Source organism: Emys orbicularis, chromosome 10 (genome assembly GCF_028017835.1).
Source record: "Emys orbicularis isolate rEmyOrb1 chromosome 10, rEmyOrb1.hap1, whole genome shotgun sequence".
Classification (NCBI taxonomy): domain Eukaryota; kingdom Metazoa; phylum Chordata; order Testudines; family Emydidae; genus Emys; species Emys orbicularis.
In genome coordinates this window covers 88,607,286-88,679,374 of record NC_088692.1, presented here as the reverse complement: position 1 = coordinate 88,679,374, position 72,089 = coordinate 88,607,286, and the positions used below count along the sequence as shown (strand labels likewise).

General features: G+C 41.4%; 1 protein-coding gene across 1 annotated transcript; it reads left to right on the top strand.

Annotated features, from left to right (window-relative positions):
• The first annotated feature begins 21,577 nt into the window (after positions 1–21,577).
• On the top strand, positions 21,578–51,740 carry UACA (uveal autoantigen with coiled-coil domains and ankyrin repeats). The gene is made up of 19 exons (XM_065412344.1): positions 21,578–21,691; positions 21,890–22,023; positions 24,247–24,335; positions 25,163–25,227; positions 26,843–26,900; positions 30,108–30,178; positions 30,293–30,399; positions 31,694–31,875; positions 32,531–32,568; positions 34,096–34,182; positions 35,945–36,052; positions 38,800–38,832; positions 39,523–39,621; positions 39,867–39,897; positions 40,840–40,892; positions 44,633–47,344; positions 48,487–48,639; positions 50,862–50,927; positions 51,669–51,740. The coding sequence occupies exons 1-19, from the start codon at positions 21,578–21,580 to the stop codon at positions 51,738–51,740; spliced, it is 4,272 nt and encodes a 1,423-aa protein (XP_065268416.1).
• The last annotated feature ends 20,349 nt before the right edge of the window (positions 51,741–72,089 follow it).

Here is a 72,089-nt window from a genome sequence, read left to right as displayed (position 1 = left end):
TTTTAAGTTTCCTGAGACTGGGCTCAGAGTCCTGAGTCTGCACTATCTCTTCCATTGGTGTGTCAGGGAAGTTCCTGGGCACGGGCTCTCTGTTAGTCCTTCATGAAAACGAGACCTCATGGTCCAGCTGCTCTAGATCCCCAGGACCAGTGCTGACTCCCCATAGACATCTGTTACTTAACCACAGCCTTTCCCAGAGCTCCGGTCTTGGGGGTCCTCTGCCTTGCAGTTGACCTCTCTAGGGCTATGTGAGAGTGGAAACAGACACAGGCTTTGCAGAGGGCTCCTCAATCAATCCCTCTTTACTTTAGACAGCACAAGAAATGCACAGATCCTGACAAAACAGTAAAACACCTGCACACGTTTACCTGCTTCAGTTTCCTCACCACTCCTGAGTACTCTTTGGGCTTAGGTCAGAGTCTCTTAGACTACAGCGTATCCAGAATCCTTCATCTCCTGCACATGGCTTCCTTACCGAATCATGGAGTCCGTCTCTGAACCCTGCAGTCAGTGACCTTCTGGGCGTTCTCTAAAATGATCAGTAAGAGACCCTTCTTTTTAAACTTCCCGTCCCCTTTGTTAGATCACCCCCCCCCCCATTAGTCTTCCACCAGGGGATTTGCTGCCTGATTACCATCCTCTTGGAGTTCGGACTTGAAAAACTGGCTTGCTCTGGGTGGTAGCGGTCTTTGTCCATGAGTGCTCCATATGAATAGGCCATCAAAATTTAATGACCCTCCACTGTTATCTTTGTGCCAGGTGCAAGAATTTCTCCTGTCACCGCCTGTGGGTTTCAGCTCAACATGGAGGCAAAATTCAGCAGAAAAGGCATACAAACCCCACGCTCAAAATGGAGTTTGCAGTCTGACACACATCCATAGAGAGGCCTCAATATCAAACAGTTAGTAAGCTGTACATTCCCCAGATAATCACAGCCTTAAGGAATGGTGAGCCTTGCAGGGTAGCACAAAGGTTTTTGCCTTTTTCTCCTTGTGAATAAACAGTTTAAGATTTGTGTGTGTGTGTGTGTGTGTGTGTGTGTCAGGGTAGGGTGTGGCATAACCGCTGCATTTGAGGCGTTTCTGACAATATGTTGGCTTACTTCTTACACTGGTACTCTCTCTTGGTGGTGGGTTTCCCTTCTGCTTGGTCTCTGCTGGTACTGAAGCCTTACTTGGCTCCTAACTGGTGGTTTTGTTGTGAAGCGTCTGCCCCGATTCTGCATGCAGGGGAAGAGACTTTGAGGGGAGAAGGGATATTTTCTGCTACTGTCATTGTCGTCTTTGAAGGCATTCAGTGGTGGGAGGTCATCTCAATATCCTAACTAAAACAAGTGAGCAGGGAGATGCTCTGCTGCTAACTGCCTCTGCTGAGTTAGGAAAGTAGACTGGGGTGTGACTAAACTAATAGACTCCAAAGCATCTTGTTTGAGGACATTCTGCTACCTGTCAGTCTACTACTGAAAGAGGAACAGCACCCAGGAGATGCAAACTGAAGCCCTCTAGGTGTGGATGCATTGTACGTATGATGGCAAACTTGAGTTCCACAGCATAAAATTTTTTTAAAACTGTCTATTGGACCTGTTAATTGCTGCTGTGATAATCGAACCTGAAAAACTCTAAGCCAGTGGTCACCAACCCATCGATCGTGATCACCAACTGGTTGATCCTGGAGCCTCTGCCAGTCGATCCCAATCTCCGTGGCCGGGTGGTGCAGCGGGGCTCTCCAGCAGGCTGCCTGCCTGCCGTGACCCCATGCCTCTCCCGGAAGTGGCTGGCTGGCTGCTGGCATGTCTCTGCGGCCTCTGGGGAGAAGGGGGGCAGCTGGTCTCCATGTTCTGCCCGCGCAAGTGCTGCCCCCACAGCTTCCATTGGCCTGCCTGAGCCCCGCTGCGCCACTGACCAGGAGCCGCCTGTGGTAAGCACCTCCCGGCTGGAGCCTACACCTCACACCCTCTCTTACACCCCTACCCCAGCCCGGAGCCCCCTCCTGCACCAAACTCCCTCCTAGAGCACACACCCCATGTCCCCTCCTGCACCCCAATCCCCTGCACCAGCCTGGAGCACCCTTCTGCACTAATATCCCTCCCAGAGCTTGCACCCCCCACTCCTGCACCCCAACCCCTGCCCATGCTCAGCCAATGCACACCCCACAGTTGAGAATATTACATTGATTTGTGACAATCCCTGAAGGATGTTGGATCTATAAACCACAAATGACAGTAATAAAAAGTAAAACTCATGAAATGTCCAGTGGATTCTGAGATTAGGTGCAGTGTGACCACATGATCCTTGCACCCATACTCCCTCCCAGAGCTTGCACCCCTCACTCCTGCAGCCCTGCCCCAGGCTCAGCCCAGAGCCCCCTCCCACACTCCAAACCCCTTGGTCCCAGCCCAGAGCCCGCACCCCAACCTCCTGCCTCAGCCCGGTGAAAGTGAGTGAGGGTGGGGCAGGGAGGGAGAGGGGAATGGAGTGAGTGGGGTGGGGCCTCGGGGAAGGGCGGGCCCTTGGGGAAGGGGTGGGGTAGATCCTGGGTTGATTTTAAATTCAAAATGTGATCTTGTGCATAAAAAGGTTGGAGACCACTGCTCTAAGCCTTCTACAAGGATAGTCTATAAATAACTAACTGTATTGCTGATCTCACCCTGTGATTGTCATTCCCTACATTCTCAGCAGCTCTGTGTCCTTTCTGCTACCTCTGGTAACTTAAGAACATCCTGTGTCTCTTTTTCCAGAACTGCAAGAGTAATCATCATTCTTGGTACCATATGTACTGTGAATGCCTTCAAGGACCTCTGCTGGCAGGCCCTCATTTATTCTCTACTTAGTTGAAATAGCAGGTGGGGAAGTTTGTTTTTTGAAGGGCCCATTAATGCTAAGGGACATTGCTAAGGTTGGTAGGGCAGACTTTACATTCCTTTTAAAATGCTACTATTTAAACTGTTGGTCATCTTTGCACTCCCCCCATCAAATTAAATGCTGTAAACGAATTCTTGAGCAGCACAAAGTGGGGAGAGGAAGGGACATGTTTCAAAGCTGCAGGGAAATGAGAGAGTACGTTGTTACCTCTAAAGCTATAATATGCAGGGTAAGTGTAAATTAGTGGCAGCTCTCAGCTGTAAATGATTAGAGGGGATTGACTGAATAGTTTTCATTTTCTCAACTACTGGCAAACAAGTGCCTTAAAAATCCAATTACCACCTGCTTAAGCTGTTATATAATGCAAAAAGCATCATCGTACTGGACTTTCTTTCTTACCCTTTAATTTGGTTTATATGTCAATTTCTCATCACCATGCCTGCACTAGTTTATTTTTAGATAATTTTCCATTTCTTTAAAATGATGGAGAGGACTTCAGGCACCAGTTGGTTTTTATAGTTCTTTCAGACAGTTCCTATTGGTTCCCATTCAAGGTGGAATTTAATTGTGTATTCAGTTATCTAATTTTCAACTCTTGATTGAAAGACTTCAAGTTACAGAGACTCTATCATTTACTCCAGTACAAACCAGCAAGTGACCCATGCCCCACTCTGTAGAGGAAGATGGAAAACCCCCCAGTGTATCTGCCAGTCTGACCTGGGGGAAAAGTCCTTCCCGTCCCCAAAATATGGCACTGAGTTAGACCCTGAGCATGTGGGTGAGACCCACTGGCCAAAAGCCTGTGAAAGAATTCTTTGTAGTAACTAGAGCCCTCCCCCTCTAGTGTCCCATCTCCAGCCACTGGAGACGTTTGCTAATATCAGTTGTGGAAGGGCCATATGCCATTGTAGGTAACATCATACCATACCCTGCATAAACTTATCAAGCTCAGTCTTGAAACAAGTTAGGTTTTTTGCCCCCACTTTTGGATAGTTAGAAACCTTTGTCTAATTTCAAGCCTAAACTTATTGAAGGCCAGTTTATATCCCTTTGTTCTTGTGCCAACATTGGCCTTTAACTTAAATAACTCTTCTCCCTCACTGGTGTTTATCCCTCTGACTTGTTTATAGAGAGTAACCATATCTCTGCTCAGCTTCTTTGTTAGGTTAAACTAGCCAAGTTTCTTAAGTCTCCTCTTGTAAGGTATGTTTTCCATTCCTCTGATCATCCTAGTAGCCCTTCTCCAACACTTGTTCCAGTCTGAATTAATCTTTCTTAAACATGGGTTTCTGAATTGCACATAGGATTCTGGATGAGGTCTCACCAGTGCCTTGTATAATGATGATAACATTTCCCTATCTCTACTGGCAATACTTTGCCTGATGCATCCTAGGATTGCATTAGCCTTTTGCGTGGCTGCATCACATTGGCGGCTCATAGTCATTCTGTGACTGAACAATACACCCAGGTCTTTCTCCTCCTTTGTCGCTTCCAACCAATAGGTCCCCACCTTGTAACGATTTTTGTTGTTGTTGGTACCTAAGTGCACGACTTTGCACTATTCATCCCATTTCTATTACTCCAGTTTTCAAGGTCATCCAGATCTTCTTGTATGATATTCTAGTCCTCCTCCGTATTGGCAAAACCTCCCAACCTTGTCATTTACAAATTTTATTAGCACACTCCCACTTTGTGTGCCAAGGTCATTAATTAGAATGTTAAATAAGTTTGGTCCCAAGAAAGACTGAACCCTGAAGAACTTCACTAGTAACCTCCCTCCAGTCTCACAGTTCACCTTTTAGCATGATCGACTCTAGCATCCCCTTTAACCAGTTCTTACCCACCCTTTGATTCTTGTATTAATCCCTATCTTCTCCACTTTAACTAATAATTCTGTATATGGAACTGTATCAAATGCCTTACTGAAGTGCAGGCAGATTAGATCTGCATTTCCTTTGTCGTGGTTTTATCTTCTTAAAAAAAAAAAAATCAAGTTGGTCTGGCACAATATAGCTTTTTGTAAAATAATGTATTCTGTCCCAGTTACCATTTACTTCGATGTTCTTAACTACTGTACTTTCTCTTTCAAATTTTGTTCTAAGACCCTGCAAACAATTGAGGTCAAGGTAACGGGCCTGTTTTTCCCTGATCACTTTTTTTCCTTTCTTAAATATAGATGCTGAATTTGCAATTCTCTAGTCATAGGGTATGGCCTCTGAGTTTATGGATTCATTAAAAATCCTTGCTCTTAGGCTGGCAATTTCATGTGCCAGTTCCTTTAATATTCTTGGATGGAGATTATCCAGGCCCCCTTGTTTGGTCCCATTAAGCAGTTTGCGTGTCACCTCAGATGTGGTCATCTCTGCCTCCATATCCTCGTTCCCATTAGCCACCCTGTCACTGTGCCCAGGCTTCTCGTTACTCTTATTCAAAACTGAGGCAGAGTGTTCATTTAGTTGTTAGGCCATGGTTGGATCATCTTTAATCTCCACCCCATTCTCAGTGTTTAGCAGTCCCAATTCTTCTTTCCTTGTTTTCTTTTTATTTATGACTAAGGTTCTTTTACAATTGGTTTTAATTTCCTTTGCAAAGTCCATCTCTGCGTGGCTTTTCCCAGTTCTCACTTTTTCTCTACACTTTCTGACCTCCAGAGGTAGCTTTCCTTGCTGATCCATCCCTCCTTCTGTTTTTGTTCAGGGTAATTTAGGAGAGTACTCAATGAACTCAGTGAGACTGGCTGCTGTGTGCCTTTTTTATTTGGATTGGGGTCTGACTTGCTTTTAATGCTTCAAGGTGAACTTTGACATTGTGAGATTGAACTATTTTTACATGGGCTTGAAGAGCAGTTAAAGTGAAAACTACCAACGGTTCTGAGTGAGGCAGTGTGATGTGTGATCTCTCACTATTAGATAAATATACATCCTTCATTTGAAAAATAAAATATATTATTTGCAATTTCCAGCAGCACTGGAAGTATCTGTGTTTGAGGATTAAGCCATTGTCAAAAGGAAAAGATTATAGCAGTATATAAATTATTAGGTGTCTGCTCTATATAGCTTCTCCAGCTATCTTACTTCTGGTTCCACAGAACAGAATTCCAATATTTCACTGTTACAAGGTGATGGAAGCTAATATATAAACACATTGTTCACCTTTCAAATGTTACCTTTGGCATTTTGGTGTAGACTGTTCCCTGCTGAATTTCTTTCTGGTGTCTTGTCCCGTGGAGAAGATCTGTGCTGCTTCTAGAGTTCTGAAGATGTCTTATTGCTGTGTGCTGAGGTCCGAGGGTAGGAAATGCTTCTGAGAAGGGAAATATTGTGGGGTGGGGTGAGTGGAAGAAAGGTGGAAAATCTTCCTAAATTTGGCAATGAGATATGTTCAGTAGGATTTTGTGACTCAAAGGGGGCAGGGCCACAGGTGACAACTCTGTGGACGTTGAGGGTGGAAGGAAGGAAAGTGGACAGTGATATCCCATGGGCCCCAGGTAGCTGAGGGGTTTAGGATGCAACTGGCTACTACAAGGATATTTCAAGCCCCAAGTGGTAAAAGTGTTGTTTTTATTTGTTTTGCGGCCCCCTCCCCCCGACGATCTAGTGTTTGAAAATCTGAGTCCATGGCTGACTGAGAACTTGGTGCTCTCTTAGGCCTGGTCTACACTACCCGCCTGTATCGGCGGGTAGAAATCGACCTCTCGGGGATCGATTTATCGCGTCCCGTCAGGACGCGACAATCGATCCCCGAATCGACGCTCTTACTCTACCAGCGAAGGTGGGAGTAAGAGCCGTCGACGGGAAGCCGCGGAGGTCGATTTTGCCGCCGTCCTCACAGCGGGGTAAGTCGGCTGCGATACGTCGAATTCAGCTACGCTATTCGCGTAGCTGAATTTGCGTATCTTAAATCGACCCCCCCCTGTAGTGTAGATGTAGCCTTAGAAGCTAAAAGAGAAGCAGCTGATGGAGGGAGAAATGTAGCATGAACATTGAAGCAGAACAAAAACAAATAAAATCACTGCTCTGTAGAGGGCACTTAGTTTGGGACCTGCTCTATTGGAACACTTCTGGGGGAAAAGATTGGTTTAAGAGCCTATGGGTATGTCTGCACTACAGCTAGGAGTGTGACAGGCAGTGCTAGCTCTGCTTGAGTTAGTGTGCTAAAAATAGCAATACAGGTGTTGGGGCTGGAGCTTAGGCTCTGAAGCGCCTCCCCACCCCTTTCAGAGCTGGTGCGTCTCCACGGCTATTTTTAGCACTGTAGTGTGAACCCTAGTCTGTGGACTCTGAGACTCACTGCTGTGGGCTGCTGCTTGCTGTATACAGATACTGTTTAAGAACTCTGAAATGCGGCACCAGTTGGGGTCTGGGAGAAGTGGTCCAAAGCCCCCCTCTCACTTCTGAAAGTTAATTGTTTAGCTGAATGGGGGCAGAGCAGGGCACATCTGCCCTGAGCAGAGGCTACCACAGCAGTTACGGGAGGGGATCTATCCCACTCTGGCCAGCAAGCAGCCAAAGAGCAGAGAGCGGGGCCATTTCTGTTCAGAATGAGCTGCTGTTAGTTCTCCCAAGTCAGCATTCTTCCCCATGTGGGACAAGGGAAATCAGGGGGATTCCTTAAAAGCTGCCAGATTCCTGCAGTTGTGCAGCAAGCTTTTAAGTTCTGGGTCTAAGGTCATTACAAACATTGGTTAATTAGACCGAGAACTTTAAATATAATCTACATATTTATTAAATATCTATTACCTGGTTGTGGTCATCTTGTTCCTTGTGGTAATCTCATCAAATGATGTCTTCTCTAGCAGTCCTCTTCCGGCAAAGTACTCTAATTACCTGGATGTAATGATCTAAAATACTTTATGGGCTTTTAGAGCACTTTTCATCTCTAAGGCCTTTACAAACAGTTAATTATAGATGAAAGGTATTCTATATGCATAAAGTGTTGGAAATCGTTACACCCAGGTAGATTTATCTGGGACCGGCTTTGCTTTTAAAACATCCCCTCCTATATGTACTCAAAATGTTTAAAATTTTAGTATCAGATGTGTATATTTTTAACTTAATCCAAAATTTGCATCACAAGCTAATAGTTTATTTAGACTTAAAGGTCTTGCTCAAAAATTATCTGCTCCAACTACCCCCTGATACATTGACTTATAAAGGATAACTGGCAAAGTTGTGCTCTCTGAGATCACCTATTAAAACAAAAAACAATGTTGAACTCTGTGGAAGTAAACTGTTTTCTCTGTGACTAACTTTTGTTTGGCACTATTGAACTCCATGTGTTTACGTGATTCAATGGGATCAGAATGCAAAGTTTATGTGCTAGAACAGCCTGAAAACAGCTAATTTTGAATTGAAGTAGTAATTGCTATAATGTGGATGCATGCCTTAATCATGAAATGCAAAGCTGAATTGTCTGTTTTTCATAAACCAGCCTGTTCACTTCCAGCCATAAACTAAACCAGAAGGGCCTGTTTACAAATTAAATAGGATGAAAACATTATCTTGCAATTTCCCATGTCAATGTTTCTCCTTTGAGTTTAAATATATATGTTTTGCTGCCCTGGGGGGAAGTTTCTGTTTAAACTCTGCAATTACAGGTTTGAAATTGTGGGCAGAAAGGGGGAAAAGATAGTGCCAATTATACACCTTGTTTTAATCTTTATAGATATGTCCTTGGGCTTTGTAGTAGCTAACCCATCTTCTGGTTTTTGTAATAGGTAGCTGCAAGATCATGTACTTGTTTTCATAAAAACAGAACAGTCAAAATGCTCTTTCAAGTCTATGTACTGCTTTTGTGGTTCAGCAGTAGACTTTTTTAAACATACTGCTAGTAGCAAAAGCTCTAAGCAGCGTGAATATCAGGTAAACGAAACATTTTTGTTGTTTTTTCTGTTTTATACCTGTTGAGTGTGGATTTTAAACACACACACAAACCCCCAAAAGACTGTTTGAATTCCTGGGCATATGTATTCCAGATCTTCATTTCCTCCTTATGCTGTAAACAAAGTGTGTGTTCAGGCAAGTCATTCTAGTCAAAACTTGTATTGACATCAATGACATTTCCATGCGTGGAATGAGGGAGGCGGCTACCCACTGTGTAGGTGAGTGGGATTTTTCAAAAGCACGCTCTACTTGTCTGTGTTCCCAATAGGAGTTTTACTTACTGAGTTCGATGGGAACAGAGTTAGTCCAATATAATATTTTTTTTCCCTTTCAAAACAAGGCTTTTTTCCAAGTATAAAGCTAACCAGGATTTGGCAGCTGTTACTCCTGTAAGGACCATATTGTTACGCCAGAGCTTTAGATAACTTTTGTTTTTGTATTTAACCAAATCCAAATGTAGAAAGTCAAAGCAATTTATCTTTTCGGTCAAAGCCAGTTAAGGCCTCTGGTGTTCACTCATACTGATTTATTTAGATCTTTTTATAGGGTAAATGTTGGATCCTTGTATAATACTGCATTGTTTAAAAATATTTGGACATCAGCGGAGACATTTTAGCTACTTGGATAAAGTACACAAGCTGCATTAAAGGATCAGACATCCTGGGGTGAGGAGCCTTGATTTTTTTTTTTTTTTTTTTTTTTAATCCTAACAGCTGGTTCCTAACAATCTCCTTTATTTCTATAAGGTGTGTGTGTGTGTGTGTGTGTGTGTGTGTGTGTGTGTGTGTGTGTTGGGGGGAGGGGGGAAGGTTCTTGAAGTGGGGTGGGGGAATGTGGGAAGTGAAGGGGGGGGACACCATTGGCACTTACTTTAAAAACTCTTTGTGGGAAGCTGTACAAAGTGCACTATGAATGTTGTTTTTCTTAAAGCTCCCTTAAGGTTAGCTTTTTGTACAATGGTGCTAGCTGGCCAAATATTTTTCCCTTGTGACTTGATTCCTTTGCAGGTCTCCTAAATTGGAATGCTTTAGTTTATAATATTACATGGGAGAAGGGACAATAAACAAAAGAAATGACTACATCTACCATCCTTTTAACCATTATCTCACCGTATTAGCATTCCATCCTTGCACGCTGCTCCAAATAGGTGTATCAGTACAGCTAACATTAGGGCACTATACTTGCAGTGGAAATCTTATAGAGCTAGAATGAAAGTAGACATCCATTCCTCTCTCCCCCGCCCCAACGCCCTGCCCCAGTCCTGCCCCCCCTCCCTCCCTCCAAACCCCTCGGCTCCAGCCCAGAGCACCCTAGTGCACGCCAAACCCTTCATCCCCAGCCCCACCCCAGAGCCCAGACCCCCTCCTGCATCCCAACTCATTGCCTCAGCCTGGTGAAAGTGAGCAAGTGAGTGAGGGTGGTGAAAGTGAGCAAGGGGACGGGGTGGAGTGTGGGGGGGCAGGGCAAGGATGTTCAGTTTTATGTGAGTAGAAAGTTAGCAACCCTAGTGGGACATAGAATCGTAGGACTGAAATGGACCTCGAGAGGTCATCTAGTCCAGTCCCCTGCACTCATGGCAGGACTAATTATCTAGCCCAGGGGTAGGCAACCTATGGCCGTGTGCCAAAGGCTGCACGTGAGCTGATTTTCAGTGGCACTCATACTGCCTGGGTCCTGGGTCTGGGGGGCTCTGCATTTTATTTTAATTTTTAAATGAAGCTTCTTAAACATTTTAAAAACCTTATTTACTTTACATACAACAATAGTCTAGTTATATATTATAGACTTAGACCTTCTAAAAATGTTAAAATGTATGACTGGCACGCGAAACCTTAAATTAGAGTGAATAAATGAAGACTCGGCACACCACTTCTGAAAGGTTGCCGACCCCTGATCTAGACCATCCCTGACAGGTGTTTGTCCAACCTGCTCTTAAAAATCTCCAATGATGGAGATTCCACAACCTCCCTAGGCAAGTTATTCCAGTGCTTAACCACTCTGACAGGAAGTTTTTCCTAATGTCCAACCTAAACCTCCCTTGCTGCAATTTAAGCCCATTGCTTCTTGTCCTATTCTCAGAGGTTAAGGAGAACAATTTTTCTCCCACCTCCTTGTAAACAACCTTTTACATACTTGAAAACTGTTATCATGTCCCCTCAGTCTTCTCTTTTCCAGACTAAACAAACCCAGTTTTTTCCATCTTCCTTCATAGGTCATGTTTTCTAGACCTTTAATCATTTTTGTCGCTCTTCTCTGGACTCTCTCCAATTTGTCCACATCCTTCCTGAAATGTGGCGCCCAGAACTGGACACAATACTCCAGTTGAGGCCTAATCAGCGTGGAGTAGAGCCGAAGAATTACTTCTCATGTCTTGCTTACAACACTCCTGCTAATACATCCCAAAATGCTATTTGCTTTTTTTGCAACAGTGTTACACTGTTGACTCTAATTTAGCTTGTGAGCCACTATGATCCCCACATCCCTTTTCGCAGTACTCCTTCCTACGCAGTCATTTCCCATTTCGTATGTGTGCAACTGATCTTTCCTAAGTGGAGTACTTAGCATTTGTCCTTATTGAATTTCATCCTATTTACTTCAGACTATTTCTCCAGTTTGTCCAGATCATTTTGAATTTTAATCCCATCCTCCAAAGCACTTGCAACCCCTCCCAGCTTGGTATCGTCCGCAAACTTTATACGTGTATTCTGTATGCCATTGTCTAAATCACTGATGAAGATATTGACCAGAACCTGACCCAGAACTGATCCCTGCGGGACCCCACTCGTTATGCCCTTCCAGCCTGACTGCGAACCACTGATGACTACTCTCTGGGAATGGTTTTCCAACCAGTTTTGCACCCACCTTACAGTAGCTCCATTTAGGTTACATTTCCCTAGTTTATTTATGAGAAAGTCATGTGGGACAATATCAAAAGCTTTACTAAAATCAAGATATACCATGTCTACTGCTTCCCCCCCATCCACAAGGTTTGTTACCCTGTCAAAAAAAGCTATCAGGTTGGTTTGACACAATTTTTTCTTGACAAATCCATGCTGACTGTTATTTATCACCTTATTATCTTCTAGATGTTTGCACATTGATTGCTTAATTATTTGCTCCATTATCTCTCCGAGTACAGAAGTTAAGCTGATTGGTCTGTAATTTCCTGGATTGTCTTTATTTCCCTTTTTATAGATGGGCACTAGATTTGCCCTTTTCCAGTCTTCTGGAATCTCTCTCGTCTTCCATGACTTTTCAAAGATAATTGCTAATGGCTCAGATATCTCCCCAGTCTGCTCCTTGAGTATTCTAGGATGCATTTCACCAGGCCCTGGTGACTTGAAGACATCTAATTTGTCCAAGTAATTTTTAACTTGTTCTTTCCCTATTTTAACCTCTTCTGATCCTACCTCATTTTCACTGGTATTCACATTAGATATCCAATCGCCACCAACCTTCTTGGTGAAAACCGAAACAAGGAAGTCATTGAAGCACCTCTGCCATTTCCACATTTTCTGTTATTTTCTCTCTTTCTCTCCCCCCTCCCCCCTCATTGAGTAACGGGCCTACCCTGTCCTGGGTCTTCCTCTGCTTCTAATGTATTTGTCGAATGTTTTCTTGTTACCCTTTGTCTTCAGCTAGTTTGATTTCGTTTTGTGCCTTGGGCTTTCTAATTTTGTCCCTGCATACTTGTGTTGTTTGTTTATATTCATCCTTTGTAATTTGACCTAGTTTCCACTTTTTGTAGGACTCTTTTTTTAATTTTTTTAATTTTTAGATCATTGAAGATCTCCTGGTTAAGCCATACTTCCTATTTTTCCTACGCAGTGGGATAGTTTGCTCTTGTGCCCTTAATAATGTCTCTTTGAAAAACTGCCAACTATCTTCTAATGTTTTTCCCCTTAGAATTGCTTCCCATGGACTCTTACCTACCAACTCCGAGTTTGCTAAAGTCCGCCGCCTTGAAATCCATTGTCTTTATTTTGCTGTTCTCCCTCCTACCATTCCTTAGAATCATGAACTCTACCATTTCATGATCACTTTTACTCAACCTGCCTTCCACTTTCAAATTCTCAACCAGTTCCTCCCTATTTGTCAAACTCAAATCTAGAACAGCCTCTCCCCTGGTAGCTGTTTCCACCTTCTGAAATAAAAAATTGTCTCCAATACATTCCAGGAACTTATTGGATAATCTGTGCCTGCTGTGTTGTTTTCCCAACATATGTCTGGGTAGTTTAAGTGCCCCATCACCACCAAGTCCGGTGCTTTGGATGATTTTGTTAGTTGTTTAAAAAAAGCCTCATCCTCTTCTTCCTGGGTAGGTGGTCTGTAGTAGACCCCTACCATGACATCACTCTTGTTTTTTACCCCTTTTATCCTAACCCAGAGACTTTCAACAAGTCTGTCTCCATCATAAAACAAGCTTCAGAACTCCTTAACCCTCTCTTGGAATCTCCTCCCCCTTGCAACCAGCAGTGCATCCAGAGGATAAGGGGTAAAGCAATATGCAAATTAGCAACATTTTAATGAAAGAAAACTACATGAACTCACATGCTTGTGTGCACCACTAATGTTAGTGGTACTGGCTGTCTCGCAAAGTAGTTGCTTGTATTTTGTGTCTTTAGTCAGCTCTCAATAAATAAACAGCAGAGCTGATCAGTTCAAACATTTTGAGACTGCAGTGCGCCAAGAATGGAAAATGGACATTTCCCCAGTAGCCACAGTTGTTGGCAGAGTAACAAATCCTTAGCAATACATAGATATTGTGACAGGATATTGGGTTACTTTCAGCAACACTTTAACTAATGGTCTCTTCGTTGCCAATATCTCCTCCATTGTTAATCCGTAGACCTGATCTTGATTCTTGGGTAGATATTGTAAACAACGCTTAACTATAACCTTTCACCATAGGTATATTTGCTGAAGTTTGTAGAGAGCTGAGCAATAATGTTGGAGGCAACTTCACTGTAAGTTCTCCACCAGCTTAATGGTACCTTTTTGCCAGTTGGTTGACAATACAACATGGAAAACTCTGTCCATTTTTGTTCTGCTTTTGCAAGGCATTTGTTGAATTGATCCTCATGTGAAGGCATCTCTAATAGCCACTGATGCTCCTACGAGTTCTCTGTTTTAATATATTGATCACTAGTGCATGTCTAATTTATTTAGGGCACTTTTGGGCAAGAAACTAGAAGTCTTCCTGATTTCAGGGAGACAGAACTTTAAAGGTATTGTATTGGCAGATGCCAGTAAATCTACTTCCAAGATATTTTCAAATCAATCCCTTCTCCTTGACTAAAGTTCTTGGCCTTTACACCCACTTAGCAAAACAGCTGCTCTGTGTTAAGCGAGCACTGGCTATATTACTCTGCAAAGAAACCCTTGGTCTGTTGGCAATTAATTTAGCAGCTTTAGATTTCTGCACTGTTTTCATATTTGATGACTAATTAAGTTCCAAAAGAGAAAAAGCAGTGCTATAAATTTAAACTTGTTCATACTGAGAGAATGTGGCAGAAGCATCGTCATCAATGGTTGTCTTTAAATTCTTTCCATATTTTAATTTTTTTATTGGCAAAATGTTTTGTCTTGAGTAAATTCCCCTTTATCACAAGCTTTTTAATAATTTTCCTTGCATCCCAGTTGATGCCATTAGTAAAAGATTTATACAGATCTTCGCTGCTGCTTATCGTTTTGCATACACCATTTAACATATCCACCGTGTAAGAACTGTGCTCTTTAAAATACTTTGGTGCAGATATTTTCTCCCTTGCAATGCAAATCTTAAAAAATAAAATAAAATGAAAAAACAGAAAATGACTTCTTTTTTTTTTAAATGGCACATTGTGTTGCTTTTGGACATCTTTGAAAGAGGAGGCTTTTCCCCCTATAGTCTTTCATTATTTTCCATCCTTCAAGCTGTCTAGAGTCTAGCTAACCAGGAGAACCTTTACTATCATTCCAATTGGCTGCTGGGTAGGGTTTATTCAGAGCTGCCTTGTAGCTGATACCCTTTCTGGGTGGCCACATCTTTGAGTGTTTGGCCTTAAGTGGGCACAAAATAGGAACAGTGTTTTGTGGCATGAGACCCCCAAAGGCAGTGATAGGCAGGATGCCTCATGTTGGAACTTGCAGTCTAAGAAGTTTTTGGCAGCCACAGGAGAAGTGAAGTGAAGTCCAGGAGACTTGGATAAATATTGATCTGTCAGCAGATAGAAATGTGAGAAAAGCAAAACTCTTGGTTGGGTGAAATTGAAGAGAAGCAGCCTGGCTGTGAGTCAGCCACGGTCTTAGCTGAAATCATGCACCAGGGTGATAAATGGAGCCAAGAACTGTATCTAGCCAAGCATCTATATTGCCCTCATCACTGTGATACCGACTCAGAAATTAATCTTTGGCACGAGCTCTTGGTTTTCAGGCTGCCGTTGGAAGTGTTCCTTTAAGCTTTGATTCATCAAAGTAAGGGTGCAATTTTTTTTTCTTCTGGATCTTGTGCAGTATTGATGAGCCTTTTTAATTGGCCTATTGGGACTTTCTTGTCCAGCCCCCTTGTGAACTGAGCAAACATTAAGTTCCTGTTGCTACTTCCTTCTGAGAATACTGCTTATGGCCTTATGTATGTTACAATATTCTCTCTCTAGTTCTGGTGGCATACGCTGCTCCCCCGTGGGCTGACTGTTGATATTGTAGAACTGGCTAGCATGCTTTTTCCTGCTCCTTTCTCTAAGGATTTTCTCTTTGTAATATGTCCATGTTCCTCTCTCTCAAAGGTGAAAATTCAAACACATTTTCTAAAGTTCTTTGGCATGCTGGTGAGTTATGCTGTTGCAAACCCACCAGTCTGGCTCAATGTGACCTGTTTTGATTTCAGTTGTGCTTTTAAACATATCCTTTTCAAAATCAGAGTGCTAACTTTATCTTCATTTAGTGTTCAGGGTAGGCTTATATGTTTTCCAAAATACCTTTTATAGCTGTAGGAGGTTGACTTGTTTCATGGTGATAAGCTAACTGCTGGTATGACACAGACTGTATAAAATTCACTTAACCTTTGTTTTGTTGGAATGCTCCTGTCGTGTGGAAACTTTGACTGCAAATAACTCCTTGGAACACGTGCTTTCAAGGGGAAAAAAGTGTTTTAATTGGCATAGGGTCTGCTCTGAAGGCGGCAGATAAGATGTATGACTTCTTTCAGTATTATGAAAAATGATTGCATTTTTGTGTGACGGCAGTTGTGTGCACACAACCCCAAATGTGGACAGACGGAGGAGGCGTAGTGTACGGTGACATGTCTGTTTTCCAAAAAGGTCTCCACAGAAAAGTGTACGTGCAGTCTCACTGACTGTATATGTTTAACATTGTATTGTGGTGTCCTGCATATTATTACTGTGCACCACGTTTATCTCTCCTGCGGACAAAACAGCCAATAGTCACCAGGTTGACCTAGTCCACTAAATATGGTGTTTAGGAGATTTCCACTGTTAAATTTAAAATGTGTGAAAGAGGACCCTACATCTTCAATACTGTTAATCATTACACTGTCTATTTAATGGTTTGACAGCCTCTGTGGCTCCTCTCATTTCACGTGTTGGGGAGACAGACTGGCAGCAGCGGTAAGCTGAAACCTGGTTGTATTCAGAATGGGATTCATACTTGTAAAAGGAGAGTTTTTTTTTTTTAAAGCAAAGGCATGTGCTTTTTCTAAATTAAAATCGGACACATTTTTGTCAAAATAGAATCACCCAGTCTGTGTTCTATGTAGTCATAACTTTGTCTAAAGTCAGATGATCATAAAGCTGATTCCAGCTTTCAGTGTTGTTTGGTGGAATAGCTAAATCTGTTCCTGCCATTATTTGTAACATCCTGTTTAACAGTGATAACGGTAAAAAGCAACAGAGGGTCCTGTGGCACCTTTAAGACTAACAGAAGTATTGGGAGCATAAGCTTTCGTGGGTAAGAACCTCACTTCTTCAGATGCAAGTGATAACGGTGACCCTCATATAGTGTCCGTCAAAAGTTAATTTGACTAACAGGTTTGTTCCTTTAAGGTGAACGTTTGCACATCTGCAAAATGTGGCACCATGGTGGTAGTTTCACACGTGCTTCTCTCATTTGCTACCCATAAGCATAAAATGTATTACTCACAGGATGAGCATGCATAAAATGTATTATTAGCTATTCCTTTCTATCACTCAGCTATCAAGTACTGGACAATCAAAAAATAGAACTGGGCTGTTGTGAGACTGTCTGCATATTGTTTACAGGATATTTCAGATCTGGGGAATATTACCGAGAGTCCGTCACTGTGGCAGTCTGTGCTGCAGCACAGAGCCTGCCGAAACAAAAGCTGTATGTAGGGTTTTCATGTGAAGTGCCAGAAAGGGACAGCCTAAGCAGTCAGTACAAAAGAAGGAACTCCTGTACCTGTCTTAGGCTGTCCCTGGGCAGTCTTTAAGGGAAAAGACTTATTTTTGTAAGAGTTATGAAGTCTGAAGAAGATCCTGAAGATGGAGAAAATATAGTTGGGGATCCAAGCTAAGCAAAGGATGGAACAAAATGAATGCAGGGCAGAAAAAATAGTATATTGCTTAGAGCAGCCTGTTTTGACCTCTGGTTGGGTGCTTGCCTTGTAAACTGCAGCAGTTTGTAACTGAATGCCAGGTAAATTATTTGCTGCTGACAACAAGGAGTCGCAAGTTCTATGATGATGAGTTGGTTTTCCTGTGCTGCTAGAAACACAGTAGGTATCTTGTGTTTCTTATTAATGGAAGAGAGATTTTTTTTTTTTAGTAACCCTTTCTGCACCAGTTTAAATTTTGTAAATATTCAAGCTGTTCCTTACTTTTTATTTAGCATCAGTTATGTCTGTAGCCACTATAATAGTATTTGTTTCTTGTTGGCAGTTTCTACTATAAAAGGGTTAAAATAAAAAACAGTGCTGTGAACCACTTCTTAATTGACAATTATTTGGTTTAGTGGACCATAGTAAATTGACATAATTGAAAATAATCTGTGCAGAAATCACTAACTTTTATATTGTACATTGTTTTCTTAGGACTTGATACTAAACTTTTTTTTTATACTAATCATTCTAAATTTGTGATGATCTTAATTATGGGTATAACGACGTAACATAGTAGTGGTTTCATTTGGAGTATTTTTCTCACTTTAAAAGGAGTTTTATTGAGGTGTTTTACATCTGTAAGTGTGAACAAATTCAGAGCTTGAAGGTTAAGCCTGAAGATCTTTGACAATTTAAAGCATCTGTCTGCATGCAAAACATTTTATTGAATTCCCTTTGAACCTAACACACTGAATATATTAGAGCAGTGGTTTTCAGCCTTTTTTCATTTGTGGACTCCTAAAAAATGTCAAATGAAGGTTTGACCCCTTTGGAAATCTTAGACATAGTTTGCAGTCCCCTGGGGGTCCGCGGACCACAAGTTGAAAACCACTGTATTAGAGTATTTAGAGGCAGCAAGAGGATGCTCCATATGTAGTCTTTAAAGTATATAAACTTACACATGCAAAGAAATTTAGAGTGACAAGAAAAATTGCCAGTTTTCAGAGCAAAACAACTTATCCTCTCCAGGACTAGTGCACTTGCGGGTTTAGTATGGAAGCAGTGACTGGCTTTAGCTGAATACCAAAAAGGCAAAGGTGTTGTAATACAGTAAAATTTAGCTAATTTGGTTGGACTGGGAGAGAAATTCCAAAATAGATTTTAATTGACAAGTCAATGAACAACAAAAGCAAGGGTGTGAACGCATTACAAAACACACTTCACTTTGACAGTTGTTTACTTCTACTTATTTGGTCCTTAATGTACTAATAGTACCTGTTGTTGGTAGGATGTTTAGTAAAAGAGAGATCCATTACAATACAGAATAGAGGTTCCAATCATATTTGCAGCTCCACTGTATAAGGCATTCTGCAGAATAAGAGTCACTTCTTCAAATAGCAAAATGAGACCTTGCTACAGCACACAAGTATCGCTATTGCTAAAGAGGTTACTAGAGACAGCTGTCGTCTTGTATGGATTATCTATACGCGACTTTATTAAACACACTTGGAAAGACCAATGTTCCCTAATGAGGCAAAGTTTTTAGAATTCTAACAGTGTTTTTTTTTTCTGCCCAAGACTTAACTTGATTTTTTTTAAAACATTTTTTACGTGAATCTGTATTCTTATTTTATGTACCTTTTTTTCTTGTTTTCCTTCCTTCATGTACATATAAAGACTGACCAGGCTCTCCTGCTTAAAGATCCAAAAATCATAGATTGATGTTTTTGACAATTTAAGACTGGAACAAAATATATTTCTTACAGTGCATAAATTTTAAATGTTGCATTAACAATATCAGTTTGCAGTGTTTTTATCGGAGAAAACATAAAAATGATTCAGCCTATTTTCTTTGGAAATTTGGTTAGGTTTGCTGAATGCTGGTTTGGTAGAAGATCTGGTTCTCACTAAATCAAGAACTTTAAAACTTGTATTCAGTGACCTGCAGCAGCTGGAAATAGCTCTGTTGTTGTTTTTTAGTGAATTACATAGAGAAGCTAGTCTCTACGGAACCAAACTTGCAGCTAACATTCCATTATAATCCTGATTTTTTTTTGTCTCTCACCACCTCCTTCTGCCAGCAACTTCACTGATCAGTCTGAAATGTTGCATGCAGGATTTTAGCTCCAAGTGGAATTTTTCTGGAATGAAAAGGGCAATTCGGATAAAGTGATTTGGAGGCATATAGGTCAGTAATGGAAGTGAGTTTCACTTATTGGGATAGACTCCTAACATGTTTTGGCTTGTCAGATCTCTTAGACCAAGTGTGCTGAATCTCTAAATTTGTTGGATTGGGTTGGGTGTTTTGTGTTTTTTGGTTTTGATGAGTGTTGTCTGACTAGTATTGGTGGGTGATTTAGTTATTAAAAATGATTTATGCCTTCTTTACAAAATCTGCATAGCCAAGTACTCTGCAGGCAATTTGAAACAACTCTATGAACTTCCTCGTTTTCAAACTGCTTGAGGAAAGCTAAAATATCTACACTGTTAATAGGAGAGAGCTGCACAGGAAACCTGATCTTCTCTTGTTTGTTTCCAGCATCAGCTTTTCATTTTGAAATTAAAAAGTTAAGTAGCTGGTTCTTCTATAGTTCAGCCATTACTTTTTTGTGTTGTTTTAATCGGCCAAATTCAACAAGGAATGGAACTCAGATGGGAATCTTGGTGCTGAAGTAAATGTGTGTTGGAGGTGTAAGTTGCCCATAAATTGAGTTTGTGGGTATAAGGGACAAAATAGTGTAATTTGCATCAGTTGGGCATTCAGTTGTGTATATTGCAAGTATAAGTTACTTCTCCAAGGTGCAGGAGAGGAGTGTACCAGGAAAAACAACTTGGAAGTGTGTAAGATAAAAGCAGCTACTTATGCCAGCACCACTTCCTTGCAATCCTGTGGTGAGTTTTAGCCATGGAATAAGCGGATATAACAGCCACTTACTTTAACGGAATTTGCACCAGGTTAAACTAAAGATGAATTTGGTGTCAAATTGGCTACACTTTTATTTTACATAATGCTGAATGCCAAATTGGCGGCAGTTGGAGTATTTTGGCAATCACATTGCTCTCTTCTATTCACTTGATATCCTACGCATAAGGATCATAAATTAAATTTAGTTTAGATATACCCCATTGCATTTTTTTTCCACACCACTCCTTTCTTGTATGTGGGGGAAAAGTCTCCCAATCAAAATCTATAGACACCACTCTATCCTCAATGTTCCTCATTAAACCTCTTGGCTGCTATACAGAAAACTGTATTTGAAAATGTCTAGATAGAGGTGGCAAGTTGTAATTTTACTACTGCGAATATTCAGTGCTGAAATAGCTTATTTTGGTTACTCCTTCCTGCTGCCCACTTACATTTCATCCACTTGTTATGTCTTGTCTTTTAATTTGTAAGCTCTTTTGGACAGGGGACTGGTATTTACCACACATTAGTTGAGTGGGGCCCCAACCTGGCTTAGGCTTGTAGGACTCTGCTGCAGCATAAATGTTGGATAATAATAAAGAAAGATGCACTCAGAGGTGTTTGTTCATACCGGTAGTTAGCCCAGAACACAGACTCATCAACCTGTAATTAACTGCTCTGCTGTGTGGTATGGCTCTTGTGTTAAGTTTTTGTTATCATGGAAGTCGCTCCTTCATAAAGATGGCAATAGGTATGTAAACTTTCATATGGCCCCTCCACCCCATTGCAAAATCCTTGTTATGTGACTACCCCCATATATGTATTTTTCAAATGTAAAACTAGTCTCCTGATTTGAGACGTGGCATGGAATCTTAGCTAACTTTTCTGGGGCTACTAACCTATTAAGAGCTGGTCCAAATGCTACTAAATTTGCATCCTCACTGTGCTGGGTCGTATTAGGTTATGATTTCATATCCTAGAGGTGTATGCAAAATCAAAGATGTGGTCTCTGTATTTTGTGTGTGGAGTCAAACCCTAAAGTGAATTTAGGATGTTGATAGCTTCTGGCTGCAAACTTTGTACTTATCAGATATCCTTCAGTAAAATGTCTTCATCTTGCACTTAAGTAGAATGCAGCATGCAGGCTGGAAAGTTGGCAGAGGCAGAGTCACGATTCTTTAACCTTATACCCTATGGTTGTTTTCATACTTTCATATTGGATTTTATGCTTTTAATGCAAACTTCTTTGTTTTGTTTCTGGACTTCATAGCACATGGGTCTTTAGAGAAGTCTACAGAATTCTAAGGGGACTTTTCCCCTTAAGTATGTGATATTATATTCTATATAGTTCTTATGTTCTCATCACTGTAGGATGTGGGCATCTTCCTGTAGTGAATTAAGCAGTGTTGTCTACACATCTGTCGCATGGTTTTTCTCTTATGCTTTCCCCAGTGGGAGAACTGTGTGCAGGAGCGTGGTGTCTTTGGTAGGGTTTTTAAGTATACATGCTGCTCTGTGTCTGTAATAGATATTGACAAATTAAACTGTAATTTAATGAAGATTTCTTGCCTGGGAATAGGAGCAAATTATGAGATAAATTTTTTTTATGATGGTAAACTTAATGGGTTCACATTATGCAGTTAACTCACTTGTGGTGGTTTTTTTTACTTCTGTCTTTATGCAGCTGAATACAGATTGGAACAAATATGATGATCGGTTGATGAAAGCAGCTGAAAGGGGAGATGTGGAAAAAATTTCATCTATCCTTGCCAAAAAGGGAGTCAATCCTACTAAACTGGATGTGGAAGGGAGATCCGCGTAAGTAATTCCCAAGAATGTAGTGGAGGATGATGGCACAAGTAGTGAAATCTGTTTAGACTGTAAATCTTTCTTCATTATATCACATTTTTACTGATGATGTGTATTACTCTTCCCCATCTGAAACAAACAGACAGCAGATTACAGAATTAGAGTTCCAGAATTACATATCTATTAGAGGTAGAAGATTTTAAGCAAAAGAAGAGTGTACACAAATTCCATTCTTTACTAAAATAAGCTCCCCACTGTACCATCCTAGATAGAAATTCACACTTCATCTAGTCACATACCATTGCTCTGAGGGCTGTCAACCTCCTGTTAGGTTCATTTAGCTGTACTGGGGAAATAGGAATGCATACTCATTGACATCCGCCCCTCGAAGAGATGTGTGAAGTCCTATTGTGTGAACTGGAAAGGCAAAAAGGTGCAAATCAGTAGAGCCTAGGGTAGCAAAATTGAGATGGTGATAATCTGAAGGAAGTTATATTGGGCACTGTGAGTGGTTGAGGGGCTTGTAAGGGATTGATTAGGTAAGAGTGGAGTACTCTACAGTATAGCGAGAGGGAGGCTTGAAAAGAGATCTGAAAGCAGGAGGATGGGGAAAGATCAGGAAAACCTACTCAACAGAAATCTGTGATCCAGGGGTTGAGTCCATGAATTCAGGAGTCCGCAGCATGATAGAGGCTTGCCCATGAAGCAAAAAGTAAGAGATCTAGCCAGTCCAGCAGTGGCTGGCTGTCATTTTTATTTCTTTCCCATTGCACAAACTGAATCTATATATGTAACTGGCTTTTCTTGTTTGTATGTAATCGTATATGGAGTAATTTATCTTAAATTTCTTTAAAATGAACACCTTCCCCCTAAATCTAAACAAATCCCTACCGTGTGTCATCTAAAATGTTTCCTAAACCCCTTTTGGGTTTGCTAATTTAATTCTTTTCATAATGGATGTTATAGGAAAATACAGTTAGTATTTTTAGAATCATCAAAACTAAACTAAAAAGAAGATTTGAAAAGCATTCTCCAGATATTACTGCCAACCATTTTGTCTCAAATTACCGGTGTTGAGACTGTATTTCTAGGTAGTTAAACAGCATTAATACTGTATGATTTGTGGTAGGTAATAATAGGTAAAAGAAATATGCATGTTTGGGTGGAACATTCCTATAGCCATCAAACTTAATATCACAGTGTAATCTTTGGCTATCTGCCTGATTCTGCTAACCATTTCAGGTTCTTGAATCATCTTGTATCATCCTGTCTGAAATAGGAGGGATTCTGGTTACAAACTGAACTACAACCATGGTTGTAATAGGTGGACCAAACCCAATAGCGCCTCTGGATTGAAGCATCCTTAATAGCCTTTTGAGGGAATTTCCAAGCCTATGGCGTACCCTATCTTTCTGCAGCCCCCTCAGCATTAAAAATAGTGGGATCCAGCAGCACTACTTTTGGGGCCCCAATGCTACCCTGTATCTTTACTGTACTTATCAAATCCCAGAATGCATTAGCAAATACACAAATAAAACTGGAGCTGGGGTTGATCAGAGTGAGAGATGCAGCCAATTGAAAAGCAAGGAACCAGACAGTAAATATAGAGGGAACTGTTAGATTTTGTGGGGAGGAAAGGTAAAGGAGAGAGGAGGATGAGGAATTGCTCTTTACCAGAAGTTATCCTCCATCTTTAAAATTTGGATTGATAGGAGAAGTTTGAGCTGGTTCTTATAACAGTCAGCTGGACCATCCTTCCTCAAGGTATGTTCACAAAAGTTAACAGAAATCCACGCGGCTACAATTTCAAACGGAAGTGATAGAAGTATCCTTGCTTTGACTATGCTAATGCTTGATCCTAGTAAATTTGAATCATGATTTGGAAAGGGAAAGCTTATCGATTATTTTACTCATTCTTTGACTCAGGCACAAAAGTAGTGTAGTGTACTGGTTTTATTGAAAGAAATGATGCTTCCTCCTCTCCCCGCCCTCTTCCGCCTCTCCCCCCCCTTTTAATTGGGTCAGGACATGCTACAACACTAGACTTTCCAAGCTCGAACTACATGAGTGAAATCTGGTTTTAACCTACGTAACACTTCACTGTACAACTGTTTATTATTATTATTGTGAACTCTGCCTCTGTTACCCTTTTTTTTTCTTCTTCTTCTTCCATGCAAAACTAGTCTGTTTAAGCCAAGAAATGCAGAGTATCTTTTTTTTTTTTTTTTTTAGATTTCATGTTGTAGCGTCGAAAGGAAACCTGGATTGTTTGAATACCATTCTTGTACATGGGGTTGATATCGTAGCCAGTGATGCTGCAGGTGTGTTTCATTAAAGTTTAAGGGTGACATTTTCAAAAACACTTGGCATAGGTCTGATTTCTATCCAAAACAAAATCTACATTAAATGCTTATAACTTGTCCTGTAGTATGGAACAGGCTAAAATAGATGCAGACTTGAGCACGGGTTGAATATCTGCTTGAAATTCTTTGCTTCCTCATGGCTAGAAACATGGCATAGAGAACATGCTTCAGACTGTCTGATTCTGTGTTGGATATAGTTTAGGTTCTCCGAATTGAACAAATTTCCAGGGAATAGAAAAGTTCAACTCGAGTTTAAATGATTTTAAGTACTCTGGCTCCTCTGAATATGGACTTATGTCTACATTTGCTATTCTAGCTAAGTAAGTCTTAATACATAAAATTTAAAATATGTATGGGAACAGCATGGTTTATGGAGTTTGGAAAAAGTGCTGGGAGAATTTCAAAAGGTTTTGATTCTGAGTAGTATGTAAAACCATGCAGATGCTTCTCTGAATTGCCTTTCGTCCAGTCTAGAAACCTGTCTAGAAATCTCATGGGATTTTCATAACCTTGAAGTTCTATCAAGGTTCTGAATTTAGTAGTGAGAAATGTGGGCATATGAAAACTAAGAAGGTGGTGAAAAGAAGAAATAAACAAAAATTTGGTTATTTTAGCTGTCAAATTTCTTGTTCCTTATAAATTACAATATTGCATTATGAATAGTGAAGTATCTGGATACAAGGGAAACATATTAAATGTCTTCATGGTATATTTTATTGCATGTTCATACTGGTAGCCCTACTGTAGTTCCCAATGTAATGCTTTTATGTATATTTAATCCGTAGGGAGAAATGCGTTGCATCTTGCTGCAAAATATGGACATGCTCTTTGTTTGCAAAAGTTATTACAGGTATTGAAGACAGTAAATCAATCTTTGTGCCACATTTTACATTTAGACATAAAAGGGAAGTACGTGTTCTTCAAGAGATGCTGTTAATTTTATAGTTAGTTTAAAAAAAAAAAATTTAAAGTAGTTTGTGGTATTGCACCTGCCCCTAAATTCGCCTTTTGATTATGTGAATCTTTAGCACATCTGGCACGTAAATACCTTGCCATGCTAGCTACAGAAGTACCATGTGAATGCCTGTTCTCACTTTCAGGTGACATTGTAAATAAGAAGTGGGCAGCATTATCACCTGTAAATGTAAACAAACTTGTTTCTCTTAGCGATTGGCTGAATAAGAAGTAGGACTGAGTGGACTTGTATGCTGTAAAGTTTTACATTGTTTTGTTTTTTGAGTTCAGTTATGTAACAAAAAAAAAATCTAGTTTTGTAAGTTGCACTTTCACGATAGAGATTGCACTACAGTACTTGTATGAGGTGAATTTAATATTTTGTTTATAATTTTTACAGTGCAAATATTTGTAATAAAAATAATACAAAGTGAGCACTGTACACTTTGTATTCTGTTGTAATTGAAATCATTATATTTAAAAATGTAGAAAAACATCCAAAAATATTTAATAAATTTTAATTGGTATTTTACCCGAGTTCCCTGTAAGCCGCACAGCCGCGTAACTGCCTATTAAGGGCTGCGGCGGGGAGAGATGCCTCTCCCCCGGCCCGGACCGGCCCCAGTGGGGAGAGGCGCCGGCCCCAGCGCCAACCTGCCTCGGACTTGCTGCGGCCGGTGGAGAGGAGCTCCTCCTTTGGCCTGGCTCAGCCCCGCCAGAGCTGCTGCGGCTGGGGAGAGGTGCCTGTCCCCAAGCTGCTGCGTTGAGAGAGGGCTGGGAGGAGTTCGTTCTCTCTCTCTCTCTCTCTCGCAGCCCCGGGGCAGCCTGCACTCCAAACCCCTCATCCCTGGCCCCACCTCAGAGCCTGCACCCCTCCCATACCCCAACCCTGAGCCCCCTCCCGCATCCCAAACCCCTCATTCCCGGCCCCACCCACGAGCCTTCACCCCTGCTGGGGCACTCACCCCCTGCACCCAATGCTCTGCCCCAGCCCTGAGCCCTCTCACACCCCAAACCCCTCATCCCCAGCTCCACCCCCGAGCCCTCACTTCCCCCTCTCCCCCCCCCCCGGCCCCACCCCAGAGCCTTCACCCTTAGCTGGGGCACTCACCCCCTGCACCCAACCCTGAGCCCCCTCCCGCACTCTGAACCCTCGGCCCCACCCCCACCACATGACTTTTGTTATGTGCACCAATATGAAGGTGATGTATGACACATCACCTCCACGTTGGTGCACATAACAAAATTCATTCCGCACATGGACATAAAAAATGAGAGGGAACACTCTATTCTACTATTTAACAGTGCGATTAAAACTGCAAATAATCGCGATTAATGTTTGAGTTAATCGCGTGAGTTAACTGCGATTAATCAACAGCCCTTGTTTAAATGTTTCTAGTTCAGTGATTTCTAGTTTTTCCTTGTAAGCCTGAGTGACTTGTGCATTATAAATATTGGAACTAAATCTTAATTGATACATATCTAGTCATTAAGAATTATTCTTTTAACAGTACAATTGTCCAACTGAAAATCTGGATCTTCATGGTAGAACTGCTCTTCATGATGCCGGTAAGCAGTGTTTTTGCCATTCCAGGAACTGCTGCATGAAGCTATTTTATTTCAGTTTGTTTTAAAAGGTTCTCCTTTAAATTGTATTTCTCACTGAAAAGGATACTCTATCATCATGTATCTACTGTAGAAGAAATTGGCATAGTTTATTTTTTCCCCTTCAATTGACCTGATTAAACCTGTAGTAGAAAATATTTATCTGAAAAATTTTTCTTATGTCACTCAGCTAATATCTATAGTGTTGAGAAGCGCTCATACGTGAGTTCTGTTTTCAGGTGCCTAAAATTTTGAGAGAAACTCTTTGGTTGAAATATCTCCTGCTTCTAAGCTAAAAGTGTATCTGTGACTGTGGGGGCAGAGGGAGTGGGGCTTGTTAAAATTTTATTCATTTTTAGATCAGTGTGAGGAACTGGATTATTGCTAAAGACCTATTTTTAGATGAGGTTTTGCACTCTTACCCAAATGGCTGCTTCTTAAAACTTTGTCCATAGACTTTGTCCTCACAGAGGAAAATGTGCCTTTGGCAGGTCATCAATCAGTTTAGAAAGAAGAACAAAAGACATTAGAAAACTGCATACAACAAATGAGTTTTTCACTGAAATTTTACAATATGGCAAAAGACGATGCTCTGAACACTGGTGTAAGATGTTAGTAGACTAAGGCTTTGTCTACAATGGCAAGTGAACAACAAAACTTTTGTCGTTTAGAGGTGTTAACTTCTCTTTTGGGTGGGTGGTGTTGGTTTTTTTTTCTTTTTTTTTCTTTTTCTTTTTTTGGTCAAGGAAAAGCGCCGGTGTGGACAGTGCATTGTTGACAGGACCGCTCTCCTGCCAACAACGCTACCCCCGCTCGTTGGGGGTGAAAGATTTTTTGTCGGTGGGAGAGCTCTCTCCTGCTGACAAACAGCGGCTACACTGTGCGCCTTTTAGCAGCACGTCTGTAGCAGCATAGCTGTGTCGCTAAAAGCTGCGTAGTGTAGACATAACTTTAGATCGTTTAGTCTCGATCAGTCTAAATCTTTCCAAAACTCTGTGCCCCTCCTTAACATTTTGGACTATGATTTTGTGTTAATTGCAAATTGCACATGCTTTCAAGAGCATAGCACCAGAGTTCACTGAATCCTAAAGCATAAGACACTCTTCTTTTTGTGTGTGTGTGTGTGTGTTGAATTTGACTTTCCTCAGAAACAGTGTATTGGAGGCTGGAAGCTGTGTTATGGTATTCTGGAGGTATCTTGCACAGATATGCCACAAATGACACTGCTTTCTAATTAAGTTAATAATTAAGGATAGAAAGCTGGCTAGATCGTCGGGCTCAACGGGTAATGATCAATGGCTCCATGTCTAGTTGGCAGCCAGTTTCAAGCGGAGTGCCCCAAGGGTCGGTCCTGGGGCCGGTTTTGTTTAATATCTTTATTAATGATCTGGAGGATGGTGTGGACTGCACTCTCAGCAAGTTTGCCGATGACACTAAACTAGGAGGCGTGGTAGATACACTAGAGGGTAGGGATCGGATACAGAGGGACCTAGACAAATTAGCGGATTGGGCCAAAAGAAACCTGATGAGGTTCAACAAGGACAAGTGCAGAGTCCTGCACTTAGGACGGAAGAATCCCATGCACAGCTACAGACTAGGGACTGAATGGCTAGGTAGCAGTTCTGCAGAAAAGGACCTAGGGGTCACAGTGGACGAGAAGCTGGATATGAGTCAACAGTGTGCTCTTGTTGCCAAGAAGGCTAACGGCATTTTGGGCTGTATAAGTAGGGGCATTGCCAGCAGATCGAGGGACGTGATCGTTCCCCTTTATTCGACATTGGTGAGGCCTCATCTGGAGTACTGTGTCCAGTTTTGGGCCCCACACTACAAGAAGGATGTGGAAAAATTGGAAAGAGTCCAGCGGAGGGCAACAAAAATGATTAGGGGTCTGGAGCGCATGACTTATGAGGAGAGGCTGAGGAAACTGGGATTGTTTAGTCTCCAGAAGAGAAGAATGAGGGGGGATTTGATAGCAGCCTTCAACTACCTGAAGGGGGGTTCCAAAGAGGATGGAACTCGGCTGTTCTCAATGGTGGCAGATGACAGAACAAGGAGCAATGGTCTCAAGTTGCAGTGGGGGAGGTCTAGGTTGGATATTAGGAAACACTATTTCACTAGGAGGGTGGTGAAGCACTGGAATGCGTTACCTAGGGAGGTGGTGGAGTCTCCTTCCTTGGAGGTTTTTAAGGCCCGGCTTGACAAAGCCCTGGCTGGGATGATTTAGTTGGGAATTGGTCCTGCTTTGAGCAGGGGGTTGGACTAGATGACCTCCTGAGGTCCCTTCCAACCCTGATATTCTATGATTCTATGATGTGTTGCCACCTCCAGCATAAGGCTAAGGCCAGTTGTTTAGAATTTTAGTACAGGAATGTTTGTTCCTGCTGGTGAACTTTTCTTGCACTGTAAACTTTTAGATGTATGCTGAAGAATATAGCTGTCACGTTCCTTAGAGTCAATTCAAAAGCACAGCACTATGATCAAAATAGTCAATTACTGAATTCATATTCTATAGCAGGGGTCGGCAACCTTTCAGAAGTGGTGTGCCGAGTCTTCATTTATTCACTCTAATTTAAGGTTTCGTGTGCCAGTAATACATTTTAACGTTTTTAGAAGGTCTCTCTCTATACGTCTATAATATATACCTAAACTATTGTATGTAAAGTAAATAAGGTTTTTAAAATGTTTAAGAAGCTTCATTTAAAATTAAATTAAAATGCAGAGCCCCCCGGACCGGTGGCCAGGACCCAGGCAGTGTGAGTGCCACCGAAAATCAGCTCGCGTGCCGCCTTCAGCATGCATGCCATAGGTTGCCTACCTCTGTTCTATAGTTATCTGTGTTGTCCAGCATAGAATAAAATATGAGCATCTTGTTTGGGTTTGATTCTAAGTATCTTGCTCCATAGGCTGTGAGCAGCATTCAAGGAGTGCTTAGCTCATGGTAAGGAGTGTATATGGGGGAGTGCCTCATTCTGGTCAGCAACTCCTGTGGCAAATTAAAAGGCAGCAACAAGTTTGATTCCTTTCTGGTCCTGCTGAGCTGGAGGAATGGTGGCTGCACAGTGGAGGTTGGCAGATGAAGGCTTAAAAGTGGAATCCTAGGCGTACTTGGGACTCCATGGAAGGCTCTCCTCAGACACTTAAACCGCTCTTTCTTTTCTTTGTTCCCAAAAGCTATGTCAGACTGTTCCTCTAGTATTCAGCTACTGTGTGATCATGGTGCCTCAGTGAATGCCAGAGATGGAGTAAGTCACTAGTTATTGCTATCCTTCCTTCTCTTCGGAATCTAATGGAATGCTGTGTTTGTTTTTTTCCCCTCTTTGAGAATGTGCCCTTTCCCAATTTTTCCTGTTTTCCAGGATGGGAGGACACCCCTAGTGCTGGCCACTCAGATGTGTCGTCCAACAGTATGTCAGCTTCTGATCGACAGGGGAGCTGATGTGAATGCCAGAGACAAACAAAACAGGTAATACATTCCATTGGGATATGTTGGCAATGTATTTGTATTCTTAAACAGGGCTCTCTCAGCTTTCAGGCTTTCAAGTTGTAAAAATAAACTTGTTAAGCTGTACAGCTGAAAAATGTACTAAATTAAGACTTACTTCAAATGTTGATTAGCCAATTCAAATAATATAAATGAGACCGCATTCACAAAATGCCTATTTCCACAAACAAAGTCCATAATTTCCATAACAATCTTCTATTTTTCAGTGTACGTATTCCTAGCTTATGCAGCTGAAAGACTGTTGACTTGTGTAGAGAATGTAAACTGGTGCTTATAGTGAACTGGAGAGAAGTAGAGTTGGCAGCTGAAAGACCCAAGTGAAAGGGATTACCTCTTCTCTGAACTCAGGCACTTGTGAAAAAATTCATCTTCACAACATATCCCTTCACGGTGCCCTGTGTTGCCTGTCTGCTGTTCCTCCCCAAGTCACATTTTTAAAAGCACCCAAATCCCATTAAGTTTCATAAGTAGGGTGACCAGATGTCCTGATTTTATAGGGACAATCCCAATATTTGGGGCTTTTTCTTATATAGGTACCTATTACCCCCCCACCTCCCACCCCCATCTCGATTTTTCACACTTGCTATCTGGTCATCCTACTCATAAGTGACTTAGTAATTTTTACTCTTGTAATTTTTACCTTGTGCGTTTACACATGTGTTCTGAGTTTCATGCACAGCCACTTCTTCCCCAGGTATTTCTGCTTGGATTATAAATACACTATGCTGAAGGGTGGGCATGGGGCTTGTCTTGGGTAGAATATGGGAGCTTGCAACAATACTTTTGAAAGGTGCATATGCACTTGTTTGGGTGGGATTACATGTTTCCAGGCACCTTCAGAATTTGGTCTGAGGTTTTTTGTGTGACTCTTTTTTGATACCTTTTTTTCTATAGTATTAGTAACTTGTATGCTGAACTTCTTAGTAAAACTTGAAATGAAGGATGGGATAATAAACATATGTTTTGAAAATCACGAGCCTCTTGAGGAGAATAAAACTTGGGTTTACTTTCATTTTCTCTGTGAATAAAGCATTTTAGCTCAGTGGTTTTAGTAAAATAATACTTCATGTATTGGTTAAATAGAAAAATCCAATTACATGAAGATGCATTGAGGAAAGCTTCTTTCTCTAAGCACAGGCTTCTATAATTGAGTTCACAAAAAAGTAGTGATTACTACTTTAAGTAAGCTGTCCATTGCAAATATTGTCTCCTTACATGTCTGGTGTGTGTGTGTGGTCTTTCTCCCTGCCCCCAGGACTGCTCTAATGTTAGGCTGTGAATATGGCTGCAAGGATGCGGTCGAAGTTTTGCTCAAAAATGGTGCAGATGTTAGTTTGGTTGATGCCCTTGGTCATGACTGTTCTTACTATGCCAGAATTGGTGACAATATTGACATTTTGGCCCTAATAAAGACTGCCATTGAGGATTCCAGCAAAGGTATGAAAAGCATTCCTGTATTTGGGAGAGATTTCTCTTCTTTCCTTCTGGGTTTTTTGTTTTCATGCTGCTTATTCCTCTTACAGGGAGTGTTGGCTCTTGAGTGGGCAGATAGTATTAATATAAGCATTATAATGTTTTTAAAAAATATATCTGAAGTACATTTTGTGGACAATGTCTTTTTGGAAATAAGTTTATTCAATATAAGGATGTGATATTGTCACAGTATACGGCATGCTAACCTTGGAGGACAGACTGTCACGTCTATTCAGAATGGGAACATTTAAATTTATCTAATCCTGGGATACTCCGTTGTAATGTTACAAAAGCTAACACTGTATATGATGTAAATATGTTATACATTTGGAAAATAATCAAAAATCGAAATGATACATTTTAAATAAGACTAGTTGTTTAGACCGCTCTTGAAATTGGTATAGCATTATCAATGATAATGAGAAACATTCAGTCTTACCAATAGTAAAACTATTTGGATTTGTGATTATTCTTTCAGTTAACAAATCAGAAATACAAATTGGTAATTAAATATTTCCTCTAATATCACTGTTAAATCAATGTCTAACTTGAAGTATGTGTGTGTCTGTGTGTGTGTGTCTGTGTGTGTATTAAAAACCTTACTTTTGTTGCTTTTTAGCAAAGGAGCTTATGAAGAAAGGACAGCCGGAATATAAGGTAAGACTTTTCCCCCCCCCCCCCCCCATGCTAAATGTCTCACTAAATATCTGTCACTGAGGAAGCTCATATGTTCATAAGCATTACTGACACTGCATGTTGTATGCTTGTAAAGGTTTCACTCTGGCAAGATGTTGACCCCATGTCCTCTTTGCCCATGTCTGATGACTGCCTAGAAAGAACACCTTGTTATGATACAGTACTTCTCAGAATGAATAGGGACATCCCTGTTGTTCTGGCCAAATTCTTTGTCAATAAAACCTTTTCTGTTGTCCTGAGCTACATATGAGCTATTGGTGAGCACAATGGTGGCTGTTTGTACACCATTACTGCACTGCCACAAAGCTTATGACTTTGCTTGTGTGAAAGACACCGGGGAAATCAAAGTTCTATTCTAAATCCATCCTCAGTAATATTTTCTCTTAAGTGTTTGTTCCATCTAAATGATCCTTTGTGGCTAATGCTGAAATGCTTATACAGAATGTGACTCCCAGGTGTTTCTGGGGTTTCTAACTTTTATTAACGTGCAGTAAACGGTAACACTGCTTTAAATTCCATCCAGTGGGCCAATGAATAAAAGTAATTCATTAGTTAAATTACTGTTTTCTAAAACTTTTTTAAAAAGTTGCTATTGTCTATTTCCCCCCACTTGCTGTCTCTCAGTCCAGTAGTGTAGCACAACTAGTATGGGAAACATTTCCAGGCCTGCTCATAGTTAACCTCACGTTTTAAAAATATTTGCTCAGTAATACTTCATGTTGCCCAGGAGCCTGATTTTTATTTACTAAAATTGCCTGGTCCATGTAATGGAAAATCATTCTACTGTGCAGCTTTGTGAGCATAAGTGCTGATTTTCTTAATTTGTATGTGGTTATTTTGAAACGTAGCTCTCTAACAGTCTGAAAGCATTTGAAGCATGATTCTCAGACCTCTTAAATCGGTTTAGAGAGCTAATGGAAGACTCCCTAGCACAGGGGAATGCTGCAGCGGCGTAAAACCACAATAGCAGCTCATACAACATTTTTGTCTAGGCCACTAATGTACATAAGTGTGCCTGGGGTGAAGGACACGTGGCATGGCATGGTGATCTCTGACTGCTGGCATAGTTTAGAGTAGGCTCAAAGCAGCTGTAATTAAACATAGGCACTGGTGCGGAAGTGACACCCCTCTTCAGCTGCATTCAGTGCTTGTTGGTTGTAGATGACAATCTGGGCCTTGATATTTAAATGATATGCATATTAGTTTGGGGATTTGAAATAAGACTACCACAATTTAGCTCTGTAGATTAGATTGCCTGACAAATTTATCTGATTTTTATCCTCTGTGAAATATAGCATAGCAGAGTAAGCATGAACTAGTAATAACACTGCCCCCCCCCCCCCCCCCCCCCCCGTGGGATATATAACGAAGTATAATGCTGATCTCAGTTGGAAAACACTGGGCTTCCATGTTGTATCCAGAAAGTGAAAGAGCATGAGTTTAGTTTGCTTAAATTTACTATTTTATGCTTTAATGCTGCAATAACAGGTTACTAATGTGTCACAGAAACGGAATCAGCTGTATGCACAAGAAGTGAACTTCAAGCAGTATCAGAGGGAACAGCTAAGCATGCAGGTAAATCAGAATAAAAAGAGCAGGAAGGGGTTTGTGCTTTGTATATTTTATGTGATAATCAACAAGTCTGATTAAAGATTAGGGTTTTGTTATAAATCACATTGTCTATTCCTATAAGAGGAATGCAATATTTCAGCTCTCAATATTACTGACATGCAATGTTGCAAGTGTGTGATTTGTTACCCGTCTTTTAAAAAGGGATAAAATCTCTGCAGTGTTTTATCAGACTAAAAAGGTATTAAAAAAAAAAAGTCTTCCACTTAAAATGCATGCTAATCAGTTCAATCAGACAGCCTAAGGTTGAGCTATTAAACAACATTTCTCTTTATGTAGACGCTGATTCTCTTAGATGTTGAGTATCGCCTGTAGAGTGCGAGATGAAGGTGTCTAGTACTTTTCAGGATTGAGGCAACAGTGAGGGAATTACTTGTTCATAATTGAGTCTTGTACACGGTAGAGAAAATGTAAATTATAAAAGCAAGAAATAGGCCTTACAAAATTTACCTACTGTTTCCTCATGATTTATGAGACATACTCTTACTAATTCCACCTGATAACTGTGAGCAGGCCATTTTAAAGCTATTTCTCCCTTTTGTGCCCTATGTCGTATGTAGTGTCTATTTTACAATATGTTCTGCGGGGGCTTTTATTAGTTAAAATAGGTAGATTCTGTAAAGAGCACTCAAATGTTGATAAATGGTAGTGTAATAAGCTAACTTTTATTTCAACCTTTTAAGCATTTCACTGAATTAAGGAAAAATATAAAATAAAATACATTAGTAGGTGTCTTACTAGAAAATGAATTTGCTTGCTATAATTGCTAGAATAATCAATGCCATTTCCTTCCTCAGCTTATTAGTATGCCAGTATAGTATTTGAAAAAGGTAAAATAACACAGAGGGGATAACTTTTTAACCTAGGGAAACTAGCCAATTTAAAACTGAGGCTGCCATTATGAAATATTTTAGTATACAACAGAATGACTTGAGATCATAGGTCCCAAAACTGACAGTCATGCATACCCTATATTGTAACAACTCTACCGTGAAAGTACCTTACTATGTGCATTGTGAGAAGTTACTGTAATGGTAGCTTAACTCTGAACTTTTAGCTTTTGTCAGTTTAAATAGGTCCTTTATTTATTTATTAAATATTTATAAAATGGTCTTTTATTAGTGGATAAAAAATTAAAATGGCCAATAACGTATTTTAGTTTAGAAAGCATGTATATATCTCATTCTGATAAAGGGTACTATGCTAATTGGTAGAATTGCACTTTATTTAAAAAAGACAGAATGCATTTGTTCTGGCTTAATAGACGTGATTAAGGTTACATTCAATGCACTTCAGGCATACAGCATGTTAAAAGGCTATCATGATGCCTCATGCCGATGAAGTGTCTTTTAGATTACATCTTTAAACACAGTGGCTGGGTTTCAGATTTTTTTTTTTTTTTTTTTTTTTTTTTTAGCACAAGTTGTTTTTTATATGTTGACAGCCAGGAGATAAAAGTAGCTCTTGAAATGCTGTCAGCATTGGAGTATGGACAGAGAAAGATTATATTAAAAACTGTGTGTGTACCACATCCATCCAGGGACAAGCTTCTAGTGGTAGAGAATCTGAAGGCACTTTAAATCATTATACCTGTAAACTTATCTAAAGTGAGGCTACAGATATGTTATGAATTTTGTTGAACAGTCATTGGTGTTCTGAATGACCATTATAATTATTAGTTAAGACGCCTAAATTTTCTTTGTTTCAGGAACTGGAAGCAGAAAATGAAGATTTGAAAAACCGATTGAGAGAGATTCAACAGGATCACAGAATACTTTTAAACAGAGTCAGTGTATTGGAGCTACAACTGAATGAGGTAAAAATAGATTTTGTATCATGTTTAAAAACTAACAATCATCTAACTTGAATAACAAAGCCATTCTTTTGAAGTTGGCATAGTACATCAGAATGGCTTTGTCTAAAGTCTTGAAATGGAAATTTCAACAATTCACAGTGAACTGCACATTAAAAAAGGAGCCAGGGATTTATTGGTGGGTTGCTAGTTTTCCTGGTGGATTATTTGATTTAAGAAACCAATAGCCTCTCTGCTCTTATATAGAGCCATCTGTGGGAAACGGAATTACTTCATTTAACTTTAAAAAACAAGTCCTGCTTTGAACTTTAATTTGATGTTCTTTGATGAATAACCAATGCTTGTTTTGAAAGGAATGCACGTGGGAAGGCTGTCACTCTCACTCCCTGAAGGATTCTTCATTGATCATTTTACTTTCTCAGTTTAATGGGTGGCTTAGATTCCTGTCTGGTTGGGTGGGGGGAAAATACACATAACTGAGGTCTGTAATTTTTTTTATTGCTTCCCTGTGAGCTGTTCTTGTTGACTCACTGTCACTTGGGTTTTTGCTGCAATACAGTATATCCATAGGCAGATGACCTTTTGATACTGTGGTCATTTCTAGAATGTGGTGAAAAGTTGCTGTTAGAAGTCGTTCTATTGATACTCAAATATGAGCAACAGCCTTGCATCATAATCAAGACTAGAGCACGTGATGGTTCGTGTTACAGTTTTAAGAACAAATACTAATCTCAGATGCATGGCTAAAAGCAGATATTCTGCCTTTAATAGTATCTTCTATTCTGTATTTAAAAACAGCTGGAAAAAAACCCAAATGTGATTATCCATTAACTAGTAAATAGATTGCTTCTAGGGCATTGCTTTGCTATTTTAGTACTGAGAGCTGGTGGGGGTGACTCAGCAGACATGAAACTGTAGTAATTAACAGGAGTGTTCAGCAGGAGCAAATCTTCAATCAGCAGAAATCGAAACAAAGATTCCCAACCTGGGACTCACCCAGCTCTCACCAAGTGAGTCTGAAGCCCTGCCTTTCCAGAGGCATTGTGTATCCCCCTCTGCCTTTACAGCACTCTGAGAGCTTGTCCAGTGGAAGAGGAAAATAAAGCTGGAGTTAACCCCTTGTTTACTGGGAGCCAGGTTTTGCCCCTGTACTTTCTTCACAAGTACTTTTTAAACGTAAACAGCAGTAATCAGTTAAACAGCAGTAATCAAAAAATCAAGCGTTTACATTCTCCCATCATGTGTATGCATAACTCAGTTCCAGTGTGTTATAGGCATCCATTGGTATGTTCATACCTGATGGTCATGATTACAACAAAGTGAACCTTTAACTACTTTGAGCAGCAGCACCAAGAGAAACTTGTCTAGCATTCATTTTCAGCCAAAATCAACCAAAAATATGTTAAATAACTCAAGAAAGGATACATACCTCAATAATTTGGAAGCACAAGCTGTCATATTAGATGCATTTTAAGACTTCAAAATTATTTAATTCCTGCTTTTTTATTTGGAATATGGCAGACTGCAGGTGCTTCCTGCCAAAAATTAGAGGAATGTGGAAAATGGAGGGGAAAGACATGTTGGTAGCAGATATCGTTCTGGATTATTCATAAAGTATCTGGAGAAAGGAGTAAAAAGTGAGGTGGCAAAGTTTGCAGATGATACTAAACTGCTCAAGATAGTTAAGACCAAAGCAGACTGTGAAGAACTTCAAAAAGATCTCACAAAACTAAGTGATTGGGCAACAAAATGGCAAATGAAATCTAATGTGGATAAATGTAAAGTAATGCACATTGAAAAAAATAACCCCAACTATACATACAATATGATGGGGGCTAATTTAGATACAACAAGTCAGGAAAAAGATCTTGGAGTCATTGTGGATAGTTCTCTGAAGATGTCCGCGCAGTGTGCAGAGGCGGTCAAAAAAGCAAACAGGATGTTAGGAATCATTAAAAAGGGGATAGAGAATAAGACAGAGAATATATTATTACCCTTATATAAACCGATGGTACGCCCACATCTTGAATACTGCGTACAGATGTGATCTCCTCATCTCAAAAAAGATATACTGGCACTAGAAAAGGTTCAGAGAAGGGCAACTAAAATGATTAGGGGTTTGGAAAGGGTCCCATATGAGGAGAGATTAAAGAGGCTAGGACTTTTCAGCTTGGAAAAGTGGAGACTAAGGGGGGATATGATAGAGGTATATAAAATCATGAGTGATGTGGAGAAAGTAGATAAGGAAAAGTTATTTACTTATTCCCATAATACAAGAACTAGGGGTCACTAAATGAAATTAATAGGCAGCAGGTTTAAAACAAATAAAAGGAAGTTCTTCTTCACACAGCGCACAGTCAACTTGTGGAACTCCTTACCTGAGGAGGTTGTGAAGGCTAGGACTATAACAGGGTTTAAAAGAGAACTGGATAAATTCATGGAGGTTAAGTCCATTAATGGCTATTAGCCAGGATGGGTAAGGAATGGTGTCCCTAGCCTCTGTTTGTCAGAGGGTGGAGATGGATGGCAGGAGAGAGATCACTTGAACCTGTTAGGTTCACTCCCTGGCATTGGCCACTGTCGGCAGACAGGATACTGGGTTAGATGGACCTTTGGTCTGACCCAGTATGGCAATTCTGATGTTCTTATGGACTGAAATATAGTGATTGTTTTATCAAATACACATGAACCCCTGTTAACATACAACTAAAATGATTTTGGGGGGTGTGGGATTTTTGGTTGCCTTCTAGGAGCAAATGGTTGCAGATGATCTTGAGAGTGAGGTAGGAAAACTATTTTTTCACCTCTACCTTAAATTTTAGTATTAACTTGTAGCATGAGTAAAATACTTCCCTTAGTTCATCATATTACTTTTATTGTGACATTTATATAGCAGTTTTAATGATTGCTACTTTAAAACTAAAATGCTACATGTTCACCTTTTAATAGAAAAGTTGCACAGCTGTATTTTTGTCTGTATGAGTTCTTTCCCTGTTTTCCACTTGTGTACAGTGAAGGCAATAGCTTTTGATTAATGAGAGCCAAAATGATATACATTTAGTGTTGCCTTGCACTAGTTATGTAGGTTCCTGGCATCACCACCATAGATCTTGTCACAAGAATGTTGTGTAAAGCATGCCATTGCATCTTTGAATTATATTGCTCATTTTATAGATCTTTCAATACTAAAATAGTGACTCTCAGTAACACAGCAGACTTCTGGTGCATGCAGCCATGTTGTTGATGATTTGTGTCTGCCATCATTTACATGTTCACTTGATTAATAAATGTACAGACGTTCGTGTCAGAGAGAAATCTCTGGCATTGGAAAGCAAGGAATTCTGAATGCTAACCTCTAATGGGAGATCCCCTGAAACTTTAACTCAGGATTTTAATAAGTGTTCTAAATGCTTATGGGTCTGGATATAGTGGTGGATAGCTGATCTCAAACACAACCATCTCTTGTTCTTCAGAAAGATGAGCTGAGAAGACTCTTAACAGCCAAGGAAAAACAGCAGGAAGAAAGCTTAAGAAGTATTGAAGCTCTGAAATCTAAACTTAGACACTCTGAGGTATGTTGTAGTTCAACTCAAACAATATATATATATACACACACACTTTTCATAAATATTGGGGCAATAATACCAGTTATAGCCTTGAAAACAAAAATATAATTGTCCTGAAAGTCATCTTATCCCACTTAAACTGTAACTGAAAATTAGGTACCTGTATTAGCATCTCATTTCTATACGTAAAATTAGAACAAAATGAATATTTTATTTTTGTCAATTGCTGCAATCTGTTTTTTTCATTTCAGCGTGACTATCTGGGCTCTGGAAGCGATTCTGGTAACAATGTTTAATTTTATTTTTAGAATTTCTCTCTTTAAATGCATTATGCATTCTCAAAAAATTCAAGTGAAACTGTTGCCCTTTTTTTCTGTTTTTCTTTCTAGTCTCATGTTAATTTTAATTGTAACTGGATTTAACCTATAGGTCTCACTTCTATACGCTCAGACTTATTCTTTGAGGGTAGATGTTCCTGTCCTGAATAGGTATCAAGATCTCATTTAACTCCCCACGCCCCAAACACAGCAAAGGGTGATCTAACGTTTATCCTCTGACAGGGACAGGCATGCATATTCTGTAATAGGGGGTGAATATCGCTAAACCTATTTAAATTAAAAAATGAATAGTTGATAAAAGACAACTTGAATAGTTATGCTGTAACTATACAAAGATTGCGAACAACATCTAAGATCACTTGTCTTAGGTTCTTGATTTAGTCAAGTTTTCTGTTCGGAATCTATATTGGTGTTTGTTGCTGTAGAATCTGAGCTCTTACCAATGATTATTTTTAAAAAGATTGTTGGCCCAATTTAAAGAGATTTTTAAAAGTCCAGTGTTAGTTTTGTAAATTAATATTATGTATGAATGGCTGGTAGAATATTTCTTAAATGTGAGTTTCTGTATGAATGATTGACAGGCTTTGGTGCAAGCTTATCTATCTATATCTACAAGAGCTTTGTAGTGTGTATTCTTAAGCTTTTGAGCTCACACACCACCCCTCTTTTGATTTGGGTATACTTTTAATTTTCAAGTTTGATTACCAACTAATCTGGATGAGCACAGCATTAACATCTATGTAGTAAAAAAAAACAACCACCACCATTATTTGGTCTGTCATAAACCTGTATGCAAGTCAGTGGGGGCTACTTATTGAAGTAAGGTGTCCTATGGCTATTTGAAAGAAGAGGTTTTTATCTTATCCCTTATTTTATGGTAATATAGGGAAAGAAGATATGCTGCTTAAACAGGGTCAAGTATTTGCTACAGAATCACAGGTAACTTTTACTTTTTGAGACTATATTAACATTGTGTGTGGATATTTGTGATGTATCTCTTTCTGTATGTATTCCTGGGCACGTAAAAAGTGTTTGAAGTAGGTACAGTTGTAAGACAGAAATGTATTCTATAATAAACAGTAAATTATTTCATGTTCTCTGCATATACACCAGACCCTTGCTAGAACGCAGGATTTGGGATCCATGCACGGTACCGCGTTAACGCGGGGACCGCGTTAAAATGAATTGCAATTAAAGTAATTAAATTTGGGATCCATGGCTGTGACTGCGTTATATGCGAATTCGTGCTATATAGACGCGCGTTCTAGCGATGGTCCGGTGTATACATCTTCCTACTGTATTTTCCACTCCATCTGATTAAATGGGTTTTAGCCCACGAAAGCTTATGTCCAAATACATTTTTTAGCCTCTAAGGTGCCACAAGTACTCGTTCTTTTTACTGATACAGACTAACACGGCTACCCCTATGAAACCTGTCTCTAAATTAATCTTACTAAACTGTTTTTGTAACTGCTGGTGCCCTCTAGAGGAAATGTGTAGCATAGCTGTTTAAATTGTTGCTCAGTTCAAATGGAGCCTGTTTAATATTGCTGATATGGGACTGAATGGATAAAGAATTGAAGGAGGGTGGTAATATTTGGTTATGGAAAATAGATCCTGTCTAACTGGATTTTTTTTTTTGAGATTAAAAATATGGTTGATTAAGGTAATAGTGTTTGATTGTAGTAGACTTCTGTAAGGTGTTTGACTTGGTACCCCATGAAATTTTGATTTAAAAAACTAGAATGATATAAAATTAACATGGCACATATTGAAATGATAAAAACCTGGCTAACTGGTAGGTCTCAATGTAATTGTAAATGAGGAAGCATTCAGTGGGTGTGTTTCTAGTGCGATCCTGCAGGGATTAGTTCTTGGCCCTACACTATTTAACATCTTTATCAGTGACCTGGAAATAAAAATCGTTACTGAAAGTTTTCAGAGGAGACAAAAATTGGGGGACTGGTAAATAATGAAGATGACAAATCTGGATCAATCTGGATCGTTTGATAATTTGGGCTCAAGCGAACAGTCATAGAATCATAGAACTGGAGGGGATCTTGAGAGGTAATCTAGTCCAGTCCCTGCACTCATGGCAGGACTAAGTTTATTATCTAGACCGGTGGTTCTTAACCGCAGCCTGCACCCCCTTTGATTCTCAAAATATGTTCTCGCACCCCTTAAACCTAGATATATTTTTTGTTTGTATATTACGGTAATCGTTAAATGTATAATGTTAATAAGTACATAGTTTGATGAAACAATGTAGTTGTACTTACGTGCCTGTGCTTAATTTGTGTTTTCGATGATTTATCTTCTAAAAAAAATCTGGCATGTCTCGCACCCCCAGAAAGGGCATCTCGCACCCCCACGGGGTGCGTGCACCCCAGGTTAAGCACCACTGATCTAGACCATTACTGACAGGTGTTTGTCTAACGTGCTCTTAAAAATCTCCAATGATGGAGATTCCACAACCTCCCTAGGCAATCTATTCCAGTGCTTAACCACCATGGCAGTTAAGAAGTAGGGCTGTTGATTAATCACAGTTAACTTACGTAATTAACTCAAAAAAATTAAGTGATTAAAAAATTAATCACAATTAATGGCACTGTTAAACAATAGAATACCAATTGAAATGTATTTAAATATTTTTGGACGTTTTTCTTCATTTTCAAATATATAAATTTCAATTACAATACAGAATACAAAGTGTACACTGCTCACTTTATATTATTTTGTATTACAAATATTTGCACTGTAAAAATGATAAACAAAACGAAAAAAACCCAGTATTTTTCAATTCACCTCATACAAGTACTGTAGTGCACTTTCATGATAGAGATTGCAACTTACAAATGTAGGGTTTTTTTGTTACATAACTGCACTCAATAACAAAACAATGTAAAACGTTAGCGCCTGCAAGTCCACTCAGTCCTACGTCTTGTTCAGCCAATCGCTAAGAGAAACAAATTTGTTTGCATTTACGGGAGATAATGCTGCCCACTTCTTATTTACAATGTCACCTGAAAGTGAGTACACGTTCACATGGCACTGTTATACCTGGCGTCACAAGATATTTACGTGCCAAATGCGCTAAATATTCGTATGCCTCTTCGTGCTTTGGCCATTGTTCCAGAGGACAGAGCGGAAGAATTACTTCTCATGTCTTGCTTACAACACTCCTGCTAATACATCCCAAAATTATGTTCATTTTTTTTTTTTTTTTTTTTTTTTTTTTTTTTTTTTTGCAACAGTGTTACACTGTTGACTCATATTTAGCTTGTGGTCCACTATGACCCCCAGATCCCTTTCTGCAGTACTCCTTCATAGGCAGTCATTTCCATTTTGTATGTGTGCAACTGATTGTTCCTTCTTAAATGGAGTACAATAGGTGTTTTAATATGGCTAAATATTAATACAGACATCTAGGAACAAAGCATGTAGGCCATACTTATGAGATTTGGGACTCTATCCTGGGAGGCAGTGACTGTGGAAAAAGATTTTGGGGTCGTGGTGGACAATCAGCTGGACATGAACCCCTAGCACGATGCGGTGATCAAAATGGCTAATGTGATCCTTGGATGCATAAACAGGAGAATTTTAAGTCAGAGTAGGGACATTATTTTACCTGTGTGTGGCACTGATGCTACAGCTTCTGGAATACTGTGTCCAGTTCTGGTGTCCACAATTCAAGAAGGAAGTTGAAAATTTGGAGATGATCCAGGGGAGAGCCCTGAGATTGATTAAAGAATTAGAAAACCTGCCTTATAGTGTTAGGCTCAAGTTGCTCAAACTTGATTAGATAAATATTTGCTAATTGGCTCTTCAACCTGGCAGAGAAAGGTACAACACAATCCAATAGCCAGAAGTTGAAACTAGAAAAATTCAGACTGCAAATTTTTAACGGAGAGAGTAACTAACTATTACCAACCAAGAGCCATGGTGGATTCTCCATCACTGACCATTTTAAAGTCCAGATTGTATGGGGAAGATCTATGGCCTGTGTTATATGGGAAATCAGATTAGATGATCACAATGGTCCATTCTGACCTTGGAATCTATGCATATGATTTGAAAAGCAATTTTTTTCTAGTTTTTAACACTGGAGCAGGCCATTTCATAGCATTAAAGTACAGTCAGTTGCCCTTCTCCACAGATTTTCTCCTTTATGCTAAACTTGAGGTGAATTTAATTTGTCCATTGAATTCCAGTGAAAACAAACTACACCTTTAGGGCCCAGTTCAATTTATAGTGTAGCCCAATGGGGATCTTTTCACTGACTCTTATGAGAGTGGTCTCAGTTCCTAAATGATGGAAAATGTGCATACATTCAGTACATTTACATTTATTTTATACTCTAACAGCTTCAGATCATTATGCTTCTAGATGTTTGAGTGATGGCTACAAGGAAAGTTGCATAGTTTCTCTGTAATACTGATAGTTTTGCTTATGTAAGCCAAAATATATTTTGGACTCCTGGTCTAAATTACCTGCATTAATTTTTCCTGCTCACAAATTATAAACTGCTTGTAAATCTGAAATATACAATGAAGGTAAAGATTATATATGTTTTAGATGAGCATAGTTAAAAAAGTAATGTATGAAAAAAATATGAAGAGTAAATTGAACAAATTTCTGTTTTTAAGCATGTATCTATTTCTGTGCCAACTAATCTGCAGACCAAGTCTATGCTGAGACCATTGGAACTGTCACTATCTAGCCAATCTTCCAGTTCTGAGAATGAAATTCTAAAGAGAGAGCTAGACAACATGAGAATCTCTTATGGCACAGCAAAAGAAGAAATAAGCAAACTTCAGAAAGAGCTGTCTCACAAGGTAGCTGAATGCAAAGCTTTGGCATCAGAGTGTGAAAGAACCAAGGAGGAATCTGACGGACAGATAAAGCAATTGGAAGATGCTTTAAAAGATGTGCAGAAGAGAATGTTTGACTCAGAAGGCAAAGTAAAGCAAATGCAAACCCACTTTCTTGTGCTGAAAGATCACCTGACTAACGAAGCAGCTATAGGAAGCAATAAGTTAACAGAAGATCTAAAGGATCAGTTGAAAGACATGAAAGCAAAATATGAAGGAGCTTCTGCAGAAGTAGGCAAGCTACGGAACCAAATCAAGCAAAATGAATTGTTAGTTGCGGAATTTAAGAGAGATGAGGGGAGGCTGGTGGAGGAAAACAAAAGGTTGCAGAAGGAACTCGGTATGTTAGAGATGGAGCGAGAGAAGAGTGGGAGAAATGTCTTGGAGGTACAAGGGCAGCTAAAAGAAATGGCAGCAAAGTTAGTCCTCTCTGTACCTGTTGAGAAATTTGAAAATATGAAGAGTTTATTATCAACTGAAGTGAATGAGAAAGCAAAGAAATTAGTAGAGATGGAAAGAGAGTGTGACAAACTGCAGGCAGAGCTTCGGCTCTTAAAGAGGGAATTTGAGAGTCAGAAAGCTAAATTTTCTCAGTACGTGAGGCCAGAGGAACACGAACAAATGAGGGGCAGATTTGAGAGAAAAACCGAAGAACTGGAAAAAACGATTTCTGAATTGTCAAAGAATCAGACCTTGCAGAAGGAAGTGGAAAGGGTTCACCTGGACAACAAGCTGCTTAAGCAGCAAATACACACTTTAAAAACTGAGATTAAAAGCCAATATGTGCCTTTAAAACTGAATGAAGAAATGAAAAAAACAAGTGATCTGACTATTGGGGGTCTGACCAAAAAACTTGCTGAAGTAACACAAAAGTACAATGAAAACAAAGCAGAAGCTGAGAAGTTGATGATAGAAAAGACCAGTTTAAGTGAGACTGTAAGTCACTTCCAGGCTGTGTACCTGTCTCCAGAAAAGCACGAAAAAGAAGTGGCAGCCTTAAAATCCAACGTTGTGGAACTTAAAAGGCAGCTTGGTGAGCTTCATCAAAAATATGATGCTGAACAAGCAAAAGTCTCCAAACTAGTGTCTGAAAACACAACTCTGAGGGACACTCTGAATGATCAGTATGTACCTGCCATAACACATGAGGAGATTAAAACAGTCTTGAACAGCACATTAGAAAAGACTAATAGAGAGCTGTCAGATCTGAAGGAAAAAACTGAAGACATAAAGCGAGAATTTATGAGAGTAAATGAAGAGAATGGAACTTTGAAAAAGAAGCTGAGACTTCTACAGAACCACATACAAACAGAGTATGTAAGTGTAACAGATCATGAGAGTAAGGTGTCTACCTTAAATAAAAGCCTGCAAGAGTTACAGGACAACAGCACTGAGACGTTGGCTAAATATAAGAGAGGCCAAGAGGAAATCGTACAGTTACATGCAGAAATTGAAGCCCAGAAGAAGGAACTTGACACAATTCAAGAATGCATTAAGTCCAAATATGCCCCAGTTGCCTGCTTTGAAGAGAGAGAGAAAAACTTTGAAGCTATGGTGAAAGAACTAAAAAAGCAGTTGCTAGAACAGACACAGAGATGCAGAGAATGGGAGGAGGAGACACAGAAATACAAACAGGAAAATGAGAAGTTAAAGAATGGGGTTTTGTCTATCGAAAATGACTTGCAACAAAATTACATTCTTGCTGAGAAATCACATGAAATGGAAAAAATGTTCACCAGCAAAATGGAAGAACTGAATAAGCAATTGAGAGAATTACTGCAAAAATACACAGAGATAAAACATGAAAAAGACAAGCTACAAGAAGAAAGTGCTAAACAGATTTCCGAGGCCCTTGCTGTGCAAACTCGCATGCAGGGTCACTATGTTCCAGTGGAACAGTTTGAAGCCTTGAAGAGAACGCTTGGCCACACGATAGAGGACCTAAAAGAAGACCTCAATAGTAAGAAGGCATGTTATGACCGAGAACTAGAAAAAGTAAGAGAACTGCAGCAGGAATTGGCTGATCTACATAACTTCTCAATATCTTTGGCTGAACACACACAGATGAAAGAAGAATTTGAAAAAGAAATTGTAGCAGTCAAAACTAGCTTGAAAAAGGAGGTGGAAGAAAACCAAGCAAAAAGTAAGGAAATCTCTAAACTCCAGTCTGAGATTCAAAGTACTAAACAAGCTTTAACTGAACTGGAGAGCAAAGAAGTAGTTGATATGTCGGAGTATAAATCCATGAAAAGTGCCTTAGAGACCCAGGTTGCTAGCATATCTGGAAACTTGGCCAGCTTGAATAGAAAATATGAGGAAATGTGTGAAGAGGCTTTGCAAGCCAAAAAAGAAGAGCTTTCTGCAAAAGATGAAAAAGAATTGTTGCAGTCAAGAAGCTTCAGCATTGAACAAGAAATTAAGGACCAGAAAGAGAGATGTGATAAATCTTTGACAACAATTACTGACTTGCAAAAAAGAATACAGGAATCTGCAAAGCAAGTGGAAGCAAAAGATAACAAGGTAGGCGGAAAGTGTCAAATATCTAACAGTATTAACTGCCTCTATTTAGATCCAAAGGGCCAAATTTTCAAATGTAGTTACTTAAACAGACTCTCACTTACATGCCTAGATGTAGGCATCTGAATTTGGGCCAAATTCGCAAAGCTGAGGACCTATGTGAAATGCTATCTAATTCCCCAAAAACTTTGCCCTTTTTTGTAAATAAAGTGTGGCGATTCATAACACAGAACTATTCAAATTTCTGTTTTACTAGGATTTTCAGGTTTTAAATGCATCTTATTCAAATTCAAAATATTCATACTACATCCACTAGCAGACTTTTTTCAGACTTTTTTTTTTTTTTTTAAATAATAATACTCGGCTTCCTTTGTGTGTTGCCTTGTCATTTTGACACTGCTACTTGCCAGTTTAACACCAAATGATATTGGGAAGTCAATGTAAGAAAGAAGATTTAAAGCATCATGAATATGTGATGAGAAAGACTTGCAATTTTCTTAATGCTATTTATTAAAGATTCCAAATTGTGCCTGCACCATTTTTAATGAAGGTATTTTAGTTTTAAAACAGGAAGCATTATTGTTATACTAGGATTAAAGAGCACAGCATTATAACTTATCCTACAGTATGTTTCAGAATTAATGTTATATGCCCTTTATACCATTCAAAGAACTAGGTTTTCACATCTAGTAGTAGTGGCTAATACTGTAGTTAAATGTGTACTGTGTGCACTCTTCCTCTGAAGAATTGGATACCTTTACGGCCGAATTTCCTAAGGGTAGTCTCACTACTGGGCATTCATTGCACCTGCAAAAAAAAGATAAGGCTGATGCCCTGCTTTGAAATCTGGGCCTTATCTTCAGTGTGCGAATTAGCTAAGTGGCTGGTTGACCTATGGGCCATGTCTTACAGAGTTCTGAATCCTAAGAAGCCAAGAGCAAAATAACTGTATCTGATATTTTCAAAGCATCTCTCTTTTTCTCTTACAAACTTTTCTAGTAAACCTAGATTGATGGGCTACATTGAGAAGTCAATATTAGGATCCCCTCATACACTTGTTAACCTTTAGTTGACCTTGCAAACTAATATTCTCTATTAACATGTTCAGAAAATGAAACATTATAATCTTTGTATTTCTCTTGAAGATAACAGAGCTGCTTAATGATGTAGAACGACTAAAGCAGGCTCTTAATGGCCTGTCTCAGCTTACATACACCTGTGGGGTTCCCTCAAAGAGACAGAACCAACAAGTTGAAATGCTCCAGCACCAGGTGAAAACCCTGCAGCAGCAGCTGGCTGTAAGTACTTTGCTCCAGAGCTCAGTCATAAGGTGTGTTACTATTTTTGTCAGAAGTTGTGGAATAAGCTTCAATATATGTGGTTTACGAGCAGGGAAATGCAATGGGCAGGAAGCTAGGATCATCTGAGGAAAAGAATGGCATTGTTTAATGTGATTTGGAAAAAGGAGTAAACAGTGAGGTGGCAAAATTTGCAGATGATACAAAACTACTCAAGATAGTCAAGTCCCAGGCAGACTGCGAAGAGCTACAAAAGGATCTCTCAAAACGGGGTGACTGGGTAACAAAATGGCAGATGAAATTCAATGTTGATAAATGCAAAGTAATGTACATTGGAAAACATAATCCCAACTATGCATAGAAAATGCTGGGGTCTAAATTAGCTGTTACCACTCAAGAAAGAGATCTTGGAGTCATTGTGGATAGTTCTGAAAACATCCACTCAATGTGCAGCTGCAGTCAAAAAAGAACAATGTTGGGAATCATTAAGAAAGGGATAGATAATAAAGACAGAAAATATCATATTGCCTCTATGTAAATCCATGTGGTCACCCCATCTCAAAAAAGATATATTGGAATTGGAAAAGATTCCGAAAAGGGCAACAAAAATAAGAGGTATGGAACGGCTGCTATGTGAGGAGAGATTAATAAGACTGGGACTTTTCAGCTTGGAAAGAAGACAACTAAGGGGGGATACGATAGAGGTCTATAAAATTATGACTGGTGTGGAGAAAGTAAATAAGGAAGTGTTGTTTACTCCTTCTCATAACACACAAACTAGGGGTCACCAAATTAAAATAATAGTCAGCAGGTTTAAAACAGAAGGAAGTATTTTTTCACACAACGCACAGTCATGCCAAAGGATCTTGTGGAGGCCAAGACTATAACAGGGTTCAAAAAAGAACTAGATAAATTCATGGAGGATAGGTCCATCAATGGCTATTAGCCAGGATGGGCAGGGATGGTGTCCCTAGCCTCTGTTTGCCGGAAGCTGGGAATGGGCGACAGGGGATGGATCACTTGATGATTACCTGTTCTGTTCATTCCCTCTGGGGCACCTGGCATTGGCCCCTGTCGGAAGACAGGATACTGGGCTAGATGGACCTTTGGTCTGACCCAGTACAGCCTTTCTTATGTGCTTTCTTTATGATAGAATATTTTGGAGGTTTCCACTTGCCCCAGTTTACTTGTGTCCATGAGGAGGTAGCAGTGTCTTTTGGAAAAGCCTGTCCAAATGAAGTGTTCTCTTACTGCAGCATTAATCCAAAATCATTGACTAAGTCCTGTGTGCAGGTGCTGCAGTAATATTGCCTACTACACATGCCAACAGTGTATCCTATGCAGTATAACACAAAGGAAGGTAGTCTCTGTCCCAAGGGATTAACAATCTCAGGGTTGTGAGAAGCTAGGAGGTTTGAGCTAACCTGCTAGAAACAGCAGTGGGGCCACAATGGCAAAGGTGGTGGGTTGGGCTAGTGGCCTGAGTATGCAAGCGGGAGGGTTGGGCTGGATTGTACTCAAGTGGTTAGCACAAGCCTCTGTCTGTGCTGGTATTTTTAGCACACTAATTCTGGTGGAGTTACTGCATGTCTACCTGTGCTGGGAGGTGTCCTCCCAGCTGCCGTGTCCAAGTCTGCAAACACTTATTCCAATGTGCTACTTACTGTTGTGAGTAGTCCTGTAAATAGCCTCATTGGAGTTCATGGTAATAAGTGCTAGGGCTTTACTATAAATATACATAAATGTATCTTTGTTCATGTGTGTAGTAGCACTGTTGACTTCAGTGGAACTACTCCTGAGAGCAAAGTTACACATATGTGTAAATCTACAGAGAATTGGGTCACATTCCTGGTAGTGTGTGTAGCATTGCCACTTAGTGTGATAAAGTGAGTTTAAATTGGGACTTGGGTTAGGGGCTTCTGAACAGAAGTCAAATTCTATTCTTGTCCAAGTCGATTGGGAGTGGTAATACCTGGGCTGACGTGGAGAATGAGAGTAGCTTGTAGATAGCCCTATTTGCAGGCAAAACACTTCAAGCTGATGCTAAAGCTGAAAGGCTCTATTTTTCGGTTAGGATTTTGTAAACACTAACCTTGAAATTCTAAGCTCATGTGACACTTAAACAAGCAAAGTCAAACAAACAAAACGGTAATTATACGAAGAATTGATGTTGAAAATATTGACATTCTTCTCTCCTCCTTCCCCTGCCCTTCTACATACAGGATGCTGATAGACAGCACCAAGAAGTCATTTCAATTTATCGGACGCATCTTCTTAGTGCTGTGCAGGTATGTTAGCTGGTCTATGAAAATGAAGTTACTCTTTTTAGAAAATTCTCTTTCAAAGTAAATGTGTGTGAATGAGTAATATCTGCCAGTGCTTCCTCTATGCACATTAAAATATTTTAAAATGCTTTTTGCGGTGCCTGGTGTTTCTCCAGAAGGAAACTGAGACGCAAAAGAGCACCACAGCATGTTAAATTTAGTGTTTGCCTTCATCTGCTTGTCATTTTTTTATGGACATCTAGACAACATACAGTGGTGACCCACTTTAAGGGGGATAATACAGTGCTGTCAATACATGTCCCTATCCCAAATAGTGCAGTGGAGGAGTTGCATGAGTGTTGGGAACTTTCAACTCTCCTGTTCCTTTTGAATAGGGAATATGAATTTATGCAAAGACCAGTAAAATTTCCCTGTAATTACTGGCTGCAGCAAGGTACGATAACATGGTTCAGCTAGCTGAGTACGGCAGAGAGGGGCAGGAAGCTGCAAGGCAGTCTAGAAGATATGAACAGCAACATCTCTAAATCAAAACAGTGATTTCAAATAGGAAATTTGCCACTGTGCTGCAAAGCTGGAAATTAACTCTGCTTACACAAAGTCATTAATAAGGTTAATTAAATTCAGTTTTACCAATGAGATGGTGATTGACCATGCATTCATTTTGGGAGGGTATTTGTTTTAATTTTAGTCATGAATAATGCAGTCTGGTTTTTTAAAAATCCTGTTTTTTTCCCCCACTTCCAGGGCCACATGGATGAAGATGTTCAAGCTGCCTTACTCCAGATCATTCGAATGAGACAGGGGCTTGTTTGTTAATATGCTTAATGCTGGTTCTATAGCATGGCTGCTGCATCCCATAGGAGTGCTGTGATTACAGTTGTATTAACCTTCATGACCTTTATCTCATTATGGCGTGGTAACTGTAAAAAGAATGCACTCCCCTTCCCCCCCCTCCCCCCAAATAATTATTCCAAGTATGAAAAACATTAGGAGGCTGAAGTCATTTACCCCTTGTAAAATAGAACAATAGGACAACTCCTTTAGATCATATTAGACATTTCAAATATGTGGATTATAAATTGTGTAGAATTTATTTTACAATTGGTGTACAAGCTGGCAGTCAAAATGATGACATAGTAGTTACATTCTTTTAATGTCGGATTGACCATTTTAGAACAAATAAATAAACCCATATCCAACACCTCCAAATTGATCCTATTGTTAATTCCCAAAGGGTGAATGACAGTGAGCTTAAACTAAAGTGACTGTAGCTGAAATACTGTAACGGTTGGATTTTTTTCTTTTAATGGTTAAAAAGTGTGCTTTTTGTGATCATATTAAGTTGATCAGCAGATTGACAGTAGATCAACTACAGAACAAGATGGATAGTGTCAAGGTATACGTTGTAGCTTGGCTGGCCAGGTTACATTCTTTTATTTAAGTAATTTAAGATTTAGTGCCTTAGCATTTTACTAGAGGTACAAATCAGTTTTTTCCATCAGACACTAACTTTTATGCTTTTTTACAAGATATATTTTTTCATTAATGCTTTGTAACACTGATTTCAATAGGCCGAGAAACAGCAGGACTGGAGTAGATCGTGAATGTAGAACAGCATTTGAGTCTCAAATGCAACAGTCCAATTTTTATTCTTATGTACTTTTACAAACTTCATTATGCATAAAATGGACCTGGATTGTTTGAGTAACACACTTCATAAAGTTGTACATTATCTAGTTTAAGTGTCAGATGGTCAACCGTTTTCCAGCAAAAGCTTAAGAGGTTTTTCTGGTTTTTTAACACTGTAAATTATGTACTATAATCAATTTTTGATTATTTATGGGGAAAGATGCAAATAGTAAGATTCATAGAAAGCAAAATCTAATTTGAAATTCACATGTTAAACAAAACAGAGCTTCATATTTTTTTTAAGTGGAAGTGCAATAATGCCAAAGAATGAAATATCTACAGTTTTATGGAAGGAAATACAAAAATTGGGAATATTTCAAGGAAAATGGCAGTGAAACAAGAGTCTAACCACAAAGTTACTGTTTTTTTAGTGTCTCAGAATAAACAGAGTAGCGTCTGACCCTGTGAATGCTACTTATGGGGTATAATGCTCCTTGCTGCCAGGAGCAGTCCCACTAGCTCTGTACTACGCTCGGTACCAAGCATTACACCTGTCAGTCAGCATTTGCCCATAATTAGCAAATAAGAGGCTGTCATCCTGGCACTGATTCAGGGCAAGACCGAACAGAACAGAATTCAGCCTCTCTATTCCTGTGAATAGACTTCCAGGGTTGTACAGTAAATGCGGTAAGTGCTTGCTCTAACTACAGTTATGTTAACTGGGTTTAAAATACAAACCCCCAAACTGTACCTGGCAGCCTTTAAGCTTCCTGTTTTCCAACAGAGTTTAGTCTCTCTGCCCTTGAGTGTGGGCCTCCTGCTGCATCACTGAAATGGCAGTCCCCAAACAGAAAAGAGGATGTTGACGCAGGCACTTCTAAAACAAACTGTTGTGAAAATGCATGTTTAATATATTTAGCTGTAGTGTGACAACTGATCACTCTTGTTTTCCTTCAGTTTCCTAGAGGAGTCCCATGAGATGTGTGAGTTCACCAAGTATACTTTCGTTTTTAGAAATTCTTTTCTAATCACATTACTTGAAGCTCTGGTTGGAGAGAAATTTGATTGTTTTGATATACTAATACTGGCCTATTTTAGTATTGTATTTTTTCCATACTGGGGGAAGTTTTATGTATTTTTTTTCTCTCGTATTACATATCAATAAAGTGTTTTATCTTACTGTAACAGTCCATTGGTAAATGGTAAAGCAGTATAATACCTTGTGGCTTATTGGCAAAATAGTCTATGGGAAAGAGAATATTAGTCTTCATTTTGACTAGAAAAGATTGTGTATGTGTGTGTATTGCCAAGGCACATACTGGGATTACCAACTTTTCCACCTCCAAAACTGAGCGGTTCAGTTTGTCTGCAGTCAATCCTGGACTACTGATGCTACAGCCAACAAAAGTGTCAGCTGTGAGATTGCTGCCTCGCTTCTTGTGGGAAACTGAACAGCCTTCACATGTTCACTTCTGAGCGCTGCCAAAATGGCTGGATTGGAGCTGGTTACCTGGAGGTGTAATAATATCTAGCCCCAAATATTAGCTTCATATTAGTTTCCATAATTGGTTCAGGCCAAATCCATGAAGGAAACGAGTACAGGAGGGAGTGCAGAAAGTTCTTCGGGAGAAGTGCAAAGTGAGTCTTGTGACTAAATGCAATAAATGATCGTTTTCTCTTAGAACTTTGGAGATTTTACAAAAGTGACTCAGAACAGGGAGTATAAGCAAGTATTGTGAAAATATTTCTTCAATTCTTCTTCTAATACATCTCCAACCCGAACCCAAACATTTGAGTCTTTCCTAAAGAGAGACTGCCAGTTGGGTCAAAAAATGTTGTGGTTTTATGTGGCTAAGCAGCCTCCAAGCAGCAGGTGTTATATCTGTTAACCTTACTATGAGTATCGGCTAAGCTACAACACTTGCTACTCAGACCTGATTTGGAAGCTGTTTTCACTGATTTACCAGTCATCGGCTTTATGCATTCTCTGATGGATTTTTTAAATCATTTAATCTCTGACCGTGCTACCTACTTCACATTGCAGCCAGTTATTTGAAAGCTTTTGAATGGCGATAGATGTTTCCAGTGGGAGTCTTTTACTTGTCTGTCTTTTTAAATAAGATAACATTATTTAAACACTAGCTTGAAAATCTCCTCTCAAGATTAAGATGACATTGAAAGATATTAATTCTCTCACACCCTTCAAACTTACAATGCAGTGGAAACTTGGAAATGCTGCCCGTGTATACTCTAATATCAGTAATATGGAAGAATAAAAATCAAGAGTACCATGTAATCCTGAAATTGTATGGAGATCGACAAGCAGCAATTTGTTCAGCAAAGTAGAAGACAGAAATGTTCAATGAACTTTCAGACATAATAGTTGGAGCTGTAGAATTTTTGCAATATCTGATGTTTCTACCGCATGTACAAGCCTGCTACTTATATTTGTGAAGTGGAACCGTCATTTGTGATTAATCCTATTAATATCAATGAGTATGGGACTGCTCACTTTATATTAGTGACCAGTTTTCAAGATAGACTTAATTGCTATTGTAATTGGTTCTACTGATGGAGTAACAAGGAAACACATGTATGGACACTACTGTGGAATGTTGCATGGTTTGACAGCTGCAGCAGCTGTCGAGGTTGAAGTGAAAGGAGTCTGGAAAAAGGCATACATAGAATCATATAACTGGAAGGGACCTCGAGAGGTCATCTAGTCCAGTCCCCTGCACTCATGGCAGGACTAAGTATTATCTAGACAATCCCTGACAGGTGTTTGTCCAACCTGCTCTTAAAAATCCCCAGTGATGGATTTTTGCCTCCCTAGGCAATTTAATCACCCTGACAGTTAGGAAGTTTTTCTTGATGTCCAACCATAACCTCCCTTGCTGCAATTTGAGCCCATTGCTTCTTGTCCTATCCTCAGAGGTTAAGGAGAACAATTTTTCTCCCTCCTCCTTGTAACAACTTTGTATGTACTTGAAAACTGTTATCATGTCCTCTCTGTCTTCTCTTCTCCAGACTAAACAAACCCAAATTTGTTCAATCTTCCCTCATAGGTCATGTTTTCTAGACCTTTAATCATTTTTGTTGCTCTTCTCTGGACTTTCTCCCATTTTGTCCACATCTTTCCTATGAACATGTGAATAGAAAAACTTGGATACAGTCAGCTTTAGAAGATGTATTGTGACAGGTTGAGAGGAAATTGTAGCTACTGTTCCCTGCCATGTGACAGGAATATCTAACCCCTACCATATGACTGGGGCTAGGAAATAAAAATCTGCATTTTTTTAGTACTGTCACATCTTTATTAGTGATAAACATTGATTATGAGTGAGTTGGCGCCCTCTGAAACAAGTAAACAACTCAACAAGTTCGGATGCTTATCTGAACCTTTTGAGTCTGCACAATTGGGTTTGGAATATCACAACAGAATTCTTGCTGGACTTCTGGTACTCTCCAATGCTTGTTGGACCACAAATACTATAAGAATAGCTTTCTCTAAATATTTTGGTAGTGGGTTTTCTGGTCCGAGAAAGAGGCATTGTCAGAGCACGGGATCTAGGAAATCTGGAATTCTGGTTTCAGCTGCAATAGTGTATCAGAGTGTTCTGTCGTTCCAGAGGGCAAGCTCTTCCACTTCCATCCTAAATAAATTTATTCTCCCTTTAACCTGCATATCTGATCTCCCTAGACTGCAGCATCTTGGTCGAGATATATCGCGTCCACTGCTTTCCCCATATCCACAGACCCAGTTATCTCATCGTAGAAGGCAATCAGGTTGATCAGGCATGACTTGCCCTTGGTGAATCTCTGTTGACTGTTCCTGATCACCTTCCTCTTCCAAGTGCTTCAGAATGGTTTCCTTGAGGACCTGGTCCATGATTTTTCCAGGGACGGAGGTGAGGCTGACTGGTCTGTAGTTCCCCAGATTCTCCTTCTTCCATTTTTTAAAGATGGACACTATATTTGCCTTTTTCCAATCATCCGGGACTTCCCCCAATTGCCATGAGTTTTCAAAGATAATGGCCAATGGCTCTGCCATCACATCCGCCAACTCCCTCATCACCCTCGGATGTGTTAGATTGACTTGTGCATGTCCAGCTCTTCTAAATAGTCCTTAACCTGTTCTTTCACCACTGAGGGCTGCTCACCTCCTCCCTGTACTGTGCTACCCAGTGCAGCAGTCTGGGAGCTGACCTTGTCTGTGAAGACCGAGGCAAAAAAAGCATTGAGTACTTCAGCTTTTTCCACATCATCTGTCACTAGGTTGCCTCCTCCATTCAGTAAGGGTCCCACACTTTACCTGATGATCTTGTTGCTAACATACCTGTAGAAACCCAGAGGAGTGAGGGATGCGTCATAGGGGTGCTATGCATTGTGATCTGTTCCATGAACTAGTGAAAGCAAGACCACTAAGTAATGCAGCTTATAATTGATTGTTGGCACAATGTTGTTATCCATACTGGCTCTCTTGTTTTTAAGTGGGTAGGCAAAAGGTTTTTTTGGGATAGCTGGTTTGGGAATATCTCTGAATTCAGAAAAACTTAGAGGTTATTGCTTTCTGAATAATTTAATGCTTGTATTGCTCTGCCAACTCAGAAAATTAACTTTTAATAGAAAAAAAAGTAGAATATAATTTAGTCACAGCTATTAGATCTGATGGGTTTTACATTAAGTGTAAAAGATGCGGAGCATTTAAGGACCATTACACCGCAGGGCTTTTTTATTATGGGAATCCTAGGCCTCCAAGCCAGCACTCTGCTGTGAAGAGTATTTATTTTTAGGTTTATGGAGGACATTCATGACGGGAAAGGCACACATTTTAAAAGAAAATAGGGCATGAAAATGTAATTCTCTCCCCCCCCCCACACACACACATTATAAAGAGCGAGTTTTATTTCACAATAACTGGTTTTACACCTCATTAAGTAGCGTTTTTTCTTAAATGCTTGTAAAGGACAATGGAGACCATTTTAAAAACTGTTACCTGCACAAAAAGGAGCTAAGGCGCATTATAATGCAATGGGGATGTTTCACTGCAGGGAAGCATCTTTTAAAACTAGCTCCCAGTGCATGGAGGGTCGAACATGATGGGAGGGAAGAAAACTCTTTTTAGGTGTAAGGAAGTTCCCACTTAGGGCCTGATCCTGCAATACAGTCACTGAGCATGGGCCTGAGATTGGAGATAAGGATACTGCACTGCATCATCTCGAACAGGATCACAAACTATATTCTGAGCATATATTAAGTTGAGCCTGCAATGACCTGTTCCTGAGACCGTGGGTGAGGTAATATCTCTTATTGCCTTGAATTCTCTTGGTGAAGTGGCCTGACCTCTTCCATCATAGGACTTCACCTTACAATTTGTGTAAACTACTTGTGCTAAACAATCTGTTCCACCTTGTATTTAGCTCTGACCCTCTCAGTTCCTTTCCCAGACCTGAAGAAAAGCTCGGTGTGTAGCTCGAAAGCTTCTCTCACCAACAGAAGTTGGTCCAATAAAAGATATCACCTGACCCACCTTGGTTCTGTAATATCCTGAGACGACCACAGCTACAACAACACTGCAAACAACTGCTTGTAGTAGTCAGACTTGGGCAAAGAAGCCTCTTGGTTGTCAGGCAGCTGTTAGTGACCTTATGCCTAATACTTGACAGCAAGAAACCAAGGAAGTCATGCAGTGGAAGCAGTAAAAAGGACCATTTCTGGCTGAATGTATGGCCAGTGGAGGGATCTGCAGGTTGGACTATGAAACCAATGGAATCTGCAGAAAATACCCAGATGTGGGGACAGCTGTGATGGAAGCAAGGGAAGGTGAGAAAGGAAAATACCTCAAATCTCTCTCGCCAATGGGGAAGAGGAGCAGAAAGAAGCAGAGAAATGTGCTAGGTTTGGGAGAACTGGAGTAAAAGCTCCCCATGAGCGTGAGAGTGGTAGGAGCAGCAGGAATAGAGCGAAAATAGCAAAAGTGTCTTCCTATGGTTGCATAGAGGCTCAGGGAATTGTAAGAAATAGACCACTTCAAACCTGTTCGAATTCTAAAGAAAACATGGGGTGGCTGGTATCTTATGCGTTAAATAGCATGGGAACGACTCAACATTACCAGGTTGAAAGCTGTACCTTGTCTGTGAGGTAAGGCACTGGAAATGACCAGCTGGGTTGTGAAGCCTGATATCAAAGCTTCCAATGGATGTCTTGAGTCCCGAAGAGAACATTATTCTCTAGACTTGAAGACTGTGCAGTGAGACTAGTGCTGCTTGGGAGCAGGCCGCTGTGAATTATATCGGCTCTTAGCACAAGGACAAGTTGACAGTGGCTTGAAACAGGGATTGTTTTCCCCCCCCACAGTTTACCCACAAACTCATGTAATGAGCATGAGCGTGCATGGACAACACGGCATATTCTCAGCTAGCGTGTAATAGTGTAACACTATTGAAGTCAATGGAGTTATACTGATTTTCAGCAGTAGAGAATCTGGTCAACTGAGTTAATAATTTTATAAATGTGCTGCTGGATGATAGCTTGTCTTATGGGGAAATGGAAAAGCTGCTGCAGATTTGGTAAAGCCATGAAATCTTCCCAACCACAAATATTGTGGGAAAAATAAAAAGTCTGGATATCTGAAAGAATAGTCCGTTTTTCAACCAATCAAAAATGGATTTCTTGTCCATCGTTCTAATGCTCTCAATTTTTCATACATGAAATTGCCTCCAGAATATTGCACTTCCTGTTGACAACCAGTGGATGCTGAGATAATGCAGAGATTTTAAGACCGCTCTCTTATTGGTAGTTAATAGTATGTAATACACACCGCCGAAACACGCCATTGCAAATCAGATCCACCTGCACTGTGCAATGCACTGCGCTGATGCAAGTTGTAACATTCTGGTGACCAGGAGGCTTCAGAAATGTTTCCTGATCTGTGGCGTTTTAGTTGACAGTGCCCAGAACTCTCCCCTCCCTGACGGAGATGGGAATTCTGCCCTGCGTCGTCCTGATGAACTGAGTAACCACACACCAGATGGGCTGGTCTGCGGCGACCCATGCCAACTGCCTGTTCCCGAAGAACATGGAGAAGAATGTGAGGAAGAGGAGGCAGGGCTATAATCCCCAGAGAGATGAGGAGGGGGCTTCTTCTCTTCCCCAGTGCACTCCTCCTGCACTAGTCGTTCAAGTGGTTGTCTCTCTCTGTTCTTTTTATTTGATCAACTTCTGAGATATTTTGGATACAGTACTAGGAACTTGGCTGTGGATCCAGATTCATACTACACGTAGCTTTCTCATTCACTAAACACACAACCAGGGTGGATTTGTAACCAGCCCCATTTTAGCATTTGTGTGTTTTCCCCTGAATTGTGGAATGGGTTGACTCTAGTGGACTGGGGTGTTAAGGGAGTTGATAATGAGAATTTGGGGGTCTCATGTCACCATTTCAAATCCAGACCTGCAGAGCTGTGAGGTACAGTAGTTACTATCTGGTCTGTTGTTTGTATTCCAGTAGCACCTATAGCCCTGGGCTCCTGACAGGGAATGGACCACTCAATAAATTGCCCAGTTCTGTTCATTCCCTCTGAAGCACCTGGCATTGGCCACTGTCAGAAGACAGAGTACTGGGCTAGTGGATCATTGGTCTGACCCAGTATGGCTGTTCTTACGTTCTTTCTTTATCTTATCTACTGAGCCAGGAATACAGTCACTAGCCAGCCTATAAGATACACACGACATTTATAAACACAGTAGTCTTTGCATATTCCATGGGGCTGCATCATGTCCCTTCTCAATAGAATGATGTTGGAATATTTCATGTTTCTAACGCTTCACAGCTGTTACCTTGTGCATTGCTCCTTACATCTGTTGTACCTGTGCTGGGTCAATAGAGGACATTAGTCTCTAGGACTTGCAAGACAGCACCTTACCTTAGTGTTAATTTCACTTAAAACATTTTAAAATGAGAAATCTGTTTGTTCCCTCGAGCTGCTCTGCCGCTCCCAGTCCTGCTGGGCAGAGGAAAGGATGATGTGATAACCTAAAATGACCATTCTGTTAACAGATCAATGAGCTCCAGAGCTACATCCTCTCCTTGTGGCCATGCTCAGAGGATTCTGAATGGAAGCCGTCTATAAATCAGACCGCCACAGAGTATTTTAATACCACGAGAAACTGCCCCCCGCTGCTTGTGATTAACCCTGCCATGCGCAGATCCTAAGCCCTGCTAGAGAAGGGCTCATGTCTGGAATGCTGTCTCGGGGAAAACACAAGCAAGGGCTAGCTAAGGACTCGCTCTTTTCCCCCACAAGCTTCTCCTGCTCCAATAGGGCTGGTTCCTGAGTGTTCTGCCTCTGAGCCCACAAGGGCAAACACCAAGATCACCTGCTTAACGGGCGTCCTTGGATTGGGGTCACCGTGCTCTGTACCCTGCGGGACTGAGCCCATGGGGAGAGTCCAGGAAAGCCAAGACTTTGTTCACTGACTTGGGGTTCGTAGCCCACTGTCTCTTGGCGGTGCGCGTCCATGCACGCTCTGTCTTAAATACAAACGATCTAAGACACACACAGACAAATTCCTGGCAGCAGGTTCCTTGCTGGGAGTGGGACCCCTGACCCTACTTTAACCTCTCTACCGTGACACCACATAACTCTCCGGCCGGCTGTGTTCTCCACGTGGTGACGGGTAGAATTGCTAGCTCTTTAGGGCAGGGCCTGGCTTCCTTATGTGTTTGTCAGCACCCAGTGCATCGCGGGTGCAGCCTGAAACTAACCCTAACCGACACTCTCTGGTTTGCCCCGTTTGCAGTGTTCGTATAATTATTAATCATGGAATTAATCAAAGGATCCCTCCCCAGCGACGAGTGTTCCAGCCTCAGAGAGAACATTCTGTCCACATAGCTTCATCCCTGTCCTTTGCGGCATTTCATTTCCCTGGGAAGAATGGCCGAAGTCTTGCTCCATCATAGAAAATGAAAGTACGGGACTTTGCTTCCATGGAGCGAAGGGTTTATCAATATGATGGATACGTGCGACGTGGGAGCCAAGACGGAAGCTCTGCTGACTGTAATGCAGCTTTGTCAGGCCCATTAGTCAGTGGCAGAGTCAGGATTTATTTGATGATATTTTATTTTGCTCCGAGCCTGTGCTCCATGAGGGCGGCTTTGCTTAGGTGCTTCCCTCCATGGGCAGCACTATGTCCAGCCTATGGGCGAGAAGAGAGGTTCTCTTCTACCTGAGACTTGTTGGCACATGTTCTAGCTCCTGCCAGGAAATTCCCGCCAGCCCCTGAACGCCCGCAGGCACAGGTGCGATAGCTCAGGGGTTTGAGCATTGGCCTGCTAAACCCAGGGTTGTGAGTTCAATCCTTGAGGGGGCCATTTAGGGATCTGAGGCAAAAATCTGTCTGGGGATTGGTTCTGCTTTGAGCAGGGGGTTGGACTAGATGACCTCCTGAGGTCCCTTCCAACCCTGATATTCTATGAGTAGCACAGGCCGGGGAGAACTGCCTACTAGTGAATGAATGAAGAGCCAGTATCCCCCTCCACTTGCCAGGCTATGGAAGCACATGCTGGAAGCGGCCTGGCTGAGTGGGTCTTGTCTGACATCCCCCTTCCAAGCAGAGATGCCAGGAGCCTCTGATTGGGCCCTGCTTTTGTACAGCAATCGCGTTGAAAGGCTTTGGGAGATTGGTCCTTGCTGGGATGCAGAATAGGGGAGCTGGCCTGAGCCAGCAGGACTTGCCATGGAGCTCACCACCTGGCTACAATACCAGTGAAAATACGTTTGGGAGGAAGGGAGCAAGGGAAGGGAGCTGCACAGAGGATGGGAACATATAAAAATGGGCCGGGACTGCTAAGGCCCATGGAGCACCTGGTGCGGTGTGCTATGAAATCCTTGCTAGACTGGACGTTCTGCACCTGCCTAGTTTAGTGGCATGTTCCCAATTGGTCTCCACACCTGTGCAGAGGAATTAACGTGTCTAGAACTGCACAGCATTCTGTCCCGATCCTCTGGACCCTGCACCCGTATAGCTATGGCTGCAGGATCGTGACTTACCCATGCTCCAACGTACCAGTTTCCTGTTCAAACTGTCGTGTTTCTATGTCCTGTGCTGCTGTCGTACCCTGCCACTGAGCCCACAATCGCAAGAGGTACTAAAAAACTATCAGGCCATCAAAGGAAACTTGAAAGCACAGGTAGCAGCGCCTAGGTATTAATTATAGGGTGCCCCGAGAAGTTCAAAACTGCGGAGGCTTGGTGCGCACTCAATGTCTTGCTTTAAACGCTTTGGGAATTAGCATGACAATTTGCAGGGCTGTAAGCATCTCTTACTGGTACTATCACACGAACAGCAAGATGGAAGGTGAACTGAATATTCAGACTGACGTTCACAAGGAATGACTCGGAGGTGAATGTTAGTAAGAGCATGTGATTCTGCAGGAAGAGCATGTCAGCTGGGCTGTGCATTTACTACAGCTGGTCAAAATCCAGCCCGTGGCCTGGGGGGTATTTCCCCCCCCCCAAAATTTTCTATTTTTTTTTTTTTTTAATTCAATGTTGCCACTGGAAAAGATGCGGGGCAGGGAGGGAAAGAGGCGAGAATGGGGGGGGAAAATTGTGTGTGTGTGTGTCTTTGTCAAAAAATTCCACAAAAAAGTTCAGTGGGGGTGGCACCAATACCAGTATCGCCAGTATTTTGTTTTTTAAAAACCATATAAATAAATATTTGACTGTGTTGGTTTAAGCACTTTTCAGCCTCAAGAGCAGGCCCCCTTCTGCTGCTACTTGCACAGACTTTACAGAACCAGAGGCACTCAGATCTAGCTGAGCACTTGAGACACATGCGACTACCTAGTGTGCTTAAAATTCAGCATGTGCTGAAGTGCTCTGCTGAATCAGGGCCTAAATTAGCAAGAGTCAGATCGTAGTAGCAGTGCTGTAAAAAACCTGGCGTGCCAGTCATCTTTTCTATCTGGTTTTATTCAGGTTCTTAATTATTGTTAATTGGCCTTTTGTTGTTCCATTGATAGTGTTTGGGACTCATATGGGCTGATTAGGGTGACCAGATGTCCCAATTTTATAGGGCCAGTCCTGATATTTGGGGCGTTGTCTAATATAGATGCCTATTACCCCCCACTCCCCGTCCCGATTTTTCACACTTGCTGTTTGGTCACCTGATCCAGTTAAGCCAAGTGAGGTTAAGGGACTTCTCAAGTCAGTAAGCGTTACAGATCAGACCTGTAGTGTATCAAACATATTAAGGTTCGGATCCTGCAATTAACGTGGGTGGACCGCTGTGCCCTCAGAGAGTCAGTGGGTGCACAGTCTGCCTGCATGCTGTCAACTGCAGGCTCTGAGCTTGACGTTATTTGTTATTTTACAATGCATTTGCCAAAGAAAACAGTGTGGTAAGAATGCATTATTGCTCACGTTGAGTGACTATGAAGCAAGACTAGCTTTGGCTGCGTTTCTGTTAACCACATTCGTCCTCTGAGTATGGCAAGATTGGGGATATGCTATTACTCATTGATTACATGTTCTTGCTCAGCCCTCTGTTAAACGCATTGCTTCAGTGTGTGATTGACGTATCTTAATAAGTAATGACATTCAGACTTGGCCACTGTGGCCTAAATGATTTCTATTATGGCCCCCCACTAGATTTTCTCCTCTCCTATTAGAAACTCATTTCTGTGCAAATATCCCTGTTCTTTATATAGACAAATTGCATATTATGGTTTATTTCAAGGAAACGATACATGCACAGTACCCAGTGAGCCAAATTCCTTCCTGTTGTAATGCCACTGAAGTCAGTGGTTGTAGCCACATGCTTTCTTATGGTCTTGGCATAAGTTACGTAATATGTGTAACCATTCGGAGAACTCAGTCGACTGGGGTTAGAGCAAAAGAGCTGAACTGAGTGTCAATGTATACGAGCAGTGAGTTCAGGGAACATTTCTGTCCCTCAGTGAATGCACCTGGAAAAAGGAGAGAAGAACAGGGCTTCCTGGTCTCAGGGCTGAGATGGACTTTCCTAATTAACTAAATTACAAAACCACATTTCTCTAACGGGGATGTGCTGGCAAGAATTAGACATACAAAGTCCACTCCCACAATATCCAGGGAGTTGTGGGCGAGCTGGGCTGGATCCGCAGAAGTTCTGTGAGCGCTGCTGGGGGAACTACCAAAGGGTCAGAGTTCAGGTTCCATTCAAATAAACACGCCAAAATTCAGCGAGGGGCCCGAAGCTTATTTGAACCTCTTGCATGTGCACATTTGGGCTGAATGTCTTCTACAAAGAGGCTTTCTGATGCGTTCCTCGGGGCTCCTTTCTTTCTTGGAGTGGGAAGCTCTTCAGAAAGGCTATTTGCATAAGATGTTCAGAACAAGTTTGAAAAGCCAAGAGGATCAAACCAGTTCTCTGGGGGGCTTGAATCACCATGGAAACAGCAGGCCCAGAGTTAGGGTTGCCAACTTTCTAACCACACAAAACTGAACACCCTAGCCCCGCCCCTTCCACGAGGGAATCTCTACAGAAAGGGTAACGCTCATCTGCACAGGAGACCGCTGCCTTGGAGACTGGCCCCAAGCTGTGGAATGAAACCCCTGGAGAAACAAAGGACCATCACAGACCTTCCCTCCTTCCACTGCAAGTGCCAGGGGCATTTCGTTGACCTGCCGCCTTTAACATAAACACAGAGCAATGTGTGCGTGTGTAGATATTATCCAAAAACTCCAAACCAAAACACACCTTCCGCGGGGGAGAATAGAGAGAACGAGCATGTGACTGGTGTTAATTGTGTTGCTTTGTCCGCAGCTAGAAGGCGCTCAGATGCTGCGGTGATGAGGGTGGTATAAGAACCTCTATAGAATAGAGTCCAATACAGAATTTCATTCCTGATGTGAATATCGCTGTCTGTAACTATTAACTGCAATTAGGCCAAAGGAGAAGTGAGAAGGAGGCAGTTACCTCGCCTCCCCCCCCCCCCCGGCTGCCATTTGTGGGGTTCACTGCACATGTTGGGAACCAGAAATTAAAATGTAAATTATTTGTATGATTTGAAGTTGAGTCTGACAAGCAGCTGCTGGTCTCTGTGCTGTCTGCAGCATTCATCATCTCCGCATCAACCTGTGTCATGGTGTCCAACAAGCCACCAAAAAGACTATTAATCCTGCCTTGCTTTTCCTTGTTCATTCCCCCCCTGTAGTTTGTTACGTTGATCAGTAGCCTGCCACTCCTGCCTGCCTCCAACTGGAAACACAAGACAAGCTCCCTGGCTTCCTCTTGCACTTAACATACTGTACAAATTTGCTCAACTTTGGCATCTTGCCTCAGAGGAATTTTTGTCATTTGAAGGTTTTAAATCCGCTATTTGAGCCACTCACAATTGTAAATAATAGGCTATTAGTTTATAAGCGGCATGCTTGTTGGCATTTCAGAATTCTCCGAGGGATTGCCCTGTCTTTGACACCCTTTAATGCTTATAAAATAGAACATTTAAAAAATGCGCCCCAGGAAAATTCATGTATGGAAAATCAGTGAAATGAATAGACATTTTGGGGCCACATGTTAGTCATTTTCGTGTTATTGCTTTAGCATGTCTTCACTGGAGTAAGTTAATGTTGGAGGCCATTCATGCCAGCTCTACACCTGGTCCAAGCTGGGAAGAAACAGAGCTTGAGCTTTCATCTTCTCCGTCTTCTGTTATGCCTGGAACCAAGGCTTGGCCCCACATCAGACAAAAGGGTGAGCTGAAAACCATCAGTGTAGCTGGTTTTTAGAGGAAGTCGTTAGAGCCTTATCAAGTTTATGTACTGGCAAAAGCAGGAAACCATCTCCTATAATGTGGCAGGCATGGCATGGCTGAGCAGAAGCTGGGCCAAAAACTAAATAATAACATCTCTGGGTTTGTGGTTTACTTGTTCACTCCAGATCAATGGGTAAAAGGTGCATTGAGCCACCTTGTAATTACCAGGCTGATGTGATTAGGCTTTAGTGGGAGATGCAGAAAGCTGAAAAGGGGCCGACATGGAAACACGTTTGAGTTTCCAAGGTGGAGATCTTGCTTTTCTCTCCTCATTAGTGGTTAGCTGCTAATCTTCCAGACGGCCAGCGTTTTGGTGTAGCTTTGAGAGAAACCAAATTACAGCTCAGCCTGGCTAAGAGGGTTTCTTCTATCCAATTTGTCGCTCACTTTCTGGTACTCCTATATAGTGGAAATAATTTCCAATAAAAATGCCAAGCGAGTGCATTTCTATGGGATTTTTGGCTTATTTTAAATTAATTGCAGATTCATTTTGCAGCAAATGTCTGGCATTTATTTTTTATTCATGTTGAGAAAACATTCGGTTTCTGCCAATAACTGGAAGGAAAAAAGTTGCTGCTCCTAAGAATTTCCTAAATGAAGTGGACGTTGGTACATGGCTTAAATTTTTCTGCTCCCTGGCTTCTGGCACGGCTTCAATTAAAATAAACAATATTCAGCTGGAGGTCGTGTTTATGCTCTCTGAGCTATAGGAGAGGGGACCTACTGAATGATGTTACTTCGAGTATCTGGCTGGCCTTTAATGATTGAATAATTAGGCTGGCTTTGCTTGATCAATAAATAGCCGGGAGCAAAGTCTGTTTCGGAGATGCAAACTCTTCTTTCTAGAACAGGACTGGATCAGTCGCTGAGCTCCGGCCATTGTCTTGAGCATGCTAAAGTCCAAACCCATTGGACGACAGGCTCCATGGAGCAGGGTTTTGGTCCTGTTTGTTGATTTTATATTTCCTCCACCTCTTGTAAAGCATCATGCACCTAATGATCATTTAAAACACAGACAAAACGAACAGGCCCTCTGCTGGCCCAGGGTGCACATGAGAGATTATACAAATGAATTCCAAACTCAGCGCCCTGGATTTCCAAATGGCCATAAGACCCTGATCATCGCTGGATGCCTGCAGCTTGTTCCTGGGGGCAGATTTGACTGGTGCTCAGAAAAGCAGAGGCACATGGAATACAGCTATTAGCACAGAATGTGCTAAAAACTGTAAAACCATGTTCATGCTTTACCTTTCTCTCCCCTCCCCCTCCCCATCCTGATAGCGCTGTTGTTGAGCACACACTGGTCTTTGCTGGGTAACACAGAAACCACCAGGCCAGAGGGGCTTGAACTGAAGCCCAGTGAAGTCCCTGGAAACAGTCCCACTGACTTCATTTGGCTTTTGCTCAGCCCCATGGGATTGTGGGTTGGCAAGAAGAGATCTTTTCCCATCTTATCTGAAAATCTTCGTCATGTCTCTGTGCATGGGAAGTGGGCAGGGACCCAGCTATCCAAGTGTCTCACCAGTCTCACAGCACCTGGTTCTCTGGCCTGAACAGGGCCTCTAACTTTTCCATAATTCTGGGGCCACCATTTTCTTCTACTTCCTCATCACCATGCCAGCCCTTGCCCCTCACTAGAGCTTGTCCTATGAAAACTGCAGCAACGTCCTACTCTAACTACAGGGAACCAGCGTATGGCAGCTACCGCAGACTGGTAATGGTTGATAAAAGATGCCTTCAGTAGTGACTGTGGTACGAGTGGAATGGCTGCCTGGCTAGTGAACCAGCTAGTGACAGGGAAAGGGGGGATACCATGCCTGAGTTCTGTCAGTCTTAAAATATCTCTGCCTTTGTGATGAAACCCAGCCGGGGAGGGGCTGGGCGGTGCTATAAACAGAGGAATGTTAGCGCAGAAGGGGCTGCAGGGGGGAACTTTGCAGTTACTCTCCTGGTGGTAGGGAGCGGAGAGACCTGTAGGGCCCATGAAGGTTTTTGCAGGGTGAGGAGAGAGTCCAGGGAAAGGCTGGTGGGAGGTAGCAGCAAGGAGACTAGTGGAGTGACCCTTCACTGCTTGGACTGGAACCTAGTGTAGAGGGTGGGCCTGGGTTCCTTTAACAGCCCCCGAGGAAGGTGGTGTGAAGCTCCTGAGATAAGGACTCTTGAGCGCCCTGAGGAAAGGGCATATGGAGCACTGGGCTGGGGAGAGAGGGAGGCAGACCAGACAGCGGGACCGGATGTTTATTTCTGTTGCCATGGAAGGGAGGGGGCTAACTGTGTCCTGGCTGGAGGGCCAAGTCACGAGATGAAAACGAGACCGCGGCAGGGCCAGAGCAGCTCTTGGCAGGGGGGCTAGCCATGGACACTTGCTATGCCAGGCCCAGCTGCGAGGGGGTGCACTCTTCTACTGCTTAACTGGCCTAGGGTTTGTGTGATGCTCCCGACTCCCTCTTCGAACTGCTGAACCTGGACGCCAGGAAAAGCGGGCAGGTAAAGGAAAGGATGAAAGCTGCATGGTCATACCAGGGGTGTGACAACAATCCCAGGAACACCACTCACATTTTGGAGGCCAGGGCTTTATTGTGCGGGTGCTTTGGGCTGTAGAGTGTCCAAAGGGCCAGCCCTGACATGAGCCAGCCTTGGACCATCAGCTCTTGTCCCTAGCCCCTGCCTGGCAACCACAGCTCTTCATCCCGGATACAGTCCGCACCAGGCAAATCTCCGTGGTCATGGGACCAGAGGGGGCGTGCGCTCTGCTTCGCTGGCGGACGGGCGCAGGGGAAGGGCCCGCCCATTTCAGTGGGCCTGCCCTGCCCTTGATTGTTTATGGACCCTGCCCTCTCGGCTGCCCCTGTTCTCCTCATCTGTGCGATGGTTTGAGAAGGGATCCCATGCTGCAGCTGGGATGGCTGGCCTCACGGATCCTGTGTTTCCCACAGCGCCATGAGCCCCTGGTCTTGTCAGCCTGTGCTTGCGGCTGGTTTGCTTGGTTCTTTGGCTGGATTTAGTGATGTGTCCTTTGCCCTCTGCTGTACGGCCCTGCACAGCTTTGTGATGGGCATCTTCCTATGGGGTAAATAATTCAATCCATGCGCGGGTACAGTCGTCGCTCCCTGCCCAGAAGTGCCCGGCAGTGGGGGAGGGAGGCTAGCAGCTCGTCCTCCTAGAGCGACCATAGACGGCCAATGACGCACGGTTTCTTTAGAGTTTGATGGCCCTTCCCGTCCCAACAACCTCCCTCTACTGCCAAAAACAGTCGAGACACAATGGCAATTTGTTCACTCGCGCTCCTTAGACACAAAAAAGGAAGGAGAATAAAGAGAAGCGAAGCCACACAGACAGGGCACCCAAATTACAGAGTGGCCTCCTTTGCCTTTAATGGGCCAAAGAGAGAGGCCCTGAAGTTGGCAGAAAAGCCCCACTTACTCCTCTGCCCATCCCTATTTATTGCCCTTCTCCATGGCTTTCCTGTGTCCTGGACCCCTCAACAGTTTAAAAGGAAGAAATACCTCCAATCTGTGACTCTCCGGATAGGTTTGCTCCAAATTCTGCTCTCGATTATCAGCCCATTGGGGCAGGATGCATGGGCAGGCAGAATAAAGTACTAGAGCTGAGCACAATTTGAATTTCTGTCCCGTGAGAAATTCTGACATTTCAACGTTTGTTTGTTTTTTAGTCCCGAATTGGAACAAAAAGTTGAAACTTTGAAAACTCCAAGACCCCAGAAATGTTAGAATGTTTCATTTCTGGTTACTGAACTCATCCGAAATCCTTCGTTTAGACTCAGTTCAATACTAAACTGCATTGTCCCATAGTGGTGCATTGCCTCAGGGAAGCTGTAGTTCAAGAGCCTGATGCCCCCACTCTCTCCTATGGGCCAGGAACCCTGACCACACTACATCTCCTAGGATGCACCCAGTCATGCTATGCCCCTGATGCACCACGCAGAGCTTGGTCAGAGGGAAATCCCCAATGCATTATGGGAGATGTAGTCCTCCAGAGAGCTTGGCCAGTACGAGAGAACAGGGGCCCAAAGTACAACTCCCATAAGGCAATGTGCTGAGAGGAAAATGCAGTTTAATATTTTATTGCATTGATTCAAAACTAAGGGTTTTGGACCAGTTCAACACAATGAAATATTCCAATTGATTTTGAAAAAAACCTGATATGAAATAATTTCAAGAGAAAATTGAAAATTTTCAGCAAAATTGAGATTGTTTCCCCCTTGTGGAAAATTCCAATTTTATGGAAACTACCCTTTCAGTTGGAAATCATTACGATGGAAAATTCCCAACCAGCTCTTCCCAGCCTGCTGTGGTCAACTTAGTCTGCTGGTTCAGTGAATGTTCAGGTCAATGCTTATTGCGATTGTCCGGGTGAGCCATCCACAGAATACATGTGCACCGTGTTTCAGTACCTAGCCAGGGTTCTTCTGAGACAGGTGCCTATGAATTACCGCGGTGAATGCACTATACAGCAGTGGTTCTCAAACTAGGGCCGCCGCTTGTTCAGGGAAAGCCCCTGGTGGGCCGGGCCGGTTTGTTTACCTGCTGTGTCCGCAGGTCCGGCCGATCGCGGCTCCCACTGGCCGCGGTTCGCTGCTCCAGGCCAATGGGAGCTGCTGGAAGTGGCATGGGCTGAGGGACATACTGGCCGCCACTTCCAGTAGCCCCCATTGGCCTGGAGCAGCGAACCGTGGCCACTGGGAGCTGCGATCAGCTGGACCTGCGGACGCGTCAGGTAAACAAACCGGCCCGGCCCACCAGGGGCTTTCCCTACACAAGCAGCGGCCCTAGTTTGAGAACCATTGCTATACAGGAGACCTGGTGATGGTCTTTGAGAACTTCCATGAATTGGCAGGTTCCCCTCTACTGGCGTTGCTCATGCCTCATCACTTGGATGGGGATCTTTAAGCCCTGATCTTGCAAGTCTTTACATGTGTGCTTAATTGAAACCACTTGAGCAGTTCCACTGATGTCAAGCAATGAAAGGGAATGATTCTCATGTGGGTAAAGTTAAGCATGTGTGTAAGTTCTTGTAGGATCAGGCCCTTAGGCTGTAACATGTTCACTCTTCGGTGGACCTAATGTTGTTTTTAACTTCATACACCTTGAAGGGTGGAGAGGAAAGCAAGTCCAGTGGTTAGAGTACTAAGGAAACCTAGGTTCAATTCCCAGGTCCACCACGTTCTTTCCTGTATGACCTTGGGCAAGTCATTTAATCTCTCTTCGTGCTTCAGTTCCCTATCTGTATAACGGGGACAGTAGCACTGCTGTGCCTCACAGGGATGTTGGGAGGAGAAAGACATTAAAGTTTATGAGATGCTGAGGTACGAGGGAGATGGGGGTCATAGAAGTACAGTACATAGTTTGCTGCTATCATCAGCTTAATTGGGATGCTGGCTTTAAAATCTGTGCTCAAAATGTTGTTTGTTCTGCCTCACCTGATCGAACAAAACTTAGTGATTTGGGGTTTTGTAGATTTGCCTATCTAATAATGTGTCTATTTGAAATCAGTATGTTGATTTTCTTCCATAGTGATCACGGTTCTACTTGTAATTATTATTATTTATGTTTTATTCGGCCAGGCTTAATGAAAATATTAAAATAACCAACCGTCCCGTCCCCCTGCAACCTCAAACCTTTAATTTTTCCAGTGCAAATACTGTAATGAAAAACAGGGCCACTGAAAGTGGGGGTGAGTACAGCCTGCAGGTGGCACTATGGACACGAGCAAAA

What these genes read in the sequence shown, in the direction of transcription:
- UACA (XM_065412344.1), top strand. Translation starts at nt 21,578, where the DNA reads ATGTGGGCATCTTCCTGTAGTGAATTAAGCAGTGTTGTCTACACATCT. An exon ending in GATGTGGAAGGGAGATCCGC is followed by an intron (nt 22,024 to 24,246) that starts GTAAGTAATTCC and finishes TTTTTTTTTTAG; the next exon opens with ATTTCATGTTGTAGCGTCGA. An exon ending in CAGTGAATGCCAGAGATGGA is followed by an intron (nt 30,179 to 30,292) that starts GTAAGTCACTAG and finishes CCTGTTTTCCAG; the next exon opens with GATGGGAGGACACCCCTAGT.